The sequence below is a fragment of the Mirounga leonina genome, unplaced genomic scaffold, assembly GCF_011800145.1.
Source record: "Mirounga leonina isolate KUSES-001 unplaced genomic scaffold, KU_Mleo_1.0 Mir_125, whole genome shotgun sequence".
NCBI classification, from domain to species: domain Eukaryota; kingdom Metazoa; phylum Chordata; class Mammalia; order Carnivora; family Phocidae; genus Mirounga; species Mirounga leonina.
In genome coordinates, this window is record NW_023270305.1 from 66,413,012 (window position 1) to 66,485,100 (window position 72,089).

Sequence of the window (72,089 nt, forward strand, 5' to 3'; positions counted from 1 at the left end):
TCAGACTGCAAGCTTTCCTGCTGGCCTGCAGTGATATCATAGGGAGCTACACCAGTCCCCCAGCGTGTTACCTCCAAAACTCCCATGCGGGGGCCTGCTGTTGGAAAATCAGGCCGCCCTCCGTAGGAAGAATTGTTAAAGAATTTTCCACCTACTGCATGGCAGCCCACCCCCAGGCTTTCACGGCCCTTGCCCTCCTGGGCTAGCATTTTTCTCCTCAGCACCTCTGTCCCTTTTTTCTCAAGGAAAGGATTCCTCACTGCTCTCTGGCTACCCCCACCTCTTCTGTGCCTTCTCTTGATTTTGGAGAAAGCACACCCTAACAAGCTTTGCCAAGCATCTTTCTCCCTCTCCTTCGAGGACCTCTTTCAAACGTTCTCTTTCCCAGAAAGTCTTTCCCGACTGAGGAGAGGAGAGAAGAGGAAGCTCTCCTTTTCTCCTTGTGCAAATCATTCTGCTCTGTTGAAAGCAATAAATACGAACTCAGTCTATAATGCACTTGTTTTGCAGGTAAAGATATTAATTCATTTAATTCCACTGTCATCTGGGGATAGTTCTTGTGCCTTCCTCTGAGTTCTCTGTATGGACTTCCTGGGGCTAAGATGTCTGCAGTGTTCTGTGTCTCTGCTTTTTCTTTGTTTGCCCTGGGTCGTTCACCTTTCTGTAGAGTCTCTGTTCTCCCCATCTTCTTCTTTCTCTTATTCAGATTGGCTCCTAGGAAAAGATCAGAGAGGAGTGGCACTAAAATCCAAACACTGAGCTTACTTCCTCAGGGGGGCAGGTAATGGAGGGAGAGGTCACATTGACGGACTAAATCCCATGAAGCAGTACCAGAGACAGCATGGGGGTGAGGGTAAAAATAGGGCCACTTTTTGGCAAAGGGCCTCCATGGAACCCCAGAAATTCACATACTTAGCCAAACACTCTTTTAGGTGCCCTGGACTTGTTCAGAGGAGACATGGCTCCATCCAAGTCTGCAGGATTTGAACGAACAATCTTACAACAGAATCAATCAGAAAATTCTAGAGCTGAAAGAAAGGTTAGACCCCCTCTAGCCTGGGTGTCTCGCTTTGCTGATGAGAAAACCAAAACCCCAACAGAAATGATGAATGGTCCTTCAATTTGTTAGGGCAGAGTTTGGCCTGGAGCCCTGGTTTCTTAATTCTCCTCCCAAAGCTTGCTCATTATTCTTCTTTCTCCAGGTTTCATGGGTAGACTCAATTGTTACTTTTAGAATCAGCTTTTCTAGTTCTACAAAACAATGTCCTGTAGTCACCTTCATTGAGATAGTGTTGGATTTATAAAGTAACTGAGTAGAGCATTGACATTTTTGCAGTGATGAATCTTTCTCTCTGAGAATATAGTATAGCTCTGCATTTTTTCAAGTCCATTTGTATGTTAAAATTTTGTTTTAAGGATACCTGGGTGGCTCAGTTGGTTAAGCATCCAACTCTTGATTTTGGCTCAAATCATGATCTCAGGGTCATAAGATCAAGCCTCACGTCGGGCTCCCTGCTGGGAATCTCTCTTTCTCTCTCCCTCTGCCCCTCTCCCACCCCCCCTTCTTAAACATTTTTTTTGTTTGTTTTAAATTTTTATTATCGAAGTATTGTTGACACACAATGTTATATTAGTTCTGGTGTACAGTATAGTGATTTGACAATTCTGTACATTACATGTGTTCACCACCATAAGTGTAGTTACCATCTGCCACTACACATGTATATTAGTTTTCTTCATACATTTCTTGCACATTTTGAGAATTATTCCAGACTATTTTATACCTCAGTTGCTGTTGGAAATTCTTCCACTGTGTCTTCTAACTGGGTGATATTTATATGTAAAAAGGCTATTGTGAACTACATATGAATTTTGTAACTGGCTTCATTACCCATTTCTCTTGTTTGTAATTCAGTAGATTCTCTTAGGTTTTCCAGATATATAATCATGATAATTATACATCATAATCATGATAATTCTACAGATTGTGATAATTTTGCCTCTTATTTTTGTATTTTACACCTCTAACCTCTTTCCTAATTCTTCTTGCCTACTTGTATTGTCTTGTAACTGCAGAGCTTTTTAAAGAGTAATGGTAATGGGCATTCTTATCTTTTCATCTGTCTTTAATGGAGCTGCTTTTAGTGTTTTCCTTTTAGGCAAGATGCTGACTTTTGGGGAAGACATACATTATCATGCCAAGAAAGAATCTATCTATTCCTCTTTTACTAAGATTTTTTTCCTTTAATCTAGAATGAAGGTTGAATTTTATTCAAATTCAGAATTTACAGAAATAATCAATTAATTTTTCTCCTTAGATTTTTTTAAAATACAGTGAATCATATTAATGGATTTTCTAATATTGAACCATCCTTGCATTCCCAGAATAAATCCCACTTATGTATGGGTATTATTCTTCAAATGTGCCACATGAATCTGTTTATTAATTAATTAATAAATTAATTAATTTAGGAATTTTGCCTCAATATTCATTTGTGAGCTTGGCCAGTAGTTTTATATTTTGTGTGCTGTGTTTACTGGATTTAGGTATCAGTGTTGTGCTACTTCAAACGAATCATTTGTAAGCTCCAGCAGCCAGCCTCAAGAATGGCCCCCAATGATCCCCATGTCCTAGTATTTACACCCTTTGTGTAGCCCCCTGCTACACTGTTACAGAGTTTATCTGTCTAATTGCAAGCAAATGGCAGAATCTCACTTCTGAGATTAGGCTATAAAAGACTATGGCTTCTGTCTTGGGGGGGTTTTTGTTTGCTGGCTCTCTATTAGATCACTTGCTCTAGGAGAAGCAACCTGCCATGTTGTAGCAAGGCTCATGTGTCAAGAAATTGAAGTCTCCAGCTGATAGCTAACAAGAAACTGAGGACTGCCAACAGCCACTTGAGTCGTCTCAGAAGCAGATCATCCTTCAGACAAGCCTTGAGATGACTGTAGCCCTGGCTGATGGTTTGACTGCCACCTTCTAAGAGAGACTGATCCAGAGCCTTCTAGCTACGCTGCTCCTGGATGCCTGACCCTCAGAAACTGCAATAACAAATGTTTATTGTTTAAAGCCCTGAGTTCTGAGGTAATTTGTTATGCAGCATCAGATAATGAACACATATGTTTTCTTTATTTTCAGTTTTCCAAAGCAGTTTACACAACATTGGAGGTAAGACTTACTCTAGGGATTAAGTAATGGATATACTTTAGCTCTGTGGAGATAAGGGGAAAGACATTCTGGGAATTGGAATTAATGAGAAGAGATAAAATGTCAATGGGTAACAGACATCTACAGAAAACTTTACTGAACAAGAGCAGAATACACATTCTTCTTAAGCATACATGGAACATTCTCCAGGATAGACCATATCCAGGCCTTAAAACAAAACTCAATAAATTTAAAAGGATTGAAATCATACAAACTATATCCTCTGGTCACAATAGCATGAAATTGGAAATTAATAATGGGAAAAAATTGGGGAAAGTCACAAATACACAGATATTAAACAACACACTATTAAATAACCAATGGATCAAAGAAGAAATCACAAGGGAAAATAGAAGATATTTTGAGATGAGTAAAATGAAACACAGCATACCAAAGCAGTGCTTAGAGGGAATTTTATAGCTGTAAACACTTCCACCAAAAAAGAAGAAAGACCTCAAATAAATAACCCAAACTTGCACCTTAAAACACTGGAAAAAGAAGAGCAAACCAAACCCAAAGCAAACAGAAGGAAGGAAATATTATGATTAGAACATAGATTAGTGAAATAGAGGATAGAAAGACAACAGAGAAAATCAACAAAATTAAAAGTTGGCTCTTTAAGAAGATAAATAAAATTGATAAGTCTTTTTAGCTAGACTGATCTAGAAAAAAAGAAGACTCAGAATACTAAGACCAGAAATTGAAAAAGGGATATTATGGGCTTTACAGAAATAAAAGGATATAAATAGCATTATGAACAACTATATGACAGCATATTAGATGACTTCATTGAAATTGACAAATCCCTAGAAAGACACAAACTACCAAAACTGACTCAAGAAGAATGGAAAATCTTAATAGACCTAAAACAAGTAAAGAGATTGAATTAGTAATTTTAAAACTTCCCACAAAGATAATCCCTTGACCAGATGGCTTTTCTGGTGAATAACATTTTACTAAACACCACACATTTAAATTAATTAATACCAATTCTTCACAAACTCTTCCAAAAATAGAAGAGGATGAAACACTTCCCAGATCATTCTATGAAGCCAGTGTTACCATGATACCAAAACCACATAAAGACATTACCAAAAAAGAACACTACAGACCAATATCTCTTAGGGATACAGATGCAAAGACCCTCAACAAAATATTAGCAAATTGAATCCAGCAATATATAAAAAAGGATTATGCATATGATCAAGTAGGATTTACCCCAGAAATACAAGGTTGGTTGAACATCTGAAAATCAATTAATGTAATACACCACATCAACAGAATAAAGGACCAAAACTTAATGATCATCTCAATAGACAGAGAAAAAGCATTTGACAAAATTCAACACCTCTTTATGATTAAAAACACCCAAGAAATCAAGAATAGAAGGGAACTTCCCCAATCTGATAAAAAGCATCTACAAATCCCCACATCTAACATACTTAATGGTAAGAGACTTGACTGCAACCCTATATTAAGAACAAGACAAGGATATCTATTCATCACTTATATATAACATTTTACTAAACATTCTAGCCAGGGAAATTAGGCAAGAAAAGAAAATTAAAGGCATCAAGATTGGAAAGGAAGCAGATGACATGATTTATATAGAGAACACCCTAAATAACCCATGAAAAAAACTACTAGCTCTAATAAATGAATTAGCAAAGTTTCAGGATACATGAAAAATATACAAAGATCAATTGTATTTCTGTACAGTAACAATGAGTAAACTGAAAACTCAATTAAGGAAAAAAATTCCATTTACAATAACATCAAAGAAATAAAATACTTAGAAATAAACTTGACAAGGGGCGCCTGGGTGGCTCAGTCAAAATAAATAAAATCTTAAAAAAAAAAAAAGAAACAAATTTGACAAAAGAAGTGCAAAATTTATACTCCAAAAACCACAAAATATCGTTGAAGGAAATTAAAGAAGGCTTAAATAAATGGAAAGGCATCCCATGCTCATGGATTGAAAGACATAATATTATTAAGGTGGCAACATTCCCAAACTGATCTACAGATTCAACATAATCCCTATCAAAATTCCAGCTGTTTTCTTTGCTGAAATTGACAAGCCAATCCTAAAATTTATATGAGAATGCAAGGGATCCATATAAGCCAAAATCAACTTGAAAATGAGGAACAAAGTTGGAAGATTTATACTGCCAGATATAAAACTTACTACAAAGGTAATCAGGACAGTGTGGTACTGGCCTATGGATGGACATATGGATCAATGGACCAGAATTGAGAGTCCAGAAATAAACTCTCAACTTTATGGTCACATAATTTTTGACAAGGCTGCCAAGATAATTAAATTGGAGAAAGAATTGTTTTAAAACAGTGTTGGGACCACTGGATATCCACATGTATAAGAATGATTTTGAACCCCTACCTCATACCACATACAAAATTTACTCAAAATGGCATCAAATTCAAAAACTTTTGTGTTTCAAAGAATACAGTAAGAACGTGAAAAGACAACCCACAGAATGGGAGAAATTTTTTACAAATCATGTATCTGATAAGGGATTCGTATCTAGGATATACGAAGGACTCTTACAATTCAATAATGAAAAGACAACCCAATTTAAAAACGGGCAAAAGATCGTAATAGGCATTTCTCCAATGAAGATATTCAGATGATTATAAGTACATGAAAAGCTGCTCAACCTCATTAGCCATCAGGAAATGCAAATAAAAACCACAATGAGATACCATTTCACACCGGATAAAGCTATCTAGGATATCTATAATAAAAAAACACAGATAATTACAAGTGTTCGCAAGGATATGAAGAAATCAAATCCTCATACACTGCTGGTGGAAATTTAAAATAGTATGGCTGCTTTGGAAAACATTCTGGCAGTTCCTCAAGTGGTTAAACATATACCATATGACCCAACAATTCCACTCCTACGTATCTACATGAGAAGTGAAAGTATGTGTCCACACAGAAACTTCTACATAAATGTTCATAGCAGCATTATTCATAATAGTCAAAAAGTAGAAAGAAGCCCCAATGTCCGTCAACTGATAAATCAATAAATAAAATGTGCTGTATTTGTAAAATGGAGTATTATTCAGCAATAAAAAGAAATGAAATACTAACACATGCTACAAAGTGGATTGAACTTGAAAAAATCATGCTAAGTGAGAAGGACCACATATTATATGATTCCATTTATATGAAATGTCCAGAATAGGCAAATTGATAGAGCCAGAAAGTAGATAAGTGGTTGCCTAGGGTTGGGGGGGCAGAGGGAAGGAGAGTTTGGGAGGTGATGGATAAGAGGCATATAGATCTTTTGGAGGGGTAATGAAATAGGCTAAAATTGATTATGGCAACGTATGCATAGCTCTGAATATACTAAAAGCCATTGAATTATACACTTCAAAATGTATAGTGAACAGTATAGCACGTGGATTATATCTGGATAAAGCTGTTTAAAATGGTGTGTAGGGAAATCAGGGACCGGTTTTGGATCCAAAGTGCACGTGTGTGTTGTGGGGAGGGTGGCCTAGCATTGGTACAAGAGGAGACAAGGGTGGAGAGGTGGAGGGGTCCCAGCTCAGAGACAGGGGACGTGCACTACCTGCCAATTAAGAAAAAAGTAGGACACTGGCAGCAAAAAGATTTGTCTTAGATGCTATCCTTGGCCAATAGCCAATGGCAGGTAGTGGCTACCCACTGTGCTGCACTGGGTCTGAGAAGGAGTCAGGTTTCCAGGGCAGGGTACCCTGCTTGGCTACCAATGTATGTCTGTGCACTAACGACAACTAATATTTTTTGAATAGAACCTTGGTACTAAGCACTGTCCTAAGTACCTGATGTGCTGCATCCCATTTAACTCTCTTCAGTAACTGAAGGTAGGTACCGTCGCTGTCTCTGGTTTATAAAGGAGAAAGAGGGACGCCTGGGTGGCTCAGTCGGTTAAGCGTCTGCCTTCAGCTCAGGTCATGATCCCAGGGTCCTGGGATTGAGTCCCACATCGGGCTCCCTGCTCCGCGGGGAGCCTGCTTCTCCCTCTGCCTCTGCCTCTCTCTCTCTATAAAGGAGAAAGATTCAGCCACACTGGCTGAAGGTCACATGGCTGGGTCATGGCAGAGCCAAGAGTCAGGGCCTAGAGGGTTGACACCAAAGTCGTCTGGCGACTCTGAGCCAGAGTGACTTTCCCAAGAGCATGGGAACCTATCCTTTAAATCTGCCAGCTGGCAGAGGCCATCCTTCCTGGACACGATTAAAGATGTGTTTGGAAAGACTCAGCTGCTTTAAAATCTTTCCCGAGGTCTGGAATCCCCATGGATTTCGCTCCTTGCGGCCTGTTAGCTGTTCAGGGTCCCCTGAAAGGAGTCACAGCTCCTCAGTGGACATCTGGGGACTTAGAGCCAGTGGCTGGCTGCAGGGCCTGGGGAAGAGAATGCCAGGGAAAATCTCTTGGGGGATATGGGGTAGAGACAGCAAGTCATGTGGCACACACACAGAAAACCCATCCACGCCCCACCCACCCTACCCCCCCAGTCACAACCTGTAGCAGCTGGGGACTTTGCCCGAGCCCTTCCATGTGAGGAGTTTCTAAGGATGCTTTGTACTTGCATGTGACCTTCGGGACTAGGCTGACGTCTCAGGAGGCTACAACTGGCCATGAGTACTGTGGCCTGGATGTGGGTGTGCTTGGCTTTCCTGCGTGACCTGAATGTGGAGTGCCTTGTGTTTCAAGGGCAACGGACACTTTGTGATTTCAAAGGCAAAAGAAACGCACTGCCCTGAGCGCGCTCAGATAGGATGTCACCTGAGACTGGGATAAATGAGTAATCCATGAGACCTGGCACCCCACGGAGTTGCCTGCCCAGCCTTCCTGAGGTTCTTCTGGGGACACGCAGGTACCTGGCAGGACCCCCGGCAGGACCCCCAATTGCTGTTTGCTTGGCAGTCACCTTTAGGAGAGATCTCGGCCCCTCTCTCCTTCAGAACAGAATTAGGCTGAGGGACTCTGAGCCCTCCCCCTCCCCCAGATCCCTGACCAGCTGTCCTCCTGTGCAGGGGGTGGGTGGGGAGGTGTCGTGGACGAGCAGAGGCAGAGCTAGTGATGTTAGTGGAAGGGGGAGGCCAGAAGGTGTTGGTTGGCTGTGAGAACGTAAATGCAGGGAGAGATGGGACAAAATGCCAACGTGGCACTTGTGGAAGCTGGCGAGCACAGGTAAGGGATGTGAGTGGCTGCACACCCCGGGTCGTCCCAGCTTGTTCTAGCCTTCTCACATTTCCCTACCCTCTTCTCCAAGTTTGCTTTCGGCGTTGCCTGGGTTTACGTATCAGCTCTGCCACTTACCACTTGTGGGTCCTTGGGTAGTTTATCCTCTGAATCTTGGTTTCCTGGCCTATAAATTAGGTAGAATGGCACCATAGCCTCACTCAGGGGTGTTGTAAAGGTAAAACGAGGTGATGTATAAAGTACCTAGTGCAGTAAGGGCATGTAAGTGCTCATTATTTACTTGTGAGAGAGAGACAGAGAACGCAAGAGAGAGTGAGCATGGGGGGGTGGGTGGGGGAAGGATAGAGGGAGAGGGAGAAGCAGGCTCCTCACTGAACAGGGAGCCTGCTCGATCCCAGGACCCTGGGATCATGATCTGAACTGAAGGCAGATGCTTAACCGACTGAGCCACCCAGGTGCCCCCTCAGTACAGATATTTTTAAAAGTTATTTTTAATGGGGCACCTGGGTGGCTCAGTCACTTGAGCATCTAACTCTTGGTTTCAGCTCAGGTCATGATTTCAGGCTCATGAGATTGAACCCTGTGTCAGGCTCTGTGCTCAGCAGGGAATCTGCTTGAGATTCTCTCTCTTCTCTGTACCCCCCCAAATAAATAAATAAATCTTTTTTTAATAAGTTATTTTTAACATAGCACAAAATTTACCATCTGAACCATTTTTAAGTGCACAATTTAGTGGCATTAAGCACATTTGTAATGCTGTGCAACCATACCTACTATCCATTTCTGGAAGTTTTTCATCATCCCAAACAGAAACTCTGTACCCATTAAGCAGTAACTCCCCATTCTCCCCTTACCTCAACCCCTAGCAACCTTTAATCTATTCCCCATGTCTATGAATTTGTCTATTCTAGATATTTCAGGTAGGTGCAATCATATACTACTTGTCTTTTTGTGACTGGCTGATTTCACTTAGCGTGATGTCCTCGAGGTTCATCCATGTTGTAGCACTCCACTCGTCTTTAGGACTGAATATCGTTTCATTGTACGGATGCACATTTTGTTTATCCCTTTATCCGTTGATGGACATGTGGGTTTCCACCTTTTGAAAGACATCACAGCCACTGTATGTGAAGGAGAACTTGAATGTGCGGATCGAGCACAGACCCTGGAGCATACTGCCTGAAGCCCATCCTTTTGCTTACCACCCTGGGATGGTCTTACCCTCTTTGTGCCTCAGTTTTCTCATCTGCGAAATGGGGATCCGGGGCCCTCCCGCTCAGGGCTTGTGTGAGGAGGAAATGAGTCCGCACGTGCAAAACGGCTCAGATGGTCTCTGGTACCTGGTTGACGTTCAGGAAGGTTAGCTGCCCTCACCATGCTGGGAACGGCCTTTCCCAAGGTACCGCCCCCGAGACTCATCTTGACGGACTGGCGTTTTCTCCAGGAACTGGTGGCTCAAGGTGGAGAGTTGGAAGATGGAAAAGTGCTAGAAGTGACAGAGACATTGGAGGTTACCTCCTTTGACAGGGATAGAGCCAGAGCCAGGTGCCCGCTCCCCACGTCTAGAGCTCGGCCTTGGCTCTAATTCTGATCACACCTGCTCCCCTCTCCCAGCCAGGCACCGCTCTGGAGATGCCTCCCCTCTCTGGAGGTCACACCAAATGGGGGACTGCTTCACCCAGCAGGATTCCGCTCCGGTTTAGGGGGCCTAGGGCCCCGCCTTCCCTTTGAGCTCAGCTTGGACACAAGACCAGCTGCTTGCTGCACTGTGAACACCTGCCTTTTCTCTTACCCACTGCTCCCTGGCTGGTAGGCTCCCAGCCAGGCAGCAGGGATGGGGGAGGGCGTGTCAGAAAGCTTTACCTGAGAGGGTCTTTTCTGGCAGGGGCAGGGAGTAGGCAGGAAGGAACCGAGGCCTGGCCAGCCCAGGGGTGGCGGGACTTCGGTTGTTTTAGGATTAGGTACCAGCACTGGGCAAGCACATCTGTTGTTCAGCTGCTTGTGTTCCCATTGTTCGTTTCGTTGATTTTCTGTGAGGTTATTTTTAGAGAATTCCAGCCTGTCTGAGCTCTGCTAAAGGGGGGCAGATGGGGGTGCAGCCCACACCTGGGCAGGAGAGCAAGGCAACCGAGGTGACTTGGTGGCAGTGAGAACAAACACCTCGGGGGAGGGAAAGGGACCGGCTGCCAAAGTGTCCCTCCCATCCCCGCCCAGGGACTCTTTCTGGAGCTCTCTGATGAAAGAAAGTTTTGTTTGTTTGTTTATTCAAAGGTGAGGTCCCATCCCTTACTCCATCTTCAGGAATTCATCTCACATAGGGGAGCTGCACCGGCCTGGGTGTGGCGGGGGTCCATTTGGGAAGGCGTGATTGGGAGGGAAGGACCCGTGAGAGGTATTATCATAGGAAAGCCATGGGGGACAGGGGAGGGCACGGTGGGAGGGGGCACTGTGTGAGGAAAGGACTGGGGGGGAGGTGCAAATGTTGTAAATCCAGGACCTGTGACTCTGGTATAAATCCTGGCTTTTTCCTTCTGTATAATTTTCTCCTCTTTTATCCTTCCCAGGGTGCTGGTCATCACCACGGGAAAGACGCTTTCTTCAGTGACCTGGAAACGCTGGTGGCATAGACTGGACAGTTGGGACCTAGCCCCTTCCTCACCTGCCAAGCCTCACTCAAGACAGATCCTGGGAGGCAGGCGCAGGGCTTGAGCCGAGGGGAGGTGGGACGGCGTCCAGGTGGGTGTGCGCGGGCCGGAGGCTCTGCTATGATAGGTCGTGGCTCATCTGTGCAGGCCAGGCTGCTGCGAAAACAAACCCCCAGTGATGGTGCGCAGGGAGGAAGGGCAGGATCCTGCCCCTGATCCAGCCACTGAAAGTGAGAAGCTGATAATGGCAAGGAGGCCTGAAATGCACCGCACGGTAATCAAGCCATCTGGCATGAGCCCGCTGGGAAAGGAGGCAGCATCCGGCCTGCCAGGCCCCACTGTGCAAAGGTGGGGTGCAGCCGGTCAGCGTCAGGAGCGCGCTGCCAACCACCCTCTGGAGCCGGAGGCTGGGAGGGGCTTTCAATCTCCAGGCCACGGGGCTGCCGATTCTCACCTGCCGGAGGGAGGGAGGAAAAGAACGGCCAAGGCCATCTCTTCCCGGCCCCGGGTCTGTGCCAGGCTCAACTTACGCTGGGACGAAGCCTTTGGAAGCGACATCCTGGACCTTTTATTAGCTCAGATGGTGGTTTTAAGAGCCTTGTGGGCTCCTAAACACTCATGGCACCAATAGCCAGCCCTTACCCTGCCCTTACCCAGTGCCAGGCACTGATCTGAGACGTTTTATCTACATCACATCATCGAGTCCTCATAGGAACTCTGCAAGAGAGGACTTATCTCCATTTTACAGAGTGGAGGCCTGGAAAGGGGGAGAGCTAGAACTCGACGCAACAGTTTGGCCCCTGAGCCCTGCCCTTCACTGCTGGGCGGCACTTCCCTATTGCTCCATAGCACAAGCTGGAGCGGGGACCTGGCCTGAACTGTCCACCGGGAAACCAAGCATCCTAGAGATGTGGCCTGTGGGTGATGAGCTGGGGCAGGTGATAACATACCATCAGGATTGACCGTCCCCTAACTTAAAACAGGCAGGGGGCTCATCCAACCTCACACCCTCCCAAGATAAGTGCAGTCAGATCTGGAGAGGTTGCTTGGGGTCACGAAGCTAGAAAATGATGACACGGGGATAGGATCTGAAGTCTTCTCACAGTCCTAGCAGTGAAGGGCTCTAGGAGAATAAGACTGCGTCCCTGCCCCTGGCACCCCTACTCCATCTGCCTAAGCCCCCACAGGGGACTGCAGGGGTGTTGGGTGTCAGGTGGCAGTTATCTGCTGGAGCTTTCCTGAGGGGCAGGGGCCATGTTGACCTGATCACTAGTTCCTGCCCACCTGGGCGGCCCCCTCCATCCGCTAAAGAGGATTGAGGAGAACTGGAGACACTTCAGTTTCCTGCCTTTCTGGCTCTCCTCCCCCTTGCCTGAGGACTGATTGGTGTCCCTGGAGGCTCTTTGACCTGCTGGCCTTGCGCAGAGCTCAGCTTGGGTTGCATTGGGATCAAGCCCCCAGCCAGGTCCCAGAGAGGAACCTCGAGGCTAGGACTGAGCTATCTCTGGATGTCCAGGAGCTTTGCCAGGTAATCATTGCAGGTAATGGCAAAGGCTCTGAACAAAGTGTCCAAACTGGTTTAGCTCCCTTTTGGTATTTCTCTTATTTTGTGGATTTATTTCATTCACCTGCTAAGGACCTGCCCTGCCTTAATCTCTATTCCCTGAGGAATGAAAGACCAGATACAGCTTTTTGTTTGTTTTAAGGGCTGTACTCCTCTCCGTTGGTTTGGGCTCTGCTGGTCTTTCTCCAGGACCCCCAGCCTCCAGCCCCAGGGCGGGCAGACTGGGGCTCTAGGGATGCTTGGATCAAAGTCCAAAGTACATTCAGTGTTCGTTCTAAATCTAGGGTTCCAGCAATATTATTTAGCACCTACTGGCATTCGACCAACAGAAGACATAAGAAAAGAATTGCCCTTCAGCTCTTAATCAAACAACATCGATCAAGCAATTACTATATAGAAGGTGCCAGACAAGAAGCATTCTTGTTTCCTGTCCTGAAGGACAGGTAAGACATACATATAGGATGTGAAGTTCAGGATCAGTAAGAGAAACATAGCAGTGCAGAACAAGGATGCAGCGCTGGATTCATCGCCAAATGAAGGACACAGGAAGTGTTCATATGGAAGTGTTGCATGGAGTAGCTAATGTAGCAAGACTTACTCCTAACCAAAGATACCAGCAAAAGACATAAAAGACATTGCCAACATGAATGGCACTCTGAAGAATCAGGTCAGGAGTTCAGAGGAGAGACTTGGCTAGAATTGTTGGGGATAGGTTTTGGAAGACGTGTGTGTGGTGGGCATTTGCTGGGCTTTGAGTTTCTCCCTTATTCTGGAGACTACCCTGATCTCTTTCTGGGAAGAACCCCTCTCCACTTCATCAATCCAAGAACTGTCAGTTGGGTTACAGGTGGGAGCGTCACACTTCTCCCTCTGTCACCCAACCATAACATTGGTCCAGGGATGGCCCTGTGACCCAAAGACAGCCAAGGAACACATGGAACATCTGCTGGGGCTGTTAGGAGAGAGGAACGTTCTCTTTCTCACTGAGCTTGAACCTGGAATTCACTTGGCAATGCAAATGTCTTGCCATCAGAAGTGTGGCAAGCAACACCAACATAGAGGACGCGAGACTGAGAGATGACATCAGGTGCTAGCGACTTCTTGCAAGACCCTGAATCAAGCCATGCCTGAAGACAGACCTCCCCCTGGACTTTTGTATGGTCAGTATATCTCCTGTCTTCTTATATGCACTTGGGTTGGTTTTCTTGAAACAGAAAGCATTTTTTTACAGTGTGGGCATTGAACTGGAGTTGGGTGGATGGAGGCGAAGAGGGCTATCCCAGTAGATGGTGCCATAGCACCTAGGGTGTGTGGATGAGGGTAAGGGCTTGCTGTCCATGGAGCTCTGTGGAAACCGACCGAGAGAGAGAGAGAGAGAGAGTGAGAGAGAGAGAGAGAGAGGGTCTTGGTGGACCATGTGCAAAATACCCTGCAAGAGAACCTGTGTTTCCATGCTTCTGGCTGCATTTACCTCTTTAGACAAATCCAGTGGGACTGCTGGGGAGTGGCGTGTAACTGAAGGACAAAGGCAGAGAGAGAAGGAGCTCTAAAAATAATGAAATAACAGCAAACGTTTACTGAACACTTACTACGTGCTAGGCACTGTGTTAACCTGTTTTCTCACTTAACCCTTTCCCCAGCCATGAGGTCTTATTTTTTCTCCATTTTACAGATGAGGAAATTGAGGCACAAAGAATTTGCCAAAGTGACCCAGTTAATAAGGGTCAGAGGTGGGATTTTAATCTGAAAGCTCAAGGAGACTAGATCCTGCATTCTCGACCTGGCCTCTTCTGCATGTGGCCTCTTCTGCCTGATGTGGCCTCTGCCTTGGGGAAGGAAAAGAGGCGGCTGTTGCTGAAAAGGGACACAGGAGAGCACAGGACTCAAGTTGTTTTTCCCGGAGCTGGCCCCGATTTGATGATCTGTTCCTTATTGCTCCGCTTTTGTTTTTTGTTTTTTTTTTTTGCTTTTTAAGTTTGCTGTTGGACAAATGCTGACACTCTGGCTCCCCTGCCCTCAATTAGCAACAGTCCTTGGGGCCAGCAGACGACTCCGGGCAACTGCTCCCGCTCAGGCCTGACACCCTCCTGGGCTGGCTGACGACACGCAGAGGGGAGCGAGGCCGTCTGGACAGGCCTCCCCTGGCCCCGGCTGGCTCCCTGCTCCTCCCTGTCTCTTTCCGGCTCTGTATCTCCTTCCCTTGGATTGCCTCAGGAGAAGGAAAGAAGAAATATTTTTTAAAAAGAAGTTGAATGAAACCAAACACTTGTATTTCCAACTATTGACATTGGATTTGTGCTTCTCTAGCCCAGCCATTTGGGACAAGTCTTTAACCGCCTCTCTTCGCCCGACGGTCTAATGCAAACAGACCATAAAAAAATAAACCTTCCCCCCAAATATTATCTTAGGCCTCATTTTATCATGCTTCCTTGAGCTGTCTCTGTAAAAGGGAAGAGAAAAGAATGGGGGTTTTAGTTTGTGCAGGGATAGAGAGGGCCCCGTCGCTGGTTCTCCCAATGCTGTCTGTCTACTTTCCAGAATGCATGCTGTCCATCTCATCTCCAGGCAGGCCTCGCTCAAGCCCTTCCCATTACTTAGCTGGTTTTCGTTCATTCACCTGTAAAATGGGCTACTAACACCTGTCTTTAAGGTTTCTCTAAGACAGAAATGGCAACACCAGTATGTTTGAGACGCAGGAACCAGAGCGGGTATTCTGCAAGAGGGGGTGCTGGCCTCTGAGCTAGCCAGAGAGAAAATGCCCCCTACCCAAATGTAGTCTCATTCCGCTTAAAACAAACAAACAAACACAAGAAGCAAAAACACTTTTGCTGGCCCGAACAAACATAATCACAAACTGGGTTTGGGCTTAGGGCTCCCTGTTTTAAACCCCACAGGGATGGTGACCTAATATTTGAGACAGGTGGCTGAAGATCCAGATGCCTCTAGGATGGGTGATGCCCACAGTTTATCTTCTAAGGGGAGAGAAAATGAGAACCTGCCCTCCTTGAAGGTGGGTTCTGATGGGGTGGGTGATGGGGGGAAAAACTGAGGGATCACAGGGCCTGGGGTGAACTCTAGTGGCTGAAGGCATAGTGAGAGAGGGGTGGGCTGATGAAGGCCATCTTTATGACCGTTTTGCCAATTTCAGACCTTGGCAACTTACCTGGATGTGCCAGAGCTTTGGGCATTGGGGGAAAATAAGGGATTTACCCAGTTTTCCTGTTTGAATGCACCACAGGTAACCAGATCATAGAAGGAGGGAAGTTCTGAATTGGAATTTCACCAGTTCTGAAACCCCAGATAAATATGGAACTGAGCAACAATGACTGTTTATAACACAAAAAATCATGTTGTAGATGATTATGTACCTTTTGGGGAACAAACACACCACTGCCTATGAAGTTGTCTTACCAAAATTAATCAAACCCACCCAAATTTGATCAACCTATAGATCCAACCAGAGATTTAGAGGAACCACAGAGTCAGGGGAACGAGGGGATACAAGCAGTAAAACCCACACTGTGGGAAACTCGACGGGTGACTCCCCTTTTTTTACCTTCAAATTTTACTTTTTTTGGAAACTATACACATGTATTATTTCCTTTTTTTAAGATGATTTATTTATTTACTTATTTGACAGATGGAGACATAGCGAGAGGGAACACAAGCAGGGGGAGTGGGAGAGGGAGAAGCAGGCTTCCCGCCGAGCAGGGAGCCCGATGTGGGGCTCGATCCCAGGACCCTGTGATCACGACCTGAGCTGAAGGCAGACACTTAACGACTGAGCCACCCAGGCGCCCCTCACATGTATTATTTTCATATTTAAAGACTGTAGTACTGAAGCAGAGACACAGAGATATTATGATATGCATTTAGAAATTAAATATAACAATATCAGCACAACACTGTGTAAAAACTCATAGGTACACTTGAAATAAGCCCGAGGTCTGGGCATTCATGGCCATCCAACTTCCCCCTGGAAGCCGGTGAACCTTTCTGGGAGGTTGTCCACGGGGTACATGATGGGATTGGTTTTCATTACAGGAGGTCCATTTAAAAGCTGTCAGTCACAATGCCTCACCAACTCTCCTGTAAATATTTCAAGAAGAATTTTTGCAAAGGCCACCTCCAGATGGCACGAATCTAAACCTGGATGCATCCGCTGGGGGAGGCAGCATAAATCAGCCGGGATGAAATCTCTCCGTGTTGGTGAAGATATCTACCACATCGTGAGTATCACGGAGACTGTAGACAACAAATTCTGCAGCAAATAAATTCACAAGTGGAAAGGGGTGGATGGGGAATCTGAATATTCAGAGACTTAAAAATATTTGAAAAGTGAAACCAAACCTCAACGTTGAGGGATGCGTGAGGGGGTGATAATGCCACAAAGAGAGGAAGGAGGCATCATAAAACAGGGCTGGACAGCAGTTGACAGAGGGCAGGGTGGGGTCTGTGGCGGATGGAGCACAGATGGGAGCTTCTAACTGGGTTCTGTCCCTTGATTTGGGTAGAGGTTATAAGTATGTTCACCTTTTGATTCTTTATTAAACTATACACCTCTTTTCTGTATTTGTGCTAATTGTGTTTTTAGCCATATATAGATGGTATGTTTGTTTTCACTACCTGCCCTGATTCTTTCTCTACCTCTGCAGTTGGAGCCCTTCTGACAATTAGCTGCCAATTTCTGGGTTCTGAATTCTGCCCAGTTCCCTATCCATCTTTTCCTAGACTCTCTCCTAATTATATATCATAGCAATCAGAACAGGCTGTTCTGTTGCAGAAACAAACCTTGAGATCTCCATAGCTTAAAACAAAGGTTTGCTTATTGCTTATGCCACGGGTCTATGACATCTTAGCAGAGGCCTCTGCTCAGCTTAGTTGCTCAGGGACCCCGGCTAACAGAGTAGCGACCTTCTCAGATACTCTCAGAGGCTGCATCAGTACTGACTGGCAAGCAAATGCTTTAGCATGGAAGTGATACATGTAACTTCTGCTCTCAGTTCATTGGCCGGAAGTAATCACATGCCACTATCCAACCACAGGGTGGGTGAAGTACAGTACCATAAATGTGCTCAGAAATATTTGGTAAACAACATTCATAAAACAGTCCCTGTGTTGCATGGTTCTGATACACGCAAGTTTCAGCTACTGTGATTTTTTTTTTTTTTAAAGATTTTATTTATTTATTTGAGAGAGAGAGAATGAGAGACAGAAAGCAGGAGAGGGAGGAGGGCAGAGGGAGAAGCAGACTCCCCGCCAAGCAGGGAGCCCAATGCGGGACTCGATCCAGGGACTCCAGGATCATGACCTGAGCCGAAGGCAGTCGCTTAACCAACTGAGCCACCCAGGTGCCCCAGTTACTGTGATTTAATTAGATAATATCAACCCCCAACAGAGTGGTTCCAACTTCCATTGCCATGGTTTATGACTGTAATTGCGTAAAGTACAAATTTCACTGCCTGCTTTTCAGACCACAGATTACAAACAGTGAAGTGACCCATCGCATCGCTCCTTTCGAAGCCTGTCCGTGACTGGTCACCATGCTCCTGGCAGTCAGTTCATACACAGGCAGCGAAGTGTGAGGTTGTGTTGCCTCCTTGCCTGCCCATGATAAACCCACATGACATTTTACAAAAATGGAGAATCTCTAGAGGATTAGCTAACAAAAACAGAAGTACAGCAAAGAAACAAAAAGTGAAAACACTGGCAGCGAAATTGGATGTGGATAGATTTGAAAATGGCAACAGCAAAGCAAAGATTGGAGGAGACATAGGGCTGTGAGAAGCTATGGTGCTAACCTTACTGGAAAAGTCCAGTGAGTATAAAAAACCAGGTGAAGTCACTTCATTATCTTTCAATTTTAATTACAGTAGCAACATGAAGCCACTCATGGTTGAAATGGAATATTTTCTTCTACTTTCAGTTGAAGAGCATAATATTTCAAAATCCTAATTAGTCTGGCTAACATTCAGACCAGAGGATTGAGGTCAGTTGCCACAACAAGAAAGTCAATCACGAGAAGACTAAAGAAGAGCCATTTACTGCCGAAAAGGCTGGTTTCATCATTTCAGATTTCAGTGTGAGTTGGTTGATGTTAAGCTACTTGCACACCCAGGAATTTGCACCCAGATCTGGAGAAAATGAAGATGTCCCAGAGGAAGTGATGTCAGCAAAAAACCTTTCACCTCAAAGAAATGCTCATAGATATTTCATGGCATTGCAAGAGTGAAGGATAAACCATTGCAAGCTGATCCAAACCCCGTAAGAAGCATGACCACACACCAAGACATGGAAAAGGTGCCGGCTGCACATCACAAGTTAGGGGATGAGGGGAAGAAGGCAAGCGCTGTTCAAACTACCTTTCTAAAAGAAACTTATAGAAAGAAAGAAAACATTTTAATCCTCAGTGTTTCTAATGTTTTAAATTACGGGATAACATGTAAATATTAATTTTGCTCATTTTTCATTTCCCAATGCATTTATAACCAGCAGTCAGAGAGTTTTTAATGTTTTGACAAAAAATATTTAAAGGTCACAGAACAATTGTTTGCCCATTGATTAACAAGGTGGCTTTGTAGGGTTGCGAAGTACATGGTCATTTTTATGATCTTGTGCTATCGTGTAAAGCAAACAAACCTGGTTTGTGCAGAGTTAGAGTACAATTCCTCCGCATCTGTTTGTGTCAACTCAATTGCATGGAGTATGAGGAAACTTCTGGAAAAGAACTTGAAACACTAGGATTAGCTAGGTTGAGGATTTCCTGTTATATTTTGGAGGTTGTTATTCAACTCCGACCTGAGGAGGGCCTTGAGGGCCTGTGTGTGATCCTGAGTGGGAAGAGTTTGTGGACAATATGAGATGAACCACACCCATTTAGCTTCCATGCCATTCTGCTCAGCTAAAAAAAAATGTGTACTAGACAAAGGAAATGTGTTTCTTTACTCACTTCATGGGAGGACAGATGTATCAAGCTACGGCCAAAGGAGAGACTCAAACCCTGGTCAGGGATGAGGCCTCCTTGGGCCATCTGGGCCTTGTGACAATCGTGGAATGCTCAGAGGCTGTCTGAAGCCCAAAAGCAGCGGTTCCAGGGGGATCCACTGCTGCCAGGGAGAGGGGAGGGGACTGTCAGTCCTGGGTGTGACCAGCAGCCTCAGAAGAGGGTTGAGAGCAGTTGCGGAGCAGTAGTTAGGTCTGCTGAGAGCATGTGGGCTCCAGAGTCACTCGGATATTCTGAGGAGGAAGCAGGGGAGGATGAAGGAGGGGCTGAGGTTCCAAAGTTACACTTGAGAGGCGCTCCAAGCTAGGGGAATGAAGGCAATGTTAATATGACCGCATTTTTCCACACTGGCAGTGAGGCCGGGGACATGAGATTTGTTTACAGATGAGGTGACCATATAATTTATTGTTCCACTGGAAATATTTTTAAGGTCAAGGGGATTGCTATTAATAATTAAACCTTCGGGGTGCCCCTGGGTGGCTCAGATGGTTAAGCGTCTGCCTTCAGCTCAGGGCATGATCTCCAGGTCCTGGGATCGAGCCCCACATCGGGCTCCCAGCTCAGCGGAGAGTCTTGCTTCTCCCTCTCCCTCTGCCTCTCCCCCTGCTCGTGCTCTCTCTCTCTGTATCTCTCTGTCTCAAATGAATAAATTTTTAAAAACCTATAAAAAATAATTAAACCTTTTACTAATGAAAGGCACAAATAGGTTGTCCCAGACAAACCGCACCATACTCTCACATTGGTATGTGAGATCCTTACATAGGGCTTACTAGGTTCCAGGCACAGTGTGATGGCGCTGTTGAAATATTAACCATTGATTCTTCTAGCAGACCTGCAAAGTAGACACTACAGACAAGGGAACAGAGACCCCGAGGTTAGGTAATCAGACGCACGGGGCGGTGCCAGGATTGGACCCACATGTCTCCACAGGCTGGGCTCCACTGGTTCTCGAAAACACGGTTTAATTTCATAGACACTAGGTTACCGCAAAGAAGTTTAACAAGCATCTACCGAGCTCCTATTAGTTGGCAATGTCTAATCTTTGAAGGAAAAAAAAACCTCTGTGGTGATGCAAAGAAGTAATAATAATCACACCATTATTAATATCTACCATGTGCTGGGCGCTGTGCTAACAGCTTTCATGCACCCACATCCTGTACCACGTAGGATACTTGGTGCCCGCCCATGAGAAGGTTCTGATGAACCAGGAAGCAGGACAGGAAATAGCTCCATAACCATATGGAAGACATGAATGACTCAGGGCCCCGGTGTGCAGGACAGGCTGTCGCTGGGTGCAGTGGTCAGAGAGGGACAGGCTGGGTGCAAATCTAGGGGACTTAAACCCTAGAGAGTTGACAGGGTGCCCCCTCCAGGTAATTCAAAAAAATAATACCATAAACAACAAAATCAGAGTAAAGAAATGCGAGAAAGTTCCTATTTTTCCCATTGTGATGATTTCGGTACTTTTAAAAGAAACTTTCCCGTCAACTTCTTCCCAAACAATGCTCTCAGTTGCCCAGTGCTTTGCTGCTGCTAGATTTGGTGTGGTCTGCTGTTTGGGTGATCCAGTTCTAAAGAAAGAAGAGCTTTTGGGGGCCTGTCGAGCCAGCAAGCTCCATGGTTCTTGAAGGATGGATAGCAGTGGGGAAGGATGGGCCCGGAGGGAAGGGGAGTGAAGACCTCCAGAGCACTGGCCTCGGGGGGCACAGGGCGGGTGCAGGGGAGTGGCTAGGTGGAGCAGATAGGCTGCGGCCAGGTTTGTAAAATAGCCCATACACAATGGGACTCATGGGAGGTTGATGCAATTGAGAGCTTGTCATTGTCTCTCCTCCCCTAAATCTGAATGCCTGGACAGCCAAGCTACTCAAAGCCCTCTTGAGCAGAAGCCCCAGGGGTGGGTGGCTGGGATCTCTGATCACCGTGAGGGGAGCTTGTCTATGCTGTGCCCTGACCCTCTGCGGTCGCTGTAAGCACCCAGGGCCTTCTTCATTGTGCAGCGGCCCTTCCAAAGGGATCTTACTGGCTCAAGATTCTGGGCAGCTGCCCAGAGCCGGGGGCCGACAGTAAGGGACTCTCGCCTCCCTCTGTCCCACTACCCAGTAGTTCTCCACTTCTGCAAAGAGCAGCCCATCGGGTATACATGCTCTAGCCCTCTCGGTTTCATCTTTCCCTCCTTCTGCCAACTGTTAAAATCCTTGATTCTACAAACACATCACAAACAAATCCAATCTTGCAACTGCTCTGACCTGAAGCCTGCCTCGAGGCAGAAGAATGGCAAGAATGCGCTGGAAGCGGTGTTCCTGCGGCGTGTTTGAAGAAGAGGCCCAGGGCTTGGCTGTAGCATCAGATGGTGGAGGCAGCCTCGGGTTTTTATTTTTATTTTTTATTTATTATTATTTTTAAAGATTTTATTTATTTATTTGACAGAGAGAGAGATAGCGAGAGCAGGAACACAAGCAGGGGGAATGGGAGAGGGAGAAGCAGGCTTCCCGCCGAGCAGGGAGCCCAATGTGGGACTTGATCCCAGGACCCTGGGATCATGACCTGAGCCGAAGGCAGATGCTTAACGACTGAGCCACCCAGGCGCCCCAAGCCTCGGGTTTTTAAAGACCCAAGACAGCCATGCCATGTCACCAGCTCTGTTTGTCCCAGTAACAGTGGGATCCGAATCACGGTGGGAGAGAAGGTCCCTCACGCTTTTTCAGTCCGCTGAGTCGCTTCAGCTGCTGTCGTTAAGTGGCTGCCTGATGAAGAATTTCCAGATTATTGCCGGTCGCTTCCTTTCTCTGAATTAAAATTCAAACGTTGTTTTTCCACCTTCATTTCATGCATTCAAGTCAAAGCCTCTGGCTCTTCTCTGTGGTCGAGTGAAATATCCAGCCTGGCTGAATTCAGGATGGAAATGTTTGTGGAACTTTTGGCGGGGGTGCTGGTAAGAAGAGCATGCTGCCGGAGAGGCTCTGAACAACCGGATCTGGATGCTGAGCACCTGCAGGTGTGGTTCTGTATGCATCTGTCCAGCCTGCGAGCTTTCCTCCCTGGCCTTGGCTTCTGCTCCCTGGATTCACATTCTGTTCCTGTCCCTCTAGCCCATGCAGCCTTCTGCAAGCCCTGCCAAGGCCACTGTGACTGGTCCCTCCCCACCCCGCAGTCATTTTGGGGACACCATGACCCAGAATTCAGCTGCCACATGCTTTTAGTACTTAGCCAGGAGCCTTCTTTCTTTAAGAGGATGGGAAGCCTACCGAAGGCAGAGTCTGTGTTCTCTCAGCACTGGGTTGAGTATAAAGTACAGGTGGAATGAAATTTAGTTGCACCAATTAGAAAATGGATTGGCCAGGACCTTTTCCGAGAATGCCTATTTATTATAAATAAAAGGCAGGAAACTTATATTAACTGGATTCTTCTCAGAGAGAGAGAGAGTGAAGGGCAAACTGTACATACTTTGATCTGTCTCATGGGAAGGAGGAAAGTGGGCCGGGAGAGACACTCAGGGGCACTCAATATATAGTTGCTACTTTTTTTCTAAAGGGTTTGCAGGTTTGAACCAGAGCTAAACTCATCAGGAGGACAGATGTTGCTTCTCCCCCTTCACCAGGCAAAGCTGACATGACCTCTAAATATATATGCCCAAATGTGTTTGAAGGGCATCATACTACGAGCCTGCCCTGGCTCTCCCTCTGGCCTGATAGCTATACTATGAACACAGTATACTCTCAATCTACCTTTTTTTTAAAATAAATGAATACACAAAGAGACTTGCAATGCGCGAGTCAAGATTTTCTTCTCAGGGAGAAAATGATCTTAAGGCATTGCTCATGTTGAACACTCCTGGTTGAAACGGAAGAGAGAAACTGCTTCTGGAGTTCACGTTCTTTGGCCTTGCAGGTCACGGGGGTCCATGGATAACATCAGTATCATTTGGAAGTTTATTAGTAATGCAGAATCTTGGGGCACCTGGGTGGCTCAGTCAGTTAAGCATCTGACTTTGGCTCAGGTCATGATCCCGGGGTCCTGAGATCGAGCCCTGACTCGGGCTCCCTGTTCAGCAGGGAGTCTGCTTCTCCCTCTGCCTCTGCCTCTCCCCTCCACTCATCCATGCTCTCTCTCATAAATAAATAAAACCTTAAAAAGAAAAGAAAAGAAAAGAAATGCAGAATTTTGGCCTCTACCCCAGATCTACTGAATTCAAGTCTGAATTGTAAAGAGATTTATATGTGCTATTCTAGAGAACACAGAGAAAATCATTTAATGGTTTAAGTCGGGACTTTGGAACTACAAATAAATCTCTAATGTGAAAATGGCATCTACAAACTGTATCTCAAGCAATGAGCGTTGGTTGAAATCTGCTGTGTGCCTCGTCCTGAGTTAGGCCCTGCAGGAAAGAAAAGAGGCAGGGGCAGGTCCATCAAGTAAGGGCTCACACTGTGGGATTTCAACCCCAAACCCTGCCCACCACTCCCTATACAAGCCTCCAAGAGGTGGGCTCAGGCCTAACCGAATTCTCTACAGCACAGCTCCTGGGGTCACACCCGTCACGTGGATGGCCCTTATTTTCAGCAATAACAAGTCATTAAGATCGAGCTAGCAAATCATCAGGGAAGACAGCCTGGTTCTAACCTCCGTCATAACATTTTTCTTTTGCGATGAAGCATTGCCGGGTTTGTTGAAAGCTCATTTAGTCTTGCTGAAGCTTAAGCGCTCAGGCTCCCCCAAGGTCCAGGGTGGGGGATTGGGAGGTTGTAGGGTGCTGTCCTGGTCTATTAGCCCAGAGGCACAGCTGTAGTTGAAGTCTATGCTCCCTGCATCGTGTCTCGTGGAGTTGTTTTAGAATCCTGTGCATAAAAATGTGGATTCTGGAGTCAGATTGCCATGAGTTCATTTCCAGGCTCTCCCGTTTGCTAGCGGTGTGACCTGGTGCAAGCCTCAATTTTCTAGCCATTAATAAAGTGATACTTTATTTCCTGCTTAATTTGGATGAAATCCAACAATTTATCCTTTTTTTTTGCTTTTAGGAATTGTGTTTTATATGTTATATCTAAGAAATCTTTGCCAAGGGCATAAAAATGTTCTCCTGTGTTTCCTTCTAGCTGTTGTATAATCTAAGGTTCTAAGGTTTTATATTTAGGTCTATGATTCACTTTTAGTTTTGAACATGCTACAAAGTATGGAGACTAAAGAAAGGTTCTTTCTTTTTTTCTATTTTCCTTTTCTTGCTTTCTCTTCCTTCCTCCCTTTCTTTTCTTTTTGACGTATGGATATGTAATTGTTCCAGTACCATTTATTGAAAAGACTATCCTTTCTCCCTTGAATTGCCCTTGCACTTTTATGAGAAATCACCAACAATATATCTGGCTCTGTTGTGTTGTATTGATTTATAGGTCTGTCCTTTGGCCAACATTACACTCTTGATTTCAGTAGCTTTATGGCAAGCCTCGAAACCAGACAGTAAAAGACGACCAACGTTGTTCTTCATAAACATTATCTTGGCAATCTAGGTCAGTTCTATTTCCATATAAATTTTATAATTGGTTCATTAATTGCTACCAAAAAAAAAAAAAGCCTGCGGGAATTTTTTAAAAAGATTTTATTTATTTATTTGACAGAGAGAGAGAGAGAGCACAAGCAGGAGGAGCAGCAGAGGGAGAGGGAGAAGCAGACTCCCCGCTGAGCAGGGACCCAATGTGGGACTCTATCCCAGGACCCTGGGATCCCATGACCTGAGCTTCGTGAAGGCAGACGCTTAACCGACTGAGCCACCCAGGTGTCCCAAGCCTGCTGGAATTTTGCATAGAGTCTAAAATTTGAGGAGCACTGACATCTTTACAACATAGATTCTTCTAATCTATAAACACAGTATATTTTTCCATGTATTTATGTCTTTCATTTCTCTCAGCAATATTTTACAGTTTCAAGTGTATAGGTCTTGCACATTTTTCATTAAATTTATTCTTAAGTATGTTTTGTCACTCTTGTAAATGGACTCTTTAAAATTTCCTTTTCTAATTGTTGCGAAAGTCTGTAAAAATAAAATTAATTTTTGTATATTAACTTTGCAACATGTGACCTTGCTAAACTCATTTATTGGTTCCAATAATGGGTTTATAGATTCTTAAGAGCTTTCTACATAAGAAATCACGTCATCTGCAAATAGAGGCAGTTTTAATCCTGTTGAACTTTAAAATCTTTATTTCCACTTCAGTGGCTAGGACTGTCTGTTCAGTGTTGAGTAGAAGTGATGAAAGTGGACATCATTGCCTTGTTCCCAAACTTACTGGGAAAGTGTTCAATATTTCATTATTAAGAATACTTTTTTGGGGTGCCTGAGTGGCTCAGTGGGTTAAGCCTCCGACTCTTGATTTCGGCTCAGGTCATGATCTCAGGGTTGTGGGATCGAGCCCCACATTGGACTCTGTACCCCGTGTGGAGTCTGCTTGTCTCTCTCCCTCTGCTCTGGCTCTCTCTCTCAAATAAATAAATAAAATCTTAAGAAAATAAAGAATACTTTTTTTTTATCAGATTGAGGATGTTCCTTTCTATTCCTAGATTGCAGAGAGTTTTTATCATAAAGGTATATTGAATTTTGTCAGCTCCTTTCTCTGCATCTGTCAAATGATTGCATGGTTTTTCTCCTCAATTCTTTTAATTTGGTGCGTTACATGATTGATTTTTTTTTTTTTACTATCAAATGAACCTTGCATTCCTAGATAAACCCTTGTTACTCATGAGGTATTATTCTTTTTTATATATTGTTGGGTTTAATCTGCTTATAGTTTGTTGAGAACTTTTACATCTAAGTTCATGAGGGATGCCGGCCTCTTTTTCATATGTGTTTGTCAGGTTTTGGTATTAGCGTTTACTGGTACCATAAAGCAAGTTGGGAAGTATATCCCATCCTCCTCTATTTTTTGAAAGCGTTTGTGTAAGTTTGGTGTTATTTCTTCTCTGAATGGTTGATGGAATTTACCAGTGTAATTACCTGTGCCTAAAATACAGGTTTTCTGTCTCATCTCTTGTAAATATTCGTGATTTATATTTTTAAAGATTTTTTTCATTTCATCTATTAGTAGAAATTATTGGTATAAAGTTTTTTACAACATTCTCATATTCTCTTTTTATTATTTTAATGTCTGTGAGATATGTGGTGATAATCTCTCTTCATTCCTGATATTGGCAATTGGTGTTTTCTGTTTTTTCTTCAGCAGTCTAACAAAGTTTATCATTTTTTTGTTGTTCTTCACAAAGAAACATCTTTGGAGTTTGTTGATTTTCTTTATTGCTTGCCTGTTTCTTATTATATTCATTTCTACTCTCATATTTATTATATTACTTGTTCTACTTTGGTTTACTTTGGGTTCGAGGTAGAATCTTAAGTCACTGGTTTTAGACCTTTCTTCTTTTCTAATATAAGCATTTAAAGCCATAAAATTCCCGCTAAGGCCTACTTTAGCCACAGCCCACCAATTCTGTTGTATTTTCATGATCATTAAGTTTTACATATTTTCTAGTTTCTCTATGATTTTTCTTTCACTCATGAGTTGTTTAGAAGTATGGGTTTAATTTAATATTGGGGTTTTCTTAGGCATCTCATTTTTATTGATTTCTAATTTAATGTAATTATGCTGTGATTCAAGGACACATGCTACTATAATTTCAATACTTTTTATTTTATTAGGACTTGTTTTATAGCCCAGCTATGGTCTCTCTTTGTGAATGTGTACAGTTGAAAAGTTGTTGGGTATAGTGTTCTGTAAATAGGTTGATAAAGTTGTTTAGAGCCTCTGTGACTTTACTGAATTTTTTGTCCGGTGGTTCTATCAGTTGCAGGGATGGTGTTAAAATAACCCCACTATAAATGTGAATTTTTCTATTTCTTTTTTTAATCTGTCAACTTTTGCTTCGTGTATCTCGAGGCTCTATTCTTAATCATGTACACATTAATAATCATTATGTCTTCATTATTAATTGGTCCATTACATTATACTTAAAGTTTATCTCTTTTTAAAAAATTATTGACTTTTTAGAGTCCACATGTAAGCGATACCACACAGTATTTGTCTTCCTCTGTCTGGCTTATTTCACTTAGCATGATGCCCTCCAGATTCATCCATGTTGTAGCAAATGGCAGAATTTCCTTCCTTTTTATTACAGAATAATATCCCATTGTCTGTCTATGCCACATTTTCTTTATTAATTTATCTACTGAAGGACATGTAGGTTGTTTCCATATCTTGGCTATGATGAATAGTGTTGCAATGAACATGGGTGTAAAAGTTCATCTCTTCTAGTCAACACATAGTTGGGTCTTGCTTTTTCAAAAGAGCTATTCTGGTAAACTCTGCCTTTCGATTGGAGTATTTAGTTCATTAACACTTAATGTGATTATTGATATGATTGTATCTAGGTCTACCACTTTATTATTTCTTTTCTGTTGTCCACTCCACTCTATTCTTAATTCTTCTGTTCCCCTGCCTTCTGTTGGATTGTTCAAATATATTTTCAAATTTTGTTTTAACTTAGTTAGCAGATTTTTGGCTATATCACTTGGTATTATTTCTTTGATGGTTGATCTAGGGATTACAAAAAAAAAAATCCTTAGATTTTTACAGTATACTTAGAATTAATACTGAATGTCTTCACATAAAATGGAAAAACCTTGAAACGGTGTAAGTCCATTTGCCACTCAAACCACTGCTACCAACATTAAGTCCATAGCATTTTGAAGCTCTCTTCCCTTGTAGGCAATGTGTCATTTTTCTTTGCATGCTTGCAAGATTTCCACTTTATTTTTTGTTGGCAGCAGTTTAATTATGATATGCCTAGAAGCGATTTTATTCATAATTATTCTGTTTGGAATTCCCTATGCTTTGGATCTTTTGACAAATTTGGGGATTTTTTAGCCAGCATTTTCTCAAATATATTTTCTGCTCCATTGTCTCTCCCCTCTCCTTCTGAGACGCCCATTAACTTCATATTAAACCTTTGGATATTGTCCTACATGTCCCTAAATCTTGTTCAGTTTTTTAAATCTTTTTTCTTTTTTTTGTCTTCAGATTGGTATTTACACTTTTTAAATATTGGGTTTTAAAGTACAACAGAAAGCTCAGGTTTTAAAGTACAACAGAAGTCCACAATGCTACGATTTATTAATATTGAGTATGTAATACCATGATTTCATATACAATGAAGTTCAAAACCTGTCCTCGGTGTTGACAGCTCTCTCTAGAAAATGGAGATTTTGTGATAAGTTCATAACTTGAGTAGTAGCTAGGGATCTGGTTAGGAGATAGACACCAAGCAGAGAGTTTACAGCCCAATGCTATGCGGTGCTAAAATCCAGCTGTGAACAAAGTGCCGTGGGAGCACGGAGGTAGAGATGGCTGCCACAACCCCAGGGCATCAGTAAAGGCCTTCAGAGGATGGGCACTTCATCAGGCATTTTAGTTAGCAGGAACAGTCAGGCTTTGTCAGAACTAGAAGAACATCCTAGGCGGAAGGGTTCTGAAAAAGTGCTGCCACAGTTTGGGAGGACGGGGAAGGAGGAAATTGAGTGTCGTGTCTCCAGGGAGGGGCAGGAGAGTAGTCTGCGTTGGGCTGTTTGAAAATCAAGCTGAGGAGCAGCTTGATGCATCACGTGAAGGTACTGGTGGGAAAGGGTGAGCCTCCTCCTTTATCCTAGGAAGACAAAAGCAAGCTCTCTGTCCTCAGACTGGTTGAGAAGCCAAATAAATCTCCATTATGCAAAAGAAGAGGAAGAATACCCATGGCTGTCATTCTGCTCCAGCCTCCATTTTCTCTCACTAGCCTGGGGTGCCCTCCCAACAAATATCCCCATTTTTCCATTTGCTCACTTCCACCCCATTTTCCACACTTGCAGCCAATCACCTTTTAAAAACACAAATGAGAATAGGTTAATCCAGTGCTTAAAGCCACTCACTGGCTTCCACTGCACTATAAATGCTGGGTCCACACCACTTCCCATGGCCTCTTGCCCAGCCTCCCTACCTTCATGTATCACATTTGGTCACAGTGGCCTTCTGGCTGGTCCTGCTCAGGCCAAGCTCTTGTGGGCATCAGGGCTTTGTGCTGCCTGTGTGGATTCAAGTCACTGTTGTCACTTTCCCCCCAGCTCCCCATGTGGCTGGCTCCTTCTTAGCCGTTAGGTCCAGCGTGACTCTCAGCAACTCAGAAAGACCTTCCCTATGTCAAGTCCCTCCCCTATTAAAACCTGTCACGAGGCCCAATTTATTTCATCCAAAGCACAAAGAACCATTTGTAATCTTTTAACCTATTTGTTCACCTGATTAATATCTACCTCCCCCACTGGGATATAGACACAACGGCAAGGATGTTGGCCGTCTTGTTGCTCATTAAATCCCCAGCACCTAGTAGAGTGCCCAGCTTGTAGTAGACACTCAAAAAATATGTGTGGATAAATAGCTATAACTGAATGTTAAAGGTCATGTTATCAACTCTGTACCACAGAGTGAGGATGAGTGGAGGGTGAAGGATCAGAAGAGGAGCGAGAAAACCCTATCTAAAGGGGGCAGCCCCGGTTGTCACTAGCCACCTGAAAGGAGGGCCCCAGGTGATCTTGCTGTGGGTTCTGCAGCTCCTTGGGGAGAAGGAGTAGCTTTGCCTATGAAAATGATGCTTTGGGTAAGGTGTGGAGCTCTCTTGTCCTCTGGGCACACTCTGGGAGGCACATTTCAGGGCTGGGACTTCCACACTCTGCAGAGGGCTTACTGCGGATGCAAGCTCATTGCGTGTCCCCCAGTTCATGCTTCTAAGCCCCAGGATGACTTTGAAGAGCTTGCTTGTTCCATCTGCTTCTCCAACCCAACTCCTCGGAGAGGAAACCTATTCTGTCCCCTGGAGGTTGACGTCTTATTCCGGAAGATGGCAAGAGTAAGAAAATTATTGGATATTCCATTAAGTTGCTTTATTTTAAAAACCATTGTGGTTTCTAAACCTAGGACACATTTTGGAAACTCTCCCGCCTGAAACCCAGGCAGAGAAGCATCACGTACTTAGAAAATGCACACCTAAGCGTTGGAAGCCGGCAGGAGCACCTTTATCCATCCCAAGCACTGGACAGGGAGAGACATAGCAGAAGGACGTGATGTTGCCGTGTGCTTTTATTGAGTGAGATGCAATGTTTAGAAAGTCTGTAACACACACCCCAAGTGGAATTTCTTTCAGTTAACAGTGCCATTAGCCAGTCTGGAACCCTCCTCCCACCATCCCCGTGTCCCCTTGTTCTTTCTTGTGTACAGTCATGGAATGAGAGTCACCTTCTTGACCCCCTCAGAGAATGTCTGTAGTCTTTTGCTATTTTCTCTGTTGGGTGCACTTGCGATAACAGGATGGAGGCCCACTCTACTCTGAGGCTTCCTTGGCTTACAGGGCTCAGTGTAGATACCAGTTCTCTTAGAATATTAAAGTAGGATACAAACACCATCCGCCCCCCACCTCCAACATCCTCATCCTGTTTCCTTCTGCCCCCCATCCTCCTCCCCAAACCACTAATTATCTAAACTCTATAGGAAAGGGTTTGGTGCCTAGAGTGGTGAGTTTCTCTGTTTCTGAATGTCTTTCCTGCCTCAGGCTCCCTGGGTCTTTGGCGCAGAGGACACGTGTCAAGAACAGAGCTGAGCGTCTGGGTCAGAGGTAGAGGTGCTCCTCTGGGCCAGAGAGTGGGTACAGGACACCAGCGAATTTCCCAAACCACCAGGACAGCGTGACTGCTCAGGCTCCCCTCCTGGCAGGCCTCAGAGCCGCTGGGCAACAATGTGCGTGCCCCTTCCCCCACAGAGCATCGGCCGAGGTCCGTCCAGAGACAACAGAAGTCTGGAGGCCTTTGTGAAACAGGCCGGGACATCCTCCTTTGGTCTCACGCAGGCAAAATCATCACTGTGACAACATCACAGGACTCTGCTACTGTGCATAAGCTTCGTTACAAGAGCTAAAATGGAGTTTTCAGCAGAACAAGCCCCCTCCGAGCCTATCTGCCTTCTGCTCCCCACTTCCAACCAGACAAGTATGCCTCCCTGAAATTTTAGAGGTTCGTATTCTCGCTGGGGAAATTAAAAAAAAAAAAAAAGAAAGAAAAGAAAAGAAAGATCTTTCCTTTCCAGATTCCTCCTCTGTGCGGACTACATGAGGAGAAGTCTGTAAGAAATTGTGGGTTGATAGCTCAGACGGGGGGAAAAAAAACACTTTAAATTGACAAATCAGTCCAAACCACTAAGGTTATAACTCTTTCTTTTCCCTCTCCAGCAGAATAGTAAAACAGACTTGTTATTGGCAGCTCTGTAGTGCTACGGAGAGGCCGAATCCAGCATGACATCAGCCCACCGCTTGACCCAAATCTACGATTTCACCAGAGAGCCTTTCCCTGCCTGCTCTCCAACGTGCGGAAGATGCACACGGGGGACGGAGGAAGGAGGCATGAATAAGACACAGACCGGAGCCTTTTCGATGTGTTTAGCACATTTCTGTGACTTCCTTTAATACCACAGACCTTGGTTCTCCCACCATGAGGCAAACAAAAGACAAGCCTGAGGTGGGGGGGTGGGGGGAGAGGAGGGCGGGGAGCGGGAGACCCATTCAGTAAAAAGTTGGGCTCGCCTACCTAGCGTTTTTAATTGAAACGCTGAAAAGAGGAGGCAAAATGGAAAGAGAAGAAGGAACACCACAGCCGGGTAACTGCAGATATAAAAAGTCCCTTCATTAAATCCGTTGTTTTTTAATTCATAATTGAACTTAAATAAAGAGCGACCTATAGGCAGCTGTTTCTAATATCGAGTCCCCACCGCACATGAAAGACGCATTATTCCTGCGGCAGCCTCCCTACCCTTGGGTGTTATCAGCTGAACATGTTTTGAACCTACCTAATGCATTTGAGGTAGCTTGGGTTTATTTTTCTTTCAATAAAATAAATGGTTTTGTAATTAAATTTCTGCACTGCCTGTGCTTAATGGTTACATTGACAAGTGCTAATGTATGGCAAGAGAATGAGTTTGAAATGAAACATGCTGTTTTTGAATCTGCAAGCAATTTTGCAGCGGGGCCATCAGACCCCTCATGCCAGTGAAACATTTTCATTAATCTGCTCACCGCGCCCCTTGCGCACTCGGCCGGCCGAGAGAGGAGAGGACACTTCTCGGCTCCCCCTTCACCCCCACCCACCCTTGCCTTTCTCTCAAACACATACGCACACGCACATGCACACGCACACGCGCGCACACACAAATATCATGAAGCGAGCTGTTGTTTGAAAACCATTTTGTGGTCTCTGGCAGGCAAGCCAGTGGAAATTCGCTGACTTTACACCATGAAATGTTGCAGCTGTCCCCTCCAAAGGGACTGGCTGCCTCAACATTTCAATCCCTGGCAGCCAGTCAACAAGAAAATCTGTCCCTCTGTTTTCCTATTTTTTGGGGTTTAACTTTTCCCCCTTAGCTAACTTTATTTTTGAATAAATCTTCTCATAGAGAATAGAGAACGGCTATCGCATGTCTGGCCTCGGTCTGCACGAACCACTTCCAGCCATGGCAAAGGCGGCGCTTGGAAGAAGGTTCCTGAATGCAAACCTGGACGGGGGGCTGTGGTCTCTGCTGGCTCCCCTTCTGCCTGCTGTCCCCTGCCCAGGGAGGAAGCCTGCAGCTGGTGCTCCAGCCCACACAGGTACAGGCCGTGGACGCACAACCTTGGGCCCTGTCCCTTCCCGGGAAGGCCATCTGACCACTAGCAGGATGGCTTTCCAAGGTGTGGCTGCTCTGGAGCCTGCTGGGCCCCCTCATCAGAGGCCAAGAAGGGTGGACAGAGCCCACAAGCCGTCTGGGTTACGGGGCGATAGAGAGCAATGGGGTCTCGGCTCAGTGGCTCCCCACGAGCTGTGCGACTCAGCATTTTCCCTCCAGGCTGGGGAGAGGAGCCAGGGGCTGCCCGCGTGCATGCTGACTCACCGCGGTCAGGGCAGGCCAGAATTACAAGCTGTCCTGGCCCAGCGTGGCCCTCTCTTGCTGTGTGCTAGGACAGGGTTTGGGGGAAGGGCTTCTGTGTGGTCCGGCCTCCCTGAATTTACTGCAGTGGAAGATGGAGGAGGCAGCTGCTTGTGGGCTCAGTCAGGAGCAGGAGGAAAGATCTCAGCTTCTCAGAGCTCCCCCATCCCTTTATAGGTCTAATTGCCTATGGTAGGGAGGGACAAACCTTTCATTTCGTCAAAGGCCTGCCTGCAGGAATCCTTGGCAAGGAGCTGTAGGGACTTAGCTCTCCACCATGGTGTGAATGATGGGCAGAGCAAAGCCCCTCCTGGGGGGGCGTGGGGCAAAGAAGAAGCCTTAGAGTTAACTGGTATCTGGCTGGCAGGAGGGCAACTCTTGGAAGGAGGAGAGAGCAAAGATGTAGGGGGACTATTGTTATAGCCAGATGACACCTTCACAGTGGCCTTATGATGAGGTAAAAAGTTCTGGTAGACTTATGGAAGAGGCAGAGACTTAATCTTATCCAGGGTAAAGGGGTGGAGGAGAGGCCCATGTCCCAGAAGGAAGAATTGAAGGACGGTGAGGGAGTGAAGCTGGAGGGCTACTCACAGGAGCTTCAGCTGAGTCTGAGCTGGGACCCTGACGAAGCTAAGATATAAATATTGTGAGAGCCCTGTCATCTACCACTCAGCCTACCCCCAAAGTGCTTATACATACGTCCCCTGGACGGCAGTGGTGGTATTCACGTGTGCACTCGGCAAGTTAGAAGTTCTCACTGGGTGCGAGGCAGGTCGCCGCGTCTTTCAGGGTACAGGCATAAAGACGACACGGTCCGCCCTCTCAGGGATGAAGTAAATCCTCCAGTGGAGACACAAAGTGCTACGTGACTTCAGAGGTGGAAGCAGTGAGCTGTGCGAGGAGGAATAAAAGAAAGCTTCACAGAAGAGACAAGTCTTAAAAGATGAGTAGGATTTCAAGAGGGGAGGATGATGTTCCAAGGGAAGGAACCGGCATGAGTGTGACAGGAACCACAGATGAGAATGACGAGTGGTCCCAAATGGAAGGTGGGTACCATGAGGGCGTGTGTGCACAGGTATGCGTGTGTGTGTGTGCACACGGGTGTGCATGCGTTGGTGGGGGTGGGAAATAGACCTGAAGTTAAGATGGGCCATCCTGAGAGCCATGATCAGGAGGCTACAGAAACTATGCTGCCTTTTGCAAACCACAGCCATCCCTTAAAGGAGTTGGAGCCTTGAGGATGGGGGGAAGGAAGGGAGAGGTGATGTGACCCCATCTCTGTATTTGTAATAGACCCTGTGAGCCATAAAGAGCCATCAAGGAGCGGGCTGAGGAGGGACGACAGGTAGGCAGACCAAAGGCGATTTCAATAACCCAGGTCCGAGAGGAAGAGGGCTGGCAAGCCCAGGCAGTGTTCCCCGAGAGAGGGGATGGATGTTGGGGACCCTGCAGAGGTCAGGGGCAACCAATCACATGTGTGGGTAGAAGGGAGGCACCAGCCAGGCGTTTGCTACCTTCGGGATGCCTGGGAAGATGCTCATGGCTATGAGAGAGACAGGGAACCCTGAGGGAGAAGTGTTCTGGGGGGAGGGGGAGAGGAGACCCCAGTTCCGAGTGGATATGTGGAATTGGTGACTTGTCATGAGACAACATCCAAGGGCCAGTAGAGGGAGAAATGGACCAAAAGAGGAGAAAGGCAGAACTCAGAGGACCCGTCACACAGAGAGGTGCCGATGACAGCAATGTGAGGGAACAGCAGGGGAAGCAGGAGATGAGGCGAAAAGAAAAGGGAGGACGGTTTTGAAAGCAGAAGCTGAAACACATTTCTGATGCTTCAAGGAGGCCCCAGAGCAGGGAGGTGGTGGGGTGGTTGGGTTTGCAATAAATAGACAGTGGTTGTCTTGCGGGGGAAGAGTCCGAGTCCAGGGACGCTGAGTGGGAAGTGAGAAGCAGAGGCGGCAAGAGCGGGTTTAAAGCAGCGTCACCATGATGCGTGAGAAGTTCCCTTGGGTGATGGGCCGCTGGACACGGTTCGGTGGGGAATCCGTAGGGGGGCAGGGATGGGACCTGGGAGGGAACTCAGGGGTGGCACGATCATGGGGGAGGCGGAGAGGGGTGGAGGAATTGACCCTGGGAAGCAGCAACAAGAAGGGGTGATGGGCCTGAGAATGTTGGGGTAAGGGCGAGGCGGGGGACAGCTCTGGCAGCCTCTTGGGGAGGGAACCCATGGGAGCCTGTGCTGACTGCAGGGGGTCGGGTGGAGAGCATGGCGAGCGTGGTGTGGCTTGGAAAGGCGAGGCAGGCAGGAAACGGGAGAGCCAGTCAAGCGGGAATGAATAATAGGGCATCGAGCAGCCGCGAGAAGCGAGCTGAAGACGGAAAGCTGGCTGGGCCCGGCCCGGTCTGCACAGCCGCGGCGCGCTGCAGCCCTTCTTGACAGGCTGGAAGCAGGAGCAGAAGTGGAGACGGCGGGGGGCCATCTCGGGCTCCCCATGGCGTCACAGCAGCAGCGGGAGGCCAGGGCGGGGAGGACTGGACAGCAGGAAGCCCCGGAGCTGACGTGCATGAGCTTGACCTCCAAAGTCGGTACAGCCTTGTCTTGGGCTGAAACTCGGAGACCCAATTTGGAAAAGCGCCAAATAAAAAAATACACACTCGTGCCCAAGAGAATACATCCTAGAGGTTAGAAAACTAACTCCCACGGAGGCTTCTCCTTCTGCACTCGGCCTTCTTGCGCTGCGTGATCCAGGCCCATGGCTTTTTACATCGTTCCTCTGCTGTGCCTACCGCTGGGACACATTCTGTTGATTTACTAGTTTCCTGGGGGGGAAAAAGGTGCCATTTACATGAAGGTAACCTCGCTTCAAAAGAGCTTTGAGTCTACAAAATTCTGTAGTTCTTGCCCTCTTGCTGCCGTGGTAAAACAAAACAAAAACAAACAAGCAAAATCAGTTTCATGGAAAGCTCATTGGTCTTTTGACTTGTTCTTGACATTCAGTGGGCTTGTCAAAGCTAAATAGATACTGAACAAATTCTACCCGGTTCAGTTTGGGAAGGTAAACCTCGTCAGAGCTGTGGTCAGGCCTTCACCCTCCGCAGGATCCTGGCGTTGGTTACAGTCACCTTAAGTACTACTGACTCTGTGAGAGGCGGCTTCTTAGTCTTGACCAGAGTGGGGAAAGGACCCCACGCAGGGTCAGAAAGCCTCAAGCTGGGGACAAGCCCAGAGGAAGGGGTGGAACATCCTTTGGATACTGTCCACCAGGACCCTCCTTCCTGCCAAGGGGAAGTGATTCTGTAGGGTCTGTTCTTCCTGCATCCTCTTTAAACATTTCCAAGTCCCTCCCCAAAGGCCTAAGGAGACCTCTAAAGCCACTCTTTCTCTCCTTTTAACTGTAAACTGCTGTTAGTTTAGTTTAGTTAGTTTAGTTAGTTAGCAGAGTGGTATAAAGAAAGTCAGAGCCCCAGAAAGTGTCAGTACCCCGGGTTCTGTCCAGCCTAGAATCTGACAGCGACGACCCCCAGGCAGAGTTTGGGATGGGGGGGGCCTCCTCCACAGCCTCCAAAGGCAGAGTGTGAACTGAGCATTCAGGGAACAGCTTTCATGACACATCCCAATTCTCCTGTGAGCTCTCTGTATTTCCCACCACGGCCACGTCTAGGAAGAGTGAAGTTCATAAGCTGACTCCCCACTCCCCAAAAGGTACACATCTTTCTCTCCCAAAGGAGCCACTTTACCACCTTCAGTTTGATGACCCACCAAAGAGAAGAAGTAAATGCTTATGATTGGGACCTATGCCATACTTAAACCCTTTGCCAAGTGTTCGCTTTTGCCAACCTGTTTCACAGCATACCTATTATTTGAGAAGCGTTATCCCCATTTTACTGGTGAGGATCTGGCTTTGCATCATATCTGGATTAAAGCCTTAGCCTGTTCTCCATACTCATCTCACTGCCAAGTCTGTCACACCTGTATATGCTGCCTTATAGCAACCTCTGTCAAATTAAAAAGTTCTCTTATTTTGATGCCCCATGTCAGTTTCCATGTGGAAGACTGCTCGGATTTGAAACCTGTTGTCTGGAAGCCAGTAACTCTTTCATCAAGTGTTCATCGAGACAAGCCGAGAGAGATCCCATCTGCAAGGACACAGCTACCTGCTTCGGAATACGGGAAAACAAGCAGAATAACATGTCCACTTGCCAGGCCTTCCTTATAGCCAGGCCCCAGAGTTCTGGGCTGTCGTTTCAAGATGCAGAACCAACATCACAAAATAAGGACCTGGTGATCTTCCAGGGGCCCCTATCACAGCACCACACCAGTGAGTCCCAAAGCAGCCTCCTTCAGTGATGGCAAATGCATCAGTGGGAGGCAGGCATTGTTAGACCCCCCCCCCCAACCAACTGTACCTTGCCTTGCTTCTTGATGTCTCCACTTGAACCCAGAGGAAGATGGCCAACCTTGGAAGAAAAACATGGGAGTGTTCCAGCAATAAGCTAGTTAGCTCAGCATGCTGAGGCAGCTCACACTTTATGTAGCAGAACCGACTGAATATCATGATTCATCCTCCCCTTGGCTGTTGGCCCTCATCGACACTTCCAGGAAGGAAGTTACACTGACGAAGGAAGGGAAGAGGGAGGGAAGCAAGAACAATCCCCACCGTGAGAAGCTCCCTGACCTGGGATGGGGGAGGGGAGGGCCTGAAGGCTGGCTGCAGAGAGGGGCAAGGAAAGCTGGGTGCTTTGGAGCCAGAGTGCTCATTATGAGAAATTTCTTAATGACCGCTAAGTCCTAAGGGAGGCACGTGAGCAATGCCTGGTGCCAAACATGCTTGCCCGGCGCCTCCTGTCCAGATGGAAAATGTGTAGAGAGTTAGAGAGGAGAGTAGAAGAAATGGCGTGGTTGCTGAAGATGACTGATGGCCTTGGGACGGCAAATCTTGCCCCCGTGGGATCAGGATTTCCTGGAATGAGACACAAAGATTAGTGACTTTCAGGTGAGAAAGAAACTCAGTTCCCGGGTTTTGGAACAAAATGTCTTTGTGGTTCCTTGAGGGTTTCATTTGTGTTCACCCACAGACCTCTGCTCATGACCTTTCTTCTTTCCACATGTCTGCATCCTAGTGGGCCAGAGCTCAGGGCTTCATGCAGGCCCCTTCATGAAATCGTCCCTGATGGTCTAATCTGGGCTCTCCCTCCCCTGACCTGCTGACCTGCTATAGGCAGAAATGATGTTGATTTGAGATCTTCCAACAGGGATATGTTTTGGGGATGAATGTTTGCCTTCGTGGAACCTCAATGTTACTCAAAGATTCTGAGGGAATAACTTAATAAGATGTAATCTATTAAAACATGTTATGGAGTAAGATATAAAATTGGCAAGAATGTGTAAATGAAAGCTGAGACCTAGGGAAAATTTCATGAAGGTGGAGGATCACTTGGGCCACACCCAACCGGATACCTGCTTGCTCTCCTCTCCACTGGGGGACTTGGGTAAAAGAGCTGGAGAAATAGGCAGTAAGATGTGAGGGGACATTGGAGGGTTCCCTTTTCTTCATAGAGGCCAGAAAAATGGGAGGGGAAACTTTGCTGATTTCAAGTAAATGGCCATGGTTTCACCGATCTGCAATTTAAAAAAACCACACACAATAGCAACCTAGAATAAAAAAGACAAGAAATAACAAATGTTGGCAAGGATGTGAAGAAAAAGGAACCCTTGTGCACTCTGGGTGGGAATACAAACTGGTGCAGCCACTGTGGAAAACAGTATGGAGGCGCCTCAAAAAAATTAAAAGTAGAAATACCCTATGACCCAGTAATTCCACTACTGGGTATTTACCCAAAGGAAACAAAAACACTAATTCAAAATGATCCATGCACCCCTATGTTCATTGCAGCATTATTTACAACAGCCAAGGAATAGAAGCAACCCAAGTGTCCATTGACAGAAGAATGGATAAAGAAGATATCATAGACACACACACACAATGGAATATTACTCAGCCATAAAAAATGAGATCTTGCCATTTGAGTCAACATGGATGGATATATTGTGCTAAGTGGAATAAGTCGATACTGTATATGATACTGAAATACTACATGATTTCACTCGCATGTGGAATCTACACAAAACAAATGAACAAACAAAAAAGCAGAAACTGACCCATAAATATAGAGAACAAACTGATGTTTGCCAGAGAGGAGGGGTTAAGGAGATGGGCAAAATGGGTGAAGGGGAGTAGGAGACACAGGTTTCCAGGTATGGAATGAAGAAGTCACAGAGATGAAAGTTACAGCATACGGAACATAGTGAATGGCATTATAATAGCATTGTATGGTGACAGATGGGAGCTACACTTGTAGGGAGCAGAGCATAATGTAGAGAGTTGTCAAATCGCTGTGCTGTACGCCTGAAACTAATGTAACAGTCGGTGTCAGCCAGACTTCAATAAAAAAAAGTAGTGCCTGCAAAGTATTCCGTGCGTCCTGCATGTTGGGCACTGGACTGCTTGCATTACACAGATCATTGCAGTCGATCCTCACAACAACCACTGAGGTGGTATCACTCCCGCTTTATAGCTGACGAAGCCAAGCCGCTATGAGATAAAGTAACTCACCCCGAGTCAAAAAACTGGTACGATCCAGGGGCGCCTGGGTGGCTCAGTCGGTTAGGCGTCTGCCTGCGGCTCAGGTCATGATCCCAGGGTCCTGGGATCGAGCCCCTTGTCGGACTCCCTGATCAGTGGGGAGTCTGCTTCTCCCTCTCCCTCCGCCCCTCCTGCCACCACTCCTGCTCTCTCTCTCTCAAATAAATAAATAAAATCTTAAAAAAAAAAAAAAAAAAGCTGGTAAGATCCAGACTCCTAGGTAATACTCCACGCCACTGTGGGCATATGAAGGAAGAGACATGTGGCATGTGTCTCCACAATGTATCACAGGCCCCGCCTTGTATGATTCTTGGTTCACCTCCACCACTGCACGGACAGACTCCCAGCTCCAGTGGGGAGCTCAGTGTGTCCTACCCGTTCCTCCCCGTCCTGGGGCTCTTGGGCCCGGGTGCGGACACCTCACCTCCTGTATCATGATCTGGAAGGTCTCACAGGACCACAGCTTGCCTTTTCTAACCAGAGGTAAAAGGACTGATTCGGTCCATCCCTTTACAATTGGGGGAATTACCAGGTCAGATCGAAGTGTCCCCAAGTAAGAGATAAGGAGCAATTTGGAGGCAGCCAGGGAACGGCTGGTTGTGAATCCACTCTGCACGGGGAGAACTGAGGGTGAGAACTCAAGGCTGGAGTACCTCCGCCGGGACAGCTCATCTCCGAGAACTTTTCCATCCAGTAACTTCCTGCGTGATATTTTTCATTGCGGTCACAGTGAGGAACTCTGGTTATTTTTACTAACACACCCCACAGCCATTGCATTTATTTCGTCCTCCGGCGCTTTATGATGTGTCTGACCCAGGAAAATGTGTGACTCCTGGGGGTGTCAGGGGTGGTCTTTATTTTCTTCCCTCTCTCAGCTTTCCTTTTCCCTGGCACTTGCCTGCCGAGGGAGTGGGTTCTGACTTCCCATGCACGCTTTTCCACCGTCTGTTCAGATCTGCCCCATTTCCCAAGGGGCCCTTCTAACTTTATGTTGCACAAATCCATGACCTGGGGACTTGCCAAATCTGTCAAGTCTTAATGTTTTCCTTGGCGGGGACCCCATCACTCCGCGGAAATGGGTGGGGTGAGCCATCGGGGCTCGGTGCCGCTCCTCCGGGCGCCGAGTGCGGCCACTGGGGCTTTTTCCTGACGCCCTTCCCAGGCTCCTCCAGCTCTGGCATGCCCCGCATCCCGCCTCTTCCAAGCCTGCTGGCTCGTTGGAGCATCGCTGGCTCGGGCGCCTCCCAGGCCCGCAGGAACATCATTAAGTCTGAAGCTTTATCTTCATCACCTCTGCCCTCCTCACCCCAAGGGACGGGTGCCCCTTGCCTTCCCTGTCCTCTTCCCACTGCCGCCCCTCTGGAGACTCCAACCTTTCGGGCCAGAAGGGGAAAGTTCATTCTTCTACTCAACCAAGATTTGTACCGAGTATCTATACAACACCGTTCACCGTCCTAGGTTCTTAACAGTGACCTGAGCAATGAACAGAACAGCCAGAAAGCCCAGCCCACATGGCGCTTACGTTCTAAGCAAGCTCATAAACTTTGAAAAGGAGGTTGTTAGAAAGTTAATGTGCTGGGTCAGACTCCCTCCTTTTTTTTTTTTTTAAAAGATTTTATTTATTTATTTGAGAGAGAGAGAATGAGAGAGAGCACATGAGAAGGGGGGAGGGCCAGAGGGAGAAGCAGACTCCCTGCCGAGCAGGGAGCCCGATGTGGGACTCGATCCCGGGACTCCAGGATCATGACCTGAGCCGAAGGCAGTCGCTTAACCGACTGAGCCACCCAGGCGCCCCAGACTCCCTCCTTCTTAAAACAGAAGTCTGGAGAGTATGGTTTAACCCCCAAAAGAACAAAGTACCGATGTGGAATTCCTGACGTGTGTGGGGGTGGTAGTTGGGAGCCAGGGACCTCTGGTCCTCTGGAACGGGGGTGGCTGAGCTATGGCCCATAGGGGGCCTGCCGCCCATTCTGTATGGCCCACAAGCTAAGAATAATGTTTACATTTTGAAATGGTTGGAAAAAATCAACAGGAGAATAGTATTTTGTGGCATGTGAGCATTATATGACATTCACGTTTCGGCGTCCAGAAGTTTGACGGGGACACAGCCCCTCCCACTCACTTACATGTGGTCTCCGGCTGTTTTGGTGTCACAACAGCAGACTTCAGTAGTTGTGACAGCGATCGCATGTGGCCCCTGAAGCCTCAAACACACACTCTCCGGCCCTTTACAGAAAGTTTGCTGACCGCCGCTGTTAAATCACATAGTGGAGTAGCGCTTTCTCCTCCGTGTGCATCGGGCTGGCCTGGTTAGGGAAGCAGGAATCTCTCTTCTCAGTCGGTCCAAGGAAGAGAATCATAAAGTGGAGTTACCGTTGGCGGCTGAGAACCTGTCCCTGACATCTGTTTTCTCTTCAGCGCACGTGGAGACAAGCCCTCCTGGGAAAAGTCCGACACATGCAAGAGTCCCTCCTGGCAGAATCTTCGATGTTGTTCAGGAGCAAACCTTCACCTTGGGAGGTTCCGGGTTCCTTGGAGGGAGGACCCATCCGTGCTCTCAACTTCACAAGTTTAAATAATAATATTATGCCTGTGGAAAGGACACAGGACTAACAGTCAGCGGAGATGGGTTCAAATCCCCACTCTGCCACTTCATTAGTTGTATGCACTGGACAAATTATTTAATCTGCAGAAAGAAGCCTCAGTTCTCTCATCTGTGAAATGGGCTGCGTTGCCCACTTCAAAAGGTTATTAAGAGAAACAAATGCGATCATACACGTGGAAGTGCTTTCCAACCTGGACAGCAACATGCCAACACATCACCTTTCCTCTTTTCAAGAGTAGGGAGCAATATTACCTGAATTATCATCCTTCATTCAGGTTTGTCTGTGGAGACCCAGCCAGAGAGTTGGGGTGAGAAAGATCTAGAACGCTATTCTCCTGGACCTCAGTCAAGGTCTCAGCCTATCCTGAGGCCCCAACTCCCACCCCTCACCCCAGATTCCACCAACCCTCTGGAGTCAGCTTAGGGGATTCTCAACCATGTGGGGGACAGAGGCCTTTCACAAGTAAATAAGAAGCACAATGACACCCCTGTGGTTCTTTGGCAGGATCGTGTCTCGTAGTTTGGAGGATGCCACAGCTGCCCTCCATCAGACTCCCCAAACCCCATACACCATAGGATGGAAACGCCAGCAACAGCCCCCTCGATCTATTTGCTTATTTCTCCCCCCATCAGTAGCCCTTTCAAGTGCAGTGAGATCACCCCACCCCCACTCTGTACCCCTGATTATCCTAAGTTCGACAACGATCTCTTTCAGGTAGTTTAGGGTTGGGGAAAGGGTGAAATATACAGAGGGGAATGATTTTGAAAAATTAAGACCTTCCTCCCTCACTGGACTATAAGCATGTGAGGGGCAGAGACTCGTTCTATTCTCCATCGTCACTGACACCTACATGGCAGTTGGCACATGATAGGGGCTCCATAAACATTCTTTGAATGAATGAATGAATCAGTGAGTAATGGAGTCTTAGGATTTAATGACAAAGTGTCTTTCAGGTCATCCTATTGATAATTTTTATGAGTTTATACACATCCCTTCTATGCGAAGCACAGCATTCTAAACACAGCAGGTGCCTAAAACATGTCAGTGGAAGGTGACAGCAGTGAAGATGAAGTTTGAAAAGTCAGTGTCCCAAATCTCAAAGCGAAATGAACAGAACAAGACACGTGAATAGGGTCAGTTTAATCGTATCTCTAAAAACAAACCAAAAAACCCTCTTCTTTTGTGAGAGGGCTGGTATCTTTGTTCAAGGATTTTGCTGCCGAAGGGTAATGATAGCTTGGAACTTCGACATGTGATCTGGGAAGTTGAGGGGGCGGGGGTGTGCCGTTTCATTGGTTGCATTTCCGGAGAAAATTCTCCAACTAGGAAAAAATACTCTGACAGTGACATACAAAGGCTGGTACTTACAACTACTGTCCTCACTGTTTAGGGGAAAGAAGTTTTAATTACGGGCCAGAGAACAGATGTCAAATCCCTGGCCTTCCTCTGCTATTTGCTGTTTGTTATGAGTCACTCTGGAGCCTGTCCGTCCCGGCACCAATTTTCATGGGAAGCATCAATGTGTGGCCAGAAGCGTGTGCTGATGGATGGGCTCATGTGAGGAGAGCTGGAAGGCTGGGCCTCAGGCTCCCGTTGGTTCCTGCCTTCTTTGCTTTTTGGGTCACTTTCTTCCTTCCCCACATCCTCCCTCCATCCCCTTTGTTCTTCCCTCCCAAGCTGGATTTTCACAATAAATGTGGGATCTCATTTCAGTTCCCACAGCACTGGCTCGTTGGAGACACAAGTGAGGGTGACAGAAACATCTCTGCTCAGGACGAATGTGTTGTCCACACCACCCAAGGTGGCAGGAGTTGGAGAGGGCCATCTCCTGGGCAGCAGTGGGAAGAGATGAGTGACTTTCTTGGTCTTTTCACTCGATGCCCTAAGAGAGAACCCTGTAGCCCCACCCTGACTTGCACACTCTCTTCAAAGCTTCCTGGAACCTTCCCAGGTTTTCTGGCTGGCTCAGTCATTTCCACTAGAGGACCTGATCTCTCCTCTCCCTTACTGATCTGAACTAAGCTCTGCCAGTTCCCCTTTCCCTTTATTTAAGCCACGATAATCCTGGGATTTTGCATAAGGAACTTTCAAGAAATCTAATAAAAAACTCAAACACTTGGAATAAGGTTTCTTAAGCCTGGTGGACTTCATTAGCCAAGATCCCCAATTCTTCTCCTGTTCTTCTTTAGCTCAGTTCCTGGGCCAGCCATGCAGAGCCCCAACCTGATAGGCATGTGTGAAGCTTCAGTAGATCTAGGTGGTTTCCAAAATGGCTTATCCCATTTTGTACTCCAATTTGTGTTGTCGAGGATTCCATTGCTCAAGATGCCGGGCCACCGTTGTTACCACCAGTCTTGTTAATTTCAGTCCTCTTGGTGGAAATATATTAGTATCAAGTTGTGGTTTTAATGTGTATTTCCCTGAAGAATAATGATGTTGAGCACCTTTCCTCATACTTCTTGGCCATTTGATTATCCTCTTTTGTAAAGTGCATTTCACGTCTTTTGCACATTTTCAACTGGAGATAAGACCTTTGTCAATATATCTATTGCAAAAATCTTCTGCCAGTCTGTAACTTGCACTCTCCTCATGCTCATATGGCCCAATGAAATCTTTCTGTAATATAAAACCACAGAGTTAGGAGGACTGAATCTATGGCGTGGCCAGCTGCTTTTACTTGATTGCATTTCCAAATCGCTTTCCAGAAAGTCAATAATATTTATAATTCAGCACCACAGAAGGTGCCCTTGCGCCCCCTCTCAATCAATAGCCCCTTGGAAAAGTAAATTCTATCCTGACCACTATCACCGTAGATTTGTTTTGCCTGTTCTTGTCCTTCACATAAATGGAATCAAGCAACGTGTACTCTTTTGTATCTGGCTTCTTTTGCTCTAATTATGTCTGTGAGATTCATCCACTTTGTGTATAGCAATAGTTGGTTCTTTTTCATGGCTCCATGATATTCCATTGTATACTACAATCTGAATTGTTTCCAAGTTGGTGCTATGATGAACAAAGTTGATATATATATACATATATAAATTTATATAATATTTGTATTTATAAACATGTAAAATATATAAAGCAATATATATTTTTTAAGATTTTTTTTTTTTTATTTTGAAGTAATCTCTACACTCAACACGGGGCTTGAACTCACAACCCTGAGATCAAGAATCACACTCTCCACTAACTGAGCCAGCCAAGTGCCCCAGAACATTTTTTAAAAGTAATCTCTACACCCAACATGGCGCTTGAACTCATGACCCCAAGACCAAGAATCACATGCTCTACTTACTGAGCCACACCTTAAAGCTATATATTCTTAGAGGTCTTTTGATGGACACAGGCAAACTTGGGCCTATACCTAGGGACTGAGTTTCTGGGTCTTTAGGGTATGAATTACTGCTTTGTTTTAGTAGATACTGCAAATTTTTCCAACTGGTTGTACCAGTATACATTCCCACTCACAGTCTATGAGAATTTCAGTTGTTCTACATCCTCTCCAACAGTTGATATTGTCAATGGGTTTGTTTTTTTGTTTGTTTTGTTTTTTAATTTTGGCCCTTCTGCCATGTGTGTATCTTAGTGAAGCTTTAGTTTGCATTTTCTTGGTGACTAATGGCTTTGAGCATCTTTTCACATGCTTACTGGCCCCTTGGATATCCTCCTTTGTGAAGTGTCTGTTGAGTTTTTTTGCACATTTGTTAACTTTGGTTTGTTTGGTATTTTTCTTATTGATTTATAAAAATTCTTTATGTATTCTAGATATGAATCCTTCATCGGATATGTGTTGTGGATATTTTTCTCCTCGTCTATGGTTTGCCTTTTCATTCTCTTAATGATGTTTTTTGATGAATGGAAGTTCTTACATTGAATTAAGTTCACATTATCACTTGTTTCTCTGACTGCAGTCAGACAGTCTGCTTTGGGTCCTCTCTCAGCTTTCCGTTCCCAGGCTGTAGGCTATTGTGTCCTGACCTGCAGGTCTCTCCGTTACCCTTCCCACAGATCCCTTCTGTTCCCCTGGCTTGCTGTAGATTCCCTGCGGTGGGGGCTGAAGTCTTACTCCTCTTTGGATAAGCAGAATTGGCCTCTTTTTCTAACTTGTGCCTGGCCGTATTTCCTCCGTAGCCACGGGTCTCGAAGGTTGGAACTATTAGACTGCTGGGGTCTCCCTGCCCACCAGCAGCAGCCAGTCCTCCTTCCTTGGGTCCCTCTGCATTTCACGTTCCAGTCTGAGCCCCACCCTGGGCTCCTTCACCGAGCAGAGGTGATCCATTCATCCTTATCAAGTCTTTTCCTGGCTCCGGTTACACTCTTCCCCCAAATGCTTTGGCAGGTGATCTTGGACACTTCCTTTGGTGTCCTCTGGGCAAGGGAGCCATTCTCCAGATCTCCACTCTCCTGGATTATGTTATAAACTTAGTTTTCACCTCAAGACCAAGACCTAATATCACAGGCTCAACATGTAAACTCCAAATGCGGGCCCGACATAATCCACTCAAAATGGATCCACGTGACCATTATATTGCATATCTCCAAAGTACTACTAGCCTGCCCTTCTTCCTCCTTCTAAGGGGTTCTTCACTTGAACGTGATCTGGAAATGCAATCAAGTAAAAGCAGAATCCCATAAACTTGGATGTGAAAAAAACCGCCGTCTTCATTTCTATAAACCTCTATTTGAAAATTAGCATTTCCTTACATTCTGAACACAGACGACAACCTGCAACATTAGCAGAAGTCCCTGTGCCTCTGTCACCAACAGAAATCACAGCAACCTTCACATCACATAGTTGCTGATGATAGCTTACCATTCACACTTATCATTATTCCAATACTGCAGATATTATTAGACCCACCAATAGATCTTTCATCTAATGGGTTAAATATAATTCTGTCTCACAAATTAGTTTCTTAAAAATATTCTGATAAACTTAGTTCAATATAGTTTACGCATTTTTTTTTTTTTTAGATTTTTTATTTATCCATTTGAGAGAGAGAGCGAGCGAGCAAGTGAGGGCAGGAGCAGGGGAGAGGGTCATTGGGAGAGGGAGAAGCAGACTCCCCACTAAGCAGGGAGCCCAGGACCCTGGTATCATGACCTGAGCTGAAGGCAGATGCCTAACTGACTGAACCACCCAGGCGCCCCTGGTTTATACATTTTAAAACACTCTGACCAGCAGTCTATAGGCTTTACAAAACTGCCAGAAAGTTCCCAGGGACAAAAAAAAGACTGAGAAATTCCTCTTGGCAAGAGACCCTCTTAAACCCCATAGCAACCTCAAGTCACATGGTGACCTACACTGATGAATGGGCAGCTATGCTTCTAGGTTGGGTAGTGTTGAAAGTCTGCTCCATCTTTGTTACTCTGTTCCTTTGGTGTGGGGGTGGTGGGGGGAGGACCTCAAGGGGCCCAGGCTTGTGGCTCCAGTTTTCTCTAGATTCTGGCATTCCGGAGATTCTGGAAGAACAGGGCATCTCTTCTGCAGGTCAGAGGAAATGGGCAGTAGCTCTCCAGCTAAATAGATTTCATGCTTGACTTCAGGGGAATAGCCCAAATGATGATCTGTTTGGGAGAGTAAATTAAAGAGGTAAACGGGCATGCTGGTTTTATTTGGTTTAACTTTTGCTGGTTTAGTTGCTCCCCTAAGCATTTCAAAGGAAGAATATTGGTTGTCAGACTGCTTTTCCCAGCATCATTATCTCCCCCCACTGCCCAATTCAAATTTTGGCCAGATCCTGCTTCTCAGGGGGCACAGACCTTGGATTAGCCTGTAGGGAAGGCTTACTGGAATCTCTTCTCTCTCCAGGCCGATCGAAACATGACTTATTTCTTTTCTCAGAGTTCCCAGTACTGAGTCTTGACATCACTCCCCCCTCCCATCCTCATTTCTCCTAATCAGTATCCTACCTTGCATTTCTTGGTTCAGAATGTTCAGGAAGAAGAGTTGTCTCCCTTTCCTAGAAGCCATGCTTTTATGTTCTAATTTGATGTTGAGTAACACAGATAATGGAAGAGGTTTGATTACATAATGAATGAATCCAGTTCCTTGTCTCATGCCATGAAAGACCAGTGAGATTCCCAGGTCCTAAAAATTGGTGACATATGCTTCATGTTGCTATCTAAATATCCTTAAATAGTGTGTTTCTTCTGGGGCCCTCCCACCCCCCAACCTGCCCCATGCATCCTAATCTTTCATTTCATCACACAAACCACTGGGCCAGTGAGTTGATGCGGTTGTAAGTCAGGTTGAGACACTTCCACTGACACCTTTGTCTTTTTTTTTTTTTTTTAAGATTTTATTTATTTATTTGATAGAGAGAGAGACAGCGAGAGAGGGAACACAAGCAGGGGGAGTGGGAGGAGAGGGAGAAGCAGGCTTCCCACGGAGCAGGGAGCTTGATGCGGGACTCGATCCCAGGACCTGGGATCATGATCTGAGCTGAAGGCAGACACTTAAGCACTGAGCCCCCCGGGCGCCCCACCTTTGTCTTCTTCGGTCAGGAATGCTGTTGGCATGGCTACAACCACGTCCTTCTCCTCCTCCTCCCTCCTCCCCATTAAGGACCCTTATTTTGACTGTTTGTGTTATTTTCAAAGAAAAGAGACTGCAGCTGATTCTGTGTGTGACATTCTTCCAAAGTGCTGTAAGTTCTCCATAAAAAGCTAAGCTGTCATTTGTTGTTATCGGGACCACTAGCCAAATTGTTGAAGTTGACGGAGTTTTATTAGCTATGTTTTTGCAATTATGCAAAACTGCCTTACTTGGAGACAAGTGGGAGAACTCTGCCTTCACACTGGCTTTGTCTTGTAGTTCTTAGCTGTATAACACCAATGAATGGTCTTGAGCTGTTTCCAGCCCGTAGGGATGGGTGTTAGTTTCTTGGACACTGCTGGGGAATCTGTGGGCAGCATTTTCGAAGGCAGGCTGTCCTGTAACAAGCAGTGGGCTCTGTGAGTCATGACTGTGACGCAGTGATTCTAGTGTTGACCCTCCCCCTGACTAACGTGTGGCCTTGGATAGGTCCTTTCATGTTTTTTGTCTCCAGTCTTCTCTTCCATAAAGGGAGACAGGAGGCCTTGGATGAGCGCTGAATCCCTTCCAGTTCGCTTTGTCATTTTATTATTCCAATAAATGAATCACAAAAAAGTCATGAAAACATCCCAATTATAACAATTAAGAAAAATAACTGCCATTCTGTTTTATATGGTGTTAAAGATTCCCGTTTGCCTCCTGAGCCTCTTAAAGGCCCAATATGTGTACCCCTGAAACTCTACGACATCCCTGTAAACTGTTTTTTAAAATTGATGGTGGGCCAGTATGAAATCCTGGGTCTTATTATCCAAGTCTCAGATTCTGAGTTGTAAGAATGTCTATTTAAAATGGTATGTTTTTCTTGCAGCAATTGTGAAGTGGTCAGATTTTATGATGTTTTAACATTCATTGCCATTCATTATCTAAACACTCCTCTATGATCCGGTGAGTTGTGTGAGGCTAATAAGTAGAACGGAATTCATGCCGGGTTTGATTGCATCTGCTGATTCTAGTGGAAGGCCTCTCTTACATCTTTCTCAACATGGTTAAGGCAAAGAGACGTGGAAAACCTCAGACTCGGCTCAAGATTTTAAATCTCTGTGACTTGGGAGAAGAAAAAAAACCGTGGCTCTGCGTGTCCATCTCCAACGCCTAACAACTGTAGAGTGTGGTGATATTTCACATGAAGAGAAATCTCTTGTCATTAGATTTTTTGAGTTATTAAAACAGTCACTATACCACTTTCTTTTCAAACATAGAATGTCCCCACCTGTGTAATGCTCATAAGTCCTAATCATGTTTCCATGCCATATGATATTTGTTTGACTTTATAATGTTCGGAGAGGGAATAACGGGGGGACGGGGCCACCGGGGGCACAGTGACATTTCACGGTCCGACTGCATCTCAGGCGAAAGGCAGCCCAGTTCACGCTGCTGCTGGATGCCGCGCTTTGCCTCTTTACGATTATGGGATGCCACGGACGGATTCTTGGAAGGCTGCGTCCTCTAAGTCAAGTCCATCACCCCATTGAACAAGGCTTCTCTCTCCTATCTTCCGATTTCTGGTTCCTCTGCCACCACCCCCTCCTAAGTACACACTAACACTTGTACTAGGCCTACATTTTCCAAAACATACACTTAGAGTTTCATTTACTGATTGCTCTGCTGTACTCCAAATGGCCCAGCATTTTGTCGATGAAAGGGTGTAAATCATGCCTTACGTGGGATATGGTAGGATGTGATGTTTAGAGAAAGGAAAATATGCTTCCTTATAGAAGCACCAGGCACTCAACCATCTGGATTGGGGAGAACATTTTCAGTCATTCATCCTGATGTTTTGTCTACGTTGTACACGTAGGGTGAGAGAGAGACTGAATGTTTCACTTCACATCCAGATGTTTTTGCATTATGCTGAAACAATTAAAAGACGTCAGTTATATTTTTAAGAATTTAAATAGGAAAAGCATTAACAGTTATACTAATTTAAGTTTTGAGATAGAAAAGATGAGGGAAAAAGGCATACTTTTGGCTGGTTCTTGATGCAATATGCTAGGTTTTTTTTTATTTTTTTAAGCCACGTATTTTGCAACTCAAGAATTTTTTAAAATTATGAAGAAATAGGGGCGCCTGGGTGGCTCAGTTGGTTAAGCGACTGCCTTCGGCTCAGGTCATGATCCTGGAGTCCCTGGATCGAGTCCCGCATCGGGCTCCCTGCTCTGCAGGGAGTCTGCTTCTCCCTCTGACCCTCCCCCCTCTCATGCTCTCTCTCTCATTCTCTCTCTCACAAATAAATAAATAAAATCTTAAAAAAAAAATTATGAAGAAATATCCCCAGAAATACGGCCTGTCACTAAAAATACAAGGATTGGGATTGTCGTTCAATAATAAAAACACTCGGGTCCTGCAAATTCAGGTAAGACGTGGGCAGTTAAAAGAAATGACTGTCAAAAATGGTTGCTTAACAGTTTAAGAAGTGAGAGCATCATTCGAAATGACTCTGCAAATACATGTATTCCTTGCACGAAATTGAGAATGCATGGTCCGTAGGTTTGTCAAGATTCTAACAGGATTTGCGGGAAGGCTTTTCAGACCTTTTAAAGATGCATTTTTGAGAAATGTTTTGAATGATTCAAAACGGAAAATAAGATTCCATCCACTGGAGCCACCTTGAACATCTGTCACAAGAGCACGAGCAGAAAGAAATGTTGAAACATTCTGCAACACAACCATTTGGGGGAAAAAAGGTGTTTTACGTTGTTTGGAGAATTGTATTTCTCTTGTATTCTCGCATTAAATGGGGTTGGGTCTAATGCTTGTTAGAAGACGTGTTCCGAGCATATTTCTTGTATTAGAAGACACAGCATTTTATCTGACGCTGAACTGCCAACAGGTTTTGTGGCCTCTTCTTCTACGCCATGAAAATTCCAATAGATTTTGCATTATTTCCAGGAAGGCACATAGATGTGCACATTAGACATAGCAGTAGTATCCGATTGAACGGGCCTGGTACAGCACTTTTGCTGACTCAGCACATGGTTTCTCTTTTCCAGATTACTAAAACAACTTTCCTTCCGGGGTAAAGGCTTCACAGAAAGCAAAGGGGAACTGAAATACAGAGGGGCCTTATTTTCACCCTTAATTACACCAAGTCCAAAGGCAAACGCAAAATCAGACTCAACTTTTCTAGGTTTATAGAATTAAACACCTTCCTCCCCTTGCCTCTCTCCCACCCCCAGCACCATAGGAATCCCATAAAGTTGGAACGAAGCTTGTTGTTCACCCATGAATTTGCACCAGGCCCCTTACGCTTGGGGCTGGACTCAGACGCAAGGTTACCCGGGCCTTTTCATGCTTTGTGTAGGGTATTTTAAGCAAGGCAGGTCAATCTCGGTTTTGTGGACTTGTACCAGAAAACATTTCTTAGAAGTCATGCATTGAGTAAGCTGCCTATCCCAGACATCACATAGGCACTTGTAGGACCTGGGGTGAACCTGGGGTCACAGCACGTGTCCACCTTCTCTGCCTGATTCAGCGCTGGAGCCCTCAGAGATGTAGGGTTGTGTATGCCGACCCCAATGTACAGTGCTAAAAGGCTAGGGCCCCTTGCTATACATATCAAACGTTCCTGAAGTTCAGTTCTCTGTTCCGTGAACACTCAGCAGTCCGGTGCGCTGGGAATCGCGGGCCCGCAGGGCAGCTCGTGGACCCGGGTCGGGAAGAATATTGTGAACCTCCGGTCTCCCCGAAGCCTCCCACCTCCCCCGCCTCTGGCCTCCCCCATGACCAGCTCACTAATCAATGCAAATGTCGTAGGAGGCCAGGTCCGCAATTGGCATTCCAGAGCTCTCGGACCACCAGCAGAGCTTTAAATAAGTGCAGATGTGACAGGCGGGAGACCCGGGGAGGCCGCCTCTCCGCCCCGCACCGCGCGCCCGGCGCAGGCCAGTGCTCACCGCCGCGGGCCTCGGCTGAGCGCGCGGGGTGCCTGCGGCGGCTGCGGCACTACCTTCTGCGCCCCAGTCACCGCGGAGGCTACGGAGGCCCCCGAGTTTGCAGGCAGTGCGGGAACGGTGTGAGCGCCGTGGTCCATAACCTCCATGGCCCCACTGCTTCTCCTCTCAAGTGGCTGGGGAGTAACCTACCCTCGCCGCCAGCCCCGGCCTCCAAGGGCCCGACTGCCGAGTCGGGCTCGGGAAATTCTGAACTTGGCCGGCCGGCACGGCTGGGGAGGCTCCGCTCTTCCACCGCAGGGCCCGGGCGCGCAGGAGGCGCTCCGGGCCCGACCCGCCGGCGACACGGAGAATCTGCACCTTCTCCCCAGCTTACCCCCCGCCCCACGCGGAAAGGCACCTTTGCCGTCCCAACCCCAGCCTGGAGGCTCGGTGCCCGGACGGAAGAGCCAAGCCGGAGCCGTCCGGGCCTGCGGGCCGCGCAGAATGCGGTCCTGAGTGCGGGCCGAGGCGGAGCGGGCGGGAGCGGGAGAGGTCAAGCCCCGGTCAGTCCCAAGTCCGGGTGGCGGTGGAGCGGCTCTGCCCGGGGGCGAGAAGCGGCGGGGGCGGCTCCACCTCTGCAGACGGCCTGCGGAACCGGCGACCCGCAGGCTCCCTTGTAGCCCCGACCGCAGGCTCCGAGTTTAAAGGCTTGGGGAGAGGGGGAAAGGCGAGGGAAAGACCCCAAAAAACTCGAAGCCAAGCGCATTCTTCGGTGTCTGGTCAGCCCCGAGCCCGATTCCGAATTTATTCACAACCAGCCCCCTAACTCTCCAATCTCGGGGAGGCTCCACGAGCCCTGCCGGTCCCGGGCCGCGCGGCCACCTGCCTGCGCTCTCGTCCTCCGACCCGGGCCCTTCAGGTCCAGCAAACCCTTTCGGCCTCTCCGGCCCGCCTCCGCGGGTGCCACTTCCCGGGGCCCAGGAGGGTGGCGGGGGCGCAGCTGCAGACCGCTCGGCGGCCGCCCGACGAGGCGCCCGGGCCAGGGCCCCATACCTCCCCCCGGCCCCGCGCAGTCCCGCCTCTCCGGGCCCCAACGGCGCCAGCCCCGCGCCCCGCCGCTGCGGGAGCCGGTCCCCCCCCGCCCCGAAACCTGCAGGCCGGGAGGGGCGGGCGGCCGCGCGCGGTGCAGGGCCTTCTCGCCCGAGCGGCCGGCCCTGCAGCTAGCCCGGCCACCCCGGGCCTTCCCACCCGCCTCCCACACACGGGAGACCCCGGTCTGGCCGCCGACGGCCCGCCCCGAGCCTCGGCGCCTCTGGACACCCCCTCGGCCGCGGGGCACGCTCGGCAGGATCCGCGCAGCGGACGCCCGCCCGAGCCCCGGGCCGCGCGCGTCACTCGCGCCTTCCGCCGCCGGCCGCCCCCCGGGCGTCCCTCCCTCCCTCCCTGCCCCCTGCCTCCGGGCCCGGCGCGGCGGCGGCCAGGGCTCCAGGCGAGAACCGCAGGCACTGGCGCGCACGAACCGGCCGCGGGGCACCGAGAGCCACGTGCGCCGAGCCTGGCCGCCGCGCCGGGTCCCGGCCGCCCCCGGGTCCCAGCCGCGCCCGGCGCCCGCCCGCCCGCCCGCCGCAGCCGCTCGCTCGCCGGCACCTGCACCCTGCTCCCGCGCTTGCCTTTCCGTCCGCGAGTAGAAATGCTACGGCCTTAAGCAAATACGTTTTCGGAGACACGCACGAAAAAGACGAGGGGGCTACGACAGTCCGAGCGCCGAGGCACAGAAACGCGAACTGGCCCGGAGCGACCGGGCTTGGCGCAGAGACGCTTGGAACCAGCCCGAGAGGCGACAGCCATGGGTCTGCGGAAAGCGGAGCTCTTCTTCAAAGACAGGGTGATAAACCGCTTCAAATTATATCGAGAAACTATTCAAATCCTCAGTTATTTTCTGTGGACCTGTCCTCATTAAAATGCCGATTGTAAGCAAAACCAAAAACTTGAATTTATTGATGTAAGTCCTGTTCAAAGAGGCCAACAGGAGCACGAGACACACAACGATGACATTGCTTGGTGATGCGACCACTATGCCATACTTTGCGGAGACGTTCTAATGAATTCATCTCTTTCTTTAAGTGTAAAATGTAGCCAAGCAACTTCCCCTACAGCTAGCAATGCCAGATAATATGGTTACTTTCCTAATGTAAAGTTTCCTGGTGATTTAATACCTAAAACAGTATCCGCAAGGTTTCCGATTGTGTCACATAAACAGCAGAACATAACCGGGCTAAAGAACTGTTAAGTCCCTTTATGTAAATACCTGATGCCATCGTTCAAAAATAGTTGTTAGTTTGTAGAGCAAATCTAAATCACAGGGCCAGGCTTAGCTGCTCTTTCATGAATAATATCTCAACTTTCCTCCGATCCCAAAGAAGACAAACTGCAATGTCAGTATTTTGTTCTTTAGAATAAATTGTCCTTTCCTGCTGCCTGAGGTGCTCAGGAATGAGATGTGTTAGGCATTCATATGAGGATATTTTGGAAGATGGTGCAGGTGTGGGCTGACTTAAATTACTTGCTTTTGTGGTTTTTTTTTTTTTAAAGGTCAAATGTAGGATCTGGTTTTAGGGAAGGCAGAGAATAAGATTTCCTGACATGAGTTAAAATGCCCCTTTGCCCAGTCTCAGATGGAGGAGATAACACAAACCTGATAAGGCATTTAGCTGATGCATCCTGAAAAATGATGTGCCTATCAGCATGCATGTCATCAATCAAAAATTATTCAATATTTGCATTCAATTAGCCAAATGGCTCCACCATTTTGAGAATTTTCACAAATAAGCAATTAGCAAAATGATCAGTAAAATCTTCCACACCCACTCATTTAATGGTAAATTATTGAGCAGTACTTTAACTTGTAGGAATATTTAATAGTTTGGGAATTTGTGGTGCAATTAAAAATGAAGTACAAGAATCTCACAGTTAAATTTTCTGAACTGGTAGCAAATACTAACAGAATTACTTAGGTTTCTTTCTTTTTTAATAATTTTGGAACAAAGACTAAATTTAGGTAACAAATCAGAACAGTCCTAACATCTGAATATATAAGTGAGTTGAGTATATGGTTTCTGAAGTGATTTTTTTATATAAAATAGCTTAGTGGCCTTTAAAAAATCTCTTGCTTAATTAAACACATAACATAAGGAATATTAAGATATGTGTTTTTGTCTTATGTAACTAGAATTCCTTACATACCGACATAAGAAACTAACAGCTATGTTGGCTACCTCCCTAAGTATCAGTAATTTAAATTCCCTGAATATAACTGACCTCAGTAAGTTGAATCATAGGACATAAAAGCTACTTCATAAGAACTCTTTATATATAATTATGCAAATCATAGTAGTTTTTAAGTCACTAATAACTAGACATATAAATTTTCTGGGTTGAAGGAGAGACTAAATCTATCATATAATTTTCTAGCCATCTTTTAATATGAGATAAATTATAGCATATAAACATCCTCAGGATCTGTTTTATTATAAGAAAATAATTTTCTTTGCTGTCAGAGACACCCATGAGGGCACGTTTTTGTTATATATGTGAAAGCTGTTAAATTTGATGATTAAACACATAATTTCAAGCCATTTCTCAGAAGAGTTCTCAGACTATCCAGAGCATTTTACTTCTGAGTAATGCATTAAAAATACAAAATGCGTGGCATTTATATTGAATTTTTGTGACCGAGAATGTACCTAAAACAGGAAATACGTGCAAATAAAAACTAAAGAGTTAGGTCCAGATGAAAAAGGACATTCAAAATTCCGCTTCACAGAAAAATGATCTATTTTACCAACAATTCTTTTTTTTTTTTTTAAAGATTTTATTTATTTACTTGAGAGAGAGAATGAGATAGAGAGAGCATGAGAGAGGGGAGGGTCAGAGAGAGAGGCAGACTCCCTGCCGAGCAGGGAGCCCGACGTGGGACTCGATCCCGGGACTCCAGGATCATGACCTGAGCCGAAGGCAGTCGCTTAACCAACTGAGCCACCCAGGCGCCCCTTACCAACAATTCTTGCAATATTTTCTCTCTCCAGGTCTGCCCTTTACAAAATGACAAAACTGTTCAGGGATCTGCTGACCAACCTCACACAACTGGAGCTGTGTGTGTGTGTGTGTGTGTGTGTGTTTCAATCTCCATTTGCCTTTGCAGGGCACAGAAATAAAGGAAATAGGAAAACCTTGAGCTACTCTGACACACATAAGGACTTATAGTTTATTAATCAGAGAATTTAGCTTATCCCCTCTGCTATTCATCTGAAATTAATTAAGTGTGTAGAATTACAAGGTGGGTGTATCTGAGACAGCAGGCCCTGCTCGGACTAATCAAAAGGGCACATGTTGAATGAGTACAATTTAGTTAAGGTTAATCCAGTGAAGATGATACCTCCCTGGTCTTAATTACTCTAGGTGATAGATTGTGGAATGGGAGAGTAGGAAGGAAGGGAAATTCGGTCCTACTGAACACCGGGACCTTCTAATTTAATTTAGCTCCCTGTTTTCACAGAGGCAAACAGTTTCCATTCAGAGAGCAGGACCACACTCTCTGGATTCTTGTTTAAGGTTGGTAAGAGAAAAAAAATAATTGCATGTGTATTCTTAAGAAAAATAAATGGAAAACACATATGAAGGTTTCAAAGCTGTTGGTGATAATGGGCCTTTTATTACAGACATGTCAGTTCGGAATTTTATCACAGCTCAGTGTATTCTTTGTGATTTCTGCTGGGGGCTGGTTACTTTTTTGAACTTTCTTCTGAGTGCTGGGACTGGGCAATGTGCTGAAATGAACAGAGATTGTTTCTGTACCTACAAGACTGCATTAATGAAATGACTGCATATGTATTATTAAAAAACAACACAGTTTAAAATATTAACAAATACACAACTAACCACCATGGATGAATCGCACAAACAAGATGTGGAGCATTAGAAGCAGATGCAAGAATACCTACTCTACGATTACATTTATATAAAGCTCAAAAACAGACAACGCAAATCTATGTGTTACAGGTCAGAGTAGTGATGGTCCTCGGGGGAGCACAAAACCAGAGAGGCTTCTGGGGGTGTTGATAATATTCTCTTTCTCAAGCTGGCTGCTGGTTACACAGGTGGGTCCACTTCATGAAAATTCATTCAGCTCATGAATTTATAAACTTATGATTTGAGCACTTTTCTGTATATATGCCTTGTTTCAATGAAACATTTACTTTACAGAATGAAAATGAATAAGAGAAAAATACTAAGAAGGGGATGGGATTATAGAACGAAATATTCTTAAAAGACAGAGGTGTGAGGGCTGCTGAGTTCTTAATGTGTTCACTTTGTCATCTTTCCATCTGCTCGTGCACAAACGCTAAGATTACACCTCTGTATCCAGACTTCACTAAATATTTGGATCTTTCTTATTTCTTTTGCTTATGTGAAAGTCCCAGTCTGATTAAGGTGTTTCAGAATTTTATTCTATGTTGCTATTTAAGGTGCAGCTCTCCACCCCCCCACACACAAAAGAAAAAGTTTATTTCCTCCTTGCGCATGCATTAAAAAATCATCAGTTGATTTTCTTGTTTTCAGTTTTGTGATATATTTTTGGCTCAAGAGGGAGTATCTGTTTCTGATTTATTAGCATTTGATCCCCTAGTTTCCTGCCATTGATCAAGCCTAATACTTAGCTCAGCTGATGAGTTTTATATGAAAACTGATATTTCAGGAAGACGGAAGGTTGGACCCATTTTTAATATTTTTCCCCCCTTCATCTCTTTCAGAGTTTGATGTACACGGGAGACACCTAGCAAAGCCTGAAACTATATTTCTTTTTCACTATGTCTCCCTGGTATAAAACCTTTTGGAAGCAAAAGATGTATTTATCAATAGAAGAGATGTTTGTCCGGTGTCATCCACATCCTGCCAACTGTATACACATTTATACCCTCTCGCCAAAACAGGCCTTCACCGCGCTGCTAACCCGCTGTCTGCCATTCAATCTCCAGTGAAGTCATGGTGAATAAGGTCAGCTCCTTGGAAACATCTGCATTTGATCAGTTTGCACGAACCGGGGGCCTTCCTAATGCTGGACTTCCCCGAAGTCCCCTATTGACAAGAGCTGATTCACCACCACTGCCCGAGTCTCCCTCAGGAAACCATTTTCCTCCTCTCAGCGATGCAACACCCAGACTCGATTCTGCTCTAATGAACCAAGGGACATCTGTGGTCCCACGCATTCTGAGCTGGCAGCACCCTGTGGAAGAATGTCCCTCCATCAACAGGGAAGATGTTGTTCTAGTTCTTGCTAAAGCTAGGGTGATTGGTGGTCCTTTATCCATGTCAGGACCGGGGAAGAGTAGCAAGTGAATTCTGGTCAGAAAGTCATCTGTTGATGTTACGTGAACCACTGCAGACCCTGATAGGGTCAGTTCTGTGCTCCCAGGGGCACATCAGTGGAGGATTAGCATTAGCTGCTGTGTGTGTGTGTCTGTGTTTTCTTTTCTCTTCTTTTCTTTCCTGTCCCTCTCCTCCCCTCACCCCCCAGTCTTATTTTCAGCATTGTATTGTCAATAGGTTATTCCAATATAAAAACCTAAAGGACAACTCTAGAGCCTCTTTTTCTTTAAAGCAAAAAATAACTTTTATGACAGTCTGATAGTCCCAGATGGTATATTTTGATAGGCAGAATATACATTTTATTCGTGACAGTCTAAAAGAGAAGTTGATGAAAAATCTAGTGTAAACTTTTACATGAAACATTAACCTGAAGATAGCATGAAAGAAGTTTTAGAAAATTCGGGGCATCATTAAATTCATTCTACCTGTAGAACATTTAGAAAATGCCCCCCTCAGGTGTTTACAAAATTTGTTTACCACATTTTTAAAATCTGCAAGTCTGACTGTCCTTCATTTACAAAGAGGCTGGGGCAATAGGCTAAAAAATCTAGTCCATGAGTTACATTTTCACTGAAGGGCTTCTGAGCCTAACAGGTACCAAGCAGGAGGCAAGAGACTCAGGGAACAGTCCCCCCTCTTCCGGAGCCGTGAGAGCAGTTGAGGGGACGAGACAAAAATACATAAAAATGTAAATAGCCGCAAGAAGTGTCAGGTAGGCAGCAAGGGCATAACCACCCACGTGCAGATTAGCCACGTTTTCCTTCTGTTAAGGACATCAGAACTGGTTCCTGGTTGAAGCCTGAAGCCTCCGCTCGTGGTCCCATCGACGGCCTCAGTGCCGCTGTTCCCCATCACCCCGTCCGTGATCAGGGATGCTGGGGCCAGGCAGACCTGCGTTACAATACCAGCGCTTCTGGAAGCAGGGCAAGTTCCTGAACTGCTCTGGGCCTTGGGTTCCTCACCTGTAAACAATAGCACTACCTCCAGCCTGGGCCGGTGTATCAGACGGTGTCTGCACAGTGCTTAGAGCAATGCTGAGTGCCCTGCTCAGCGCGAGCTGCTATGGTTGGCGTTCACGTTCCTGCCCTTCTCCATCCCTCCCCACATCAGCCGGTCGTGTTGGCTTTAGTACCTCATGACTTCATTCAGATACAAAGGAAATTGTTTTGAAACACTTCAGAAAGCTGCTTTTTTCAAGCCTACTGGCTCTCCCAGCACAATCCAGTTCAACAGGGATGGAAATTTAGGGTGATTCATATCACTGTCTTTCCCCCTAAGGGCAAAGTTACATACTGTACAAATAAAGGAACAGCTTTTTCCACCACGAAAGGATTATTTTAAAGGTCTCGCCATGGGTGTAGAAATCCTTGGCGCCCGGGCCAGCGAGCCGTCCTAAATGTCAATATTCTGGAAAACCTGACTTGCCCGCAGAGATTTCACTGGCTTTATGCAAGTGACTCAAATGCTTTTCCTCAGCTCGGACTAGTCCCACATGTCGGGTGCTTTTCTTATTCATCTCTGCTTCTGAACCCCTCACGGCCATGGGCCCCATTGCCTTCTTACCCCGGAGATCTCCCTCGTCCGCAGGGCCTCCTCCTGGGGCTCTTCCACCCGCACGTCTTCTGGGTCTGCCTCTCTCTCCCGCACCACTTTTGGCCACTTGGCCCTCAGCAGCTCTCTTCTCCCTACAGTCCTAGCTACTCCTCTTTTCTTCCCTCTTGGCCATCCAGGCCTTTCTGCCACATTCCTCTCATCTCCCTGCTGTCTTTGGAATAAACCCTTGGCTGTCCCCTTGAATGTTGTAAGCATTAGCCCTCCTGAGAGCTCTTCTTTCAAAATCAGCCTTTCCCAAGCTTCTCCCTTTGTTTTACTCCCCAAAGCAAGCTCGCTATACCCTTGACCTTTGCTCTGTCTCCCTCCTGTGGCTGTCCTTGAGCTGATAGTTGTCTGTCCTTCAGCGAAGGGGTGGGGCTGCAAGGGTGTCAAGAGGAAGAGGTTGGAGCCTTGACTCTTAGCCTCCTTTGCTTGGTCATGTCTTTCCTCTTCCACTGATCCATTAAGACGGGGTTTAATCACGGAGCCAGCCATCACCTCCTCCTTCGGAACCACCTCTGGGAATTCTGCTCAACCCCACCTGCCTGCCCACCAGCACCATCCAGAAGTACAGTCCATTCCCAACGAGTGTATTTACTCTGTCTCCCCCCCCGCTTGCTCGCACCCCCACCCCCTCGGGTCTGGAAACCCCTTCACTTTTGTGTCCTCAGGGAGGCTTCTTGACAAGAGCTGAGCCTAATTCAGCTCTTTATAGAACTGGGCAGGTTGCTGTCATTGAATTAAAAGTCCCATTCAATTCTGTTCAATCCAATTAATTTAAAATGTAAAGATGATTGGGGGTTGCTCTGAGTGGTGTAAGAGAAAGAAGAGAGGATGCCACCTGTCTACCCCCGTGATGGAAAGTGAACTCAGGTGAGGGAAATGGAGAGCGATGTGGGATCTGTGTGATAGGGAGAGGGGCTGGGTGACGGGCCTGGATCCCTGGGAGAAGTCAGGGCTTGTCTGTGTCCGAGGGGCTTTGGGGGATGAGAAGAAGTGTTCAATTCTTTCAGTCACATAAATGATTCATACTTAGCTTAGTATCCAATTTACTGATTTTAAAGCAATTAACATTTTGAAAATACTCACATGCTACCGAGTAGCTAATAAGTCAAGAATATCAACTTAACTAATTAGATTCCCCCTAACAAGTAAACATTTTTGCATACTTAAGCAATTAAAGTTTTTATAATTCTAATATATCAGATTCCCCTAATTGCTTAGGCACCTTAAAAAATAAATTGGCAATAATTTCACGATAATAAACTCATCAGCTCTCTTATGCTAAAATCTTACACAAAAGGTAATACATACACTTACTTGTGATCCTTCTTTATGTTTTCATTCCCACTGTTAACTTTTTAGTTCTTTCTCCTTTGCCTTGGGTGTGATTTTTACTCAACCGCCCTAATGAGTCAGAGTTACTTTCTAAGCCAGGGTAAGGCTGCAGATACAGGTGGATGGTCTCAATTCAGGACAGGGAGCAGTGACTTGTGTGTGTGCTTTCTAAGGTCAGCGTCTGGCCAGCCAGGCACTTTACTATTCAGAGACTTGATTTCATGACATCAGAACTATACGGCTTATAGGTTCTGATCAAACAAATGCCCTTTTATTGTTTTGATCTTAATCTTTGCCCCCCAGTGATGCTTGTTCTGAGTATCTTCCCTTATCAATAGTGTAGTCTTATAGAAGTCAACTTTGTAGCTGCCTAGCCTGAACATCTTCTCTTCATTTTACAGCAGGTATAAGCCTCTTTTGCAGTTGCTGGCTCTCAGTGAGTCCTGGTGTGGTTCCGCTTGAACTTGGATGTTTACTAAATTGGGCTTACCAGAACTATAGAGCTATATACATATAGAGTATTGATGTCCCACGCTCTGCTAACTATGAAAGCTGGACCGAAGCACTTTCCCTGAGCTCCTCGTTCTGTATCCTGGACTCCACCTCTGAAGTCCAATCAGCCCTAACCACCTGTCATGCTTAGATTCTAAGTGGCAAAATGCATGTGACATATCCCCGTGCTGTGGACCTTCGTGGGAGGGAGTGTGTGGCCAGGGCAGCAGAGTTGATGGGCTAAGTCTCGATCTTACCACTTGATCTTCAAGGGTGGTAGGATTTGCCTGGACGAGAAAAGAGAAAGGGCAGCTAGAGAGAGGGAAAGACGTGAGCAAAGGCATGGCCACCTTGGCTCCGCCCCCTCTCCCTCTCTCCCCTCTCTTGCCCAGCCCCTGCCCTCCTGTTTTACTTTTCTATCCTTGTGAAACCAACCCCTGCAAAACACAATGGCTTAAGACAACAAGTTATTATGTCTCATGCCTCTGGCTGAGCTGGGTTCAGCCAGACAGTTCTGCTCCGTGGAGTAGGGGTCGCTCGCGGGACCGCCTTCGGCTGCTAGACCGGCTGCACTGGCAGGTCAAGGAAGGCTCCGTGCATATGTCTGGGGCCTTGGTGCCTCTGCCTGCGGCCGTTCCTCCCGTCGGGCCCTCTCAAAGCATGGTGGTCTCAGGATGGCCCAACTGCTCGCAGGGCTTCTCCAAGAGGGAGAAGCAGAAGCTGCCTTTACGAAACCCGACACTTGGGAGTTCCATCGGGTCACCTACATGACATTCTATTGTTCTGAGCAGGTCCAAGGCCAGCCCAGCTGAACTAGACCACTGGATGGGAGCAGAGCATGGGCAGAAGACGGCTCGGTGGCAGCCGTGTCTGAGGACCGTCTGCTCCATCCCCCCACCCCGTACCCCCCTCCACCACGCATGGTGCGCGCGCAGCTGCCCGAGGGCTAAAAACCTACCGCACTGGGGGAACAGACCTCGGGGCCCAGGCAAGTCCCCGTGCCAGGTGTTAGAATTTTCCATTTGTGAGCAACTGCAATAAATGCTGGCGGTTCTGCTCATTTTGACTCTTCATCGCACACCTTTGGTTACCGCTGGGTTTCTCAAGTGTGATTCTTTTTTTCCCCCTAATTAGACCCAAAGCTCCCAGGGGCAGGGACCACCTGTTCTTCTCTCCTAGACCTAACGGTACCTTGAGTCAGGCTAGGAACTTCTGAAGGAAGTCGAATTGGTATAAAATTCCATGCATTCTTATTTCTTGAACACTAACTAGAGGTCTAGAGTTATGGCCGTGAACAGAATTGCCGCGCTCTGGAGCGTCCCTCGTTCCAGCATAACGGTCCCGACAGTGACTGTCAGATCTACCATGTATCGAGTACCTATTCTCTTTGCACCTGTTGGCTTTACACACACTGTATCCTTGATCCTCCCAGCCACCCTCTGAAGAGAAGTTATTACTGTCCCCTTTTACACAAGAGGAAACCAAGGCTTTAAGGAGATGATGTCATTTTCTCCAGGCCAGTCTATCTGTGCCAGAGCTGGGATCCAAGCAGGAGACTATGTGGCTCATGGGTGGGGCCATCACCTCCCTTCTGTTGCTAGCCACGCATGCAGAATGCCGGTCCTCAATGCTCAGTTTTCAGTTATCCCCCCGAACATCACAGCCTGATGAAAACCCAGATCCTGAAAAACACATGTGAACTTGCACCTGTGTGTGTCCCTGCATGCACCTGTGTAGGAGAAGGCGGTTGACACTGGGAAATCTAGCATGTCCAATGTCGTAAAGCAGTGGTTCTCAAGGTGGTCCACGAGTCAAAACTATTTTCCAAACAACAGTAAGGCCTCAATTGCCTTTTTCATTCTCATGCTATCACACGTGTGCACTGGTGTTTTCCACCAGTGATATGCCCAGTGATATTCCACCAGCACGACAGACTGGATGCAGATGAACAGAAAGAAGCAAAATGACTTCTAATAAATCAGACATTAAAAAGGTTTCCAAAAATGGCAGACGAGGCCAGCTTCTCACTAGGCTTTTTCTTGTTGTTGTTTCTGAATATGTAGTCCCTTTTCATGAAAGTATTATGTATGTGAATATATAATGGGTTTATTATTATTTTTAAATGAAGTAATAAATGAGTATTTTTAAACGTGCACAGTTTTAATTGCTAATATGGAAATTCTTGATAGGTACGATTCATAGAAAGAGAAGCTGGTTGGAGTCCGCAATAATTTTTAAGAGTGCGGAAGGGAGTCCTGGGCCCTGGTGGTGCATGCTGCAGTGGGAGGGGGGTTGAAAGCCTTCGGCTCAGTAGGAGAAGCTAAAGCTACCGGTCTTTGCCTGAGTTGTGGTAAGCATTGTCGAAGACCCAAAGGTGGGGAAATGAGATGCTCTCAGGGCTGAGAGAGCCCCTGGGAACCATGAAGAACTCCCTAAAAGTGAGAGCCAAGCAGGATTTTCTCTCGCCACCCCCGTGCCACCCAGACGCCCCAGCAGAAACTCAAAGAGGCGGGCGTGATTTCTTCACTGCAAACTATGGCAGCAGTCATTTGCTACAGAGACCAGAATTCTCCTCTGTTCCCGAGAACCAGTGCTTTGGAAAGCACTGTCCAGGTGGGCAAGTGCATGGCTCTGATGTCCAAGGCCGGCAGGTCAGGGCTGATCTCTAGATACCCAATATCTATACACAAATTTGGTTCAGAAAAGAAAACCAGGCAAAGCAACACTTGCTCACAGGCCTGGGTCTCCAGAAGGGGCTGACACTCTCTGGGGCTGACGCTCTGCCCCCAGAGCCCCCCAACCTGGCCCAGATCTCCGAGTGAGGCCTGGGAGCACAGAGGCTTGTGAGTCAAGTGCTGTGAAGAAGGAAGTGCACTGCCCCGTCGCTGCTGGACTCCCTGTCTTTATCTCCAGCATCCTGCCTCTGGGGTAGACAGCCCTACAGAACAACTGGATCACACCCACGTCACACTTTTTGTTCTTCCTAAAACGTGGCGACGGTTGTGAAGATGCCAAGGAGGCGTGAACAAAACATCTACCCGACAGGCCCAGTCTACAAGCCCAGCCTCACCCTCCAACCTTGAATCACACCAGAGGATCACATGGCCTGAAGCCAGGACCCCGCTCACCAGTGAGGTTTGCTACAGGGCTGGCGAGTGATGAAGCAGCTCACCCCCTACACTGGGATTCCAGGCCCTGGGACAGGCTGCAATAAGGTGAATCGGGGGGAAAGGACTCGAGTCTTAGCTCAGGAGGGCAAATCATCACTTCCTGTAAGAAGTGGCACCTGGTTCTCTTCCTGGCCCCACCACCAGCACCTCCTTCTTGACCTCTCTCCTCTCCTATTCTTTGCTTGTGTCCCACTCCCGCTTTCCAGCACCACTTCTTCCTCATACACCCTCCCTTCCTCTCCTAGGCTCTGGGCCTGGATTCCGTGAGACTTTGCCCTGCCGAAGACCCCAAAGAGCAGGAAGTGCGGCTGAGTCTCTGTCCTAATACAGAAGACAGCAGAGGGGGGCCTGGGGAGAAGGAGGGAGGCAGAACCAGAGTCAGCAGTGTCTTCAGTTTCAGAAAATAAGAAGCATGTGAATCTCAGATTGTGTAGATTTTCTTTAATTTGATTAAGATAATGATGCTATCTTTATGCAACTCCAATCATAGAAATGAATGTATCTGAAAATTTAGTGTCTTAACAACCACATATTGAGTTGTTGATAATGCTTGTCTAAAAGGCTCTTAAAACTACAAAGTAATGCATTTCTAATGCTGGAATTCCAGGCACAGAGACAGACCAGTGTGAGTGATACTCAGGATAGAAGAGCTATTCCAGCTGCTCTCCAGTTACCCCAAATGGGCAACCATCTAGTCCAAGTATGTAATAGGCAGCCTGCATCAATTTTAATTTGAATGCATTTGCTTGTAAACTAAAATCATTTCTGGTGAATTATCCTCTCCAACCAAGAGCTATAGGGCCTTAAGGTTTACACTGGTAATCCACTTTTAAAAATTGCACATTGCTGGGGCGCCTGGGTGACGCAGCCAGTTAAGCATCCGACTCTTGGTTTCCGCTCAGGTCATGATCTCAAGATTCTGGGATCCGGCCCCAAGTTCGCTCCATGCTCAGTGCAGAGTCTGCTTAAAGATTCTCTCCCTCTGCTCCTCCCCCTGCTCACACTTACTCTCTCTCTCAAATTCAAATTAATAAATCTTTTTTAAAAATTGTGCATTGCTTCAGCAAAAGGTAACCTCTTAAGCCCCCCTATGAGAATAAGTTGTCTGGATGACTTGGTTCCACGAGCAGGGGGGTAGAGTAGCATGCATGCATGCATGCATTCATTTATGTAACAAATATTTAATAAGGGAGGGAAGGAGGAAAGGCAGGGAGGAAAGGAGAAACAGGGCTTTCCGGGGCACTGGGATAGGGGTGTTAGCAGCTTCACGGTTTGGGCTGAGCCTCCTAGCCAGCAGGACCAGAATCTTTGAAAGAGGACTCTCTGCCTCAAGGCAAAGAATAAATCCCCAGAAAGGAGAAGAGGAAAAGGAGAAGGGGAGTCTGAGGACTCTACAGTGTCGGCTTATTACTCACAATAGTACCCCCACATCATTTCCCTTCCCTGGCTTTGCCTTCTAGAATTAGGCAGCAAAAGCCCTTGGAAACTCTTCGCATGAGCACGACCCATTTCTCTCTCGAGCAGGTCAAATGGGAGCTGTCTGCTCTGAGGTCTGCTTGGGAGGGAGTCAGAAAGGCCCTCCCAGGCTCTCTCACCAGCCTCTCTCTGATGCCGGCTTACTCTTTCAGTGTAAGTGCCAGGCCCTAAAATACAAACCCCACTGCGGGGAAGTAACAGGTTAAGTCTTGAGCAGCCATTAACCCCCAGGAGGATGGGGCTGAGAAAGCAGCCACTGGTAAGGGAGAGGGTGCCAGGTATTTGGGATGGGGATACTTGGATTCAAATCCCTCCACTTCTTGGTGCATGATCCCTTCACCTGCTTGAGAGACAGATAGTTATTTCCTTCATCACTGGTGAAACAGAGTCATATCACAGGCTGATGTGAGAGTTAAGAGAGAATATTTGCTGAATATGTTTTTTGGATATAGAACACAATAATGCCCACCATTATTATTCAATTTTATCAGGTCTTTTTGGGAGTGACAGCTAGCTGGAATGAAGCTTAACAAGAGGCCTCAGAGGAGGTCTGGAGAGGGGAAGGGGAGAACTCCCCCTGAGTATGGTCTAAGGCAGACTGGCCTGGGAGGGGTGCCAAGAAGGGAAATAAGGCAGGGGTCTTGAGGGGAGAAGGGGATGTGGACGGAAAGCAAGGAAGATGCCCAAACCAAGCAACCAGTTTGGTGATTTGTCTGAGAGTCAGACTCAGCTTCCCTTGCTGAAACACAGGCTGTGGAAGATCCTTGAGAAGGGATCTGTAGAGGCCTGGGGCCTGTCTTCAGGGCCAGGGACAGCTTAGAAAGGGGAGAGGGAAGCCATAGGGTCTCTGGATTTGGGAGGAGAACTTGGGGTTTCCTCGCTGCCATTCTGCAGGCCATGGCGAGAGTCTGTCCCGTGCCATGCTGTGGGCTGCAGAACAACACAGGCCCTGCTTTGGGGCCAGAGGGCTGTGGACAATCAGGGCTCAGCCTAAGACATTTGGAGCAGGTGCTTTGTCCACCCACTGGGAACCTACAGACCAGAGTGAGGTGGGCCACAGGGCCCTCACTTAGCTCACAACTGATTAAGAAACCACTTCTGATAGAGACCAATCTTCTGATTCGACTACCTTATTTGGACTCCTGAACTTATTTGGACTTCTCAGGCATTCAAGGTTTTACCCAGGGAAACGCATCTGGTGGCAGGGAGGGGAGGGAGGACTCATGAAAATCACTTCAAATTAACTTTAGACTGCTTCTTGTAGCAGGAGGGCTCTGTAGGCCCCAACTATGCTAATGCAGCCTTGAGGTTTGAAGGGCAAATCCCCCCAAACACCAGCACTGGCCGCAGGAACCACTCTGAGAGCTGGCTCCCAGGGCCGTGAGGCTCTTACCACATTGTAAACTATACATTTGCAAATCTCACAGCTAATCCGCAGTACAGCCTGCGTGCAATCTAATCTGAGTGTCAGAGCCCCGGAGGCAGCCTCGTGGCACAGGCAGACCCCGTCTTAAGCCTCACACTGAACAGTACCACTCGTTAGCCAGACGGCAAAATATGTAACTTGAAGTCCCCTTGCCATGAGAACCCCGTCTCTGGAATTTCCTGGCTTCGGGAGGGGTTCAGTTTCTAACCTTTGCTTTCTGTTGCATTTTATTCCTGGGGCCGTTTGTGTATTTGGTAGGGAGGCGAGGGGGCAGGGAGAAGAGAAGAACTCCAAGAGAAGAACGAGGAGCCCGGGGCTGCCAAGAGCGCACCGTGGAGGGCCCGAGCCATGCAGACGGAGGCCGGCGAAGCGCACCGTCGGGCCCCTAACACACGCCACAGCCCCGTAATTGTGGCCAAGTGAAAACAGCTGTTGTATCAAGCAAGCACACTGGACTTGGGGTCACAAAAGCTCATTTCCAACCCTGCTTTCACCACTTGCTCACTCAGGGACCTTCGGCAAGTCTCTCTACCTCTCTGAGTTTCAGCTTCCTCCTTTGTTAATGGGGTGACGGTGCCTCGTGGAGAATCGTAAGGATTGGATGAAGTAAATGTGGGGGGCTGCGGAGGGCACCCAGAAGACTGTCTAGGGAGCTCTTTGGAATACCTGGGTTCAGAGATGTCTCTTCTGCAGCTTAGGACAGGAACAAACAAAATAGTGAGCAGCTACTGTGAGCTAGCCATCGGGATAAGGTGAGGAAGAAAGACCACCATGAACAGCCAAGTGCTGAGGACCAGCCCTGAGAAGATGACTAACACGAGGGGGCATCTTTTACTCGGACTCGGTAACCGTTGAAAAGAGCTCGGAGGAGAGAAGGATAAGCATCAAATAATGGACCACAGAGTCTTTCAGGGGGATGCGGGGAGGGGGGGAGGCTCTTCCCTTTGCATCCTGTGAGCATTTCTTGCCCCAAGAGAGTCTGGCCAAATGTGCCCAAGTTCCAACAGTCACAGGATCCTTATCTAACTCTGCCTAAGCAATTCGAGCAAACATTTCTAGATTAAATTGGCTTCAGGGAGAGGTGGCGTCTTCTGCCTGAGGATTTGGGCCCAAGTCCATAGGCCCTGACACCATGCGGAGTGGGGCAAGGTACTGCCCGGGGAGGCAGAGTCTCTAGAAGGTTATAGTTCTGGATGTGCTTCTTTTTTAAAAAAGTCATCAAATGTCATCATATGATTCCATTTCTTGGCTCCTGCCTTAAGAAGCCTGAGACCGCCTCGGAGGGAATTTCTTGTTGATAGCCGAGGCCTTCAGACTGGAACCAAGCCACGCGTCCCGCCTCCCCGACAGCCCGAGGGCTCAGGCTGCAGCCCCCGGGGAGGACTGGAGTTACAATTTCAAGAGTGCAGATGACAGTTAAAAAATATCTGAGCATTACTGTCATTGCCTGAAAAACTTCTCTGCGCATTTCCCTGCGTGGATATTACTGGACAAGGGCCCCATCCTGCAGAGTGACTTCCGACCTCAGCCATGTGCAAAGGTCCCCTAAGTCTGGTGGTTTCGATGATGCTGCATGAACAGTGAGGGAGTCTAGTGTGCCTATAAGCCAGGAGTGGAGAGTCAGGTTAGTCCCCGGGAAAGCAAAACCAGGATAAAGATGGAGAGAAACAGACCAACAGAGGCAAAAGCCTATAAGAAAACACAGCAAGAAGTGAAATAAGTCAATCAGAGAAAGACAAGTATCATATGATCTCACTGATATGAGGAATTTGAGAAACAAGACAGAGGACTGCCCTGCGTCGGGCTCCCTGCTCTGCGGGAAGCCTGCTTCTCCCTCTCGCACTCCCCCTGCTTGTGTTCCATTTCTCGCTGTATCCCTCTCTGTCAAATAAATAGATAAAATCTTTAAAAACGCAAACAAACAAACAAACAAAACAACAAGACAGAGGATCATAGGGGAAGGGAGGGAAAAATGAAACAAGATGAAACCAGAGAGGGAGACAAACCATAAGAGACTCTTAATCTCAGGAAACAAACTGAGGGTTGCTAGAGTGGAGGGGGGTGGGAGGGTTGGGGTGGCTGGTGATGGACATTGGGGAGGGTATGTGCTATGGTGAGCGCTGTGAATTGTGTAAGACTGATGAATCACAGACCTGTACCTCTGAAACAAATAATACATTATATGTTAATAAATTTAAAAAATAAAAAAATAAAGAAAACACAGCAATGTCTGTGCAGCGGCCGTCTTGGTGAAAATGGCGTGATGGCTGATGGCTGTGTTTTTCTTCATACATCTCTGCAGTAACAATTGATAAGTAGGAAAAAAGGTAATTAGAAATTGGTCATTAGAAAATTTTCCAATTAACTATTAAGAATAAAACAAAACTATGCAGGTCCTTTTGAATCTAAACCCCCTGGGAGCCTGGTTCTGTCATATCTTCGGCAAGGGACTGAACTTTAAATTTCTGTTTTCTCATCTGTAATTTGAAAGCCGCCGTGATCCCGCCAACCTCAAAGGACCATGGTGAAGACTAAGTGAAGTCAACCAGGTAAAGCGGTTAGAGGAGCACCTGGTCAGCCTCAGGTGAATATTACTTGTGTATCATCTCCCCTCTCTTCTGGGAACGAAATATATCTATGTGGAATGAGGCATTGGTGCCATCCCTCCTGGGCAGCAAAGGGAGAGAAGAAGTTCAAGTAGGCTCAGGTGGGACAGGGAGAGAGCCCCGTTCAGCACGGCGAGAATGAGGTCTGTTTTCCCAAACAGGCAGAGCCGAAGCACGCTGATAGGAGAAGTATC